This window comes from Ambystoma mexicanum, unplaced genomic scaffold (assembly GCF_040938575.1).
Source record: "Ambystoma mexicanum isolate Mex_15411 unplaced genomic scaffold, UKY_AmexF1_1 Mex_scaf5, whole genome shotgun sequence".
Classification (NCBI taxonomy): Eukaryota; Metazoa; Chordata; class Amphibia; order Caudata; family Ambystomatidae; genus Ambystoma; species Ambystoma mexicanum.
The window spans coordinates 8,524,155-8,596,243 of NW_027182466.1; positions in this window are offsets into that span (position 1 = coordinate 8,524,155).

A 72,089-nucleotide genomic window follows, 5' to 3' on the forward strand; every position below is an offset into this window, starting at 1 on the left:
TCAATGCTTATACCAAACCTGAGATCCTTCCTATAACATGAGATGTGATATCCAAATCCTTATCTTCCAAACCTGAGACCCTCCCTTTAGCATGAGATGTGATATCCAACTCCTTCCCATTCCAATCCTGAGACTCTTCTGATAGCATAAGATATGATATCTCAATGCTTCTTTACCAAACCTGAGATCCTTCTGATAGCATGAGATGTGATATCTCAATACTTCTAATACCAAACCTGAGATCCTACCTCTAACATGAAATGTGATATCCAACTCTTTCCCCTTGCAAACCTGAGAGCCTTCCTATAGCATGAGATGTGATATCCAAGTCCTTCCCATTCCAATCCTGAGACCCTTCCTATAACATGAGATGTGATATCCAACTCCTTCCCATTCCAACCTGAGACCCTTCCTATAGCATGAGATGGGATATCCAACTCCTTCCAAATCCAATCCCGATACCCTTCCGATAGCATGAGATCTGATATCCCAATGCTTCTACCAAACCTGAGACCCATACTATGGCATGAGATGTGATATCAAACTCCTTCCCATTCTAATCCTGAGACCCTTCCTATAGCTTGAGATGTGATATCCAACTCCTTCCCATTCCAATTCTGAGACCCTTCCTATACCATGAGACTTGATATCTCAATGCTTCTAATACCAAACCTGAGACCCGTCCTATAACATGAGATGTGATATCCAAATCCTTCCCCTTCCAAACCTTAGACCCTTCCTTTATCATGAGATGTGATAGCCAACTCCTTCCCATTCCAATCTGGAGACCCTTCCGATATCATGAAATGTGAAATCTCAATGCTTCTGATATCAAACTTGAGACCCTCCCTATAGCATGAGATGTGATACCCAAGTCCTTCCCATTCCAATCCTGAGACACTTCCTATAGCATGAGATGTGATATCCAACTGCTTCCCATTCCAATCCTGAGACCCTTCCTATAGCATGAGATGTGATATCTCTATGCTTCTAATACCAAACCTGAGATCCTTCCTCTAACATGAAATGTGATATCCAACTCCTTCCCTTTCCAAACCTAAGAGCCTATCTATAGCATGAGATGTGATATCCAAGTCCTTCACATTCCAACCCTTAGACCCTTCCTACAGCATGCAATATGATATCTCAATGATTCTAATAACAAACCTGAGACCCGTCCTATAACATGAGATGGGATATTCAACTCCTTCCCATTCCAATCCTGAGACTCTTCCGATAGCAGAGATGTGATATCTCAATGCTTATACCAAACCTGAGACCCTTCCTATAACATGAGATGTGATATCCAAATCCTTCCCGTTCCAAACCTGAGACCCTTCCTTTAGCATGAGATGTGATATCCAGCTCCTTCCCATTCCAATCCTGAGACACTTCCGATAGCATGAGATGTGATATCTCAATGCTTCTATCAAAACTGAGACCCTCCCTATAGCATGATATGTGATATCTAAGTCCTTCCCATTCCAATCCTGAGACCCTCCCTATAGCATGAGATGTGATATCCAACTCCTTCCCATTCCAATCCTGAGACCCTTCCTATAGCATGAGTTGTGATATCTCAATGCTTCTAATACCAAACCTGAGACCCTTCTTATAACATGAGATGGGAATATCCAACTCCTTCCCATTCCAATCCTGAGACCCTTCCGATAGCAGAGATGTGATATCTCAATGCTTATACCAAACCTGAGATCCTTCCTATAACATGAGATGTGATATCCAACTCCTTCCCATTCCAATCCTGAGACACTTCCTATAGCATGAGATGTGATATCTCACTGCTTATACCAAACCTGAGACCCTTCCCATAGCATGAGATGTGATATCCAACTCCTTCCCATTCCAATCCTCAGACCCTTCCTATAGCATGAGATGTGATATCTCAATGCTTCTAATATCAAACTTGAGACCCTACCTATAGCATGAGATGTGATATCCAAGTCCTTCCCATTCCAATCCTGAGACACTTCCTATAGCATGAGATGTGATATCTCAATGCTTCTAATACCAAACCTGAGACTCTTCCTATAACATGAGATGGGATATCCAACTCCTTCCCATTCCAATCCTGAGACCCTTTTGATAGCAGAGATGTGATATCTCAATGTTTATACCAAACCTGAGACCCTTCCTACGGCATGAGATGTCATATTCAACTCCTTCCCATTCCAATCCTGAGACCCTTCCTATAGCATGAGATGTGATATCCAACTCCTTCCCATTCCAATCCTGAGACCCTTCCTATAGCATGAGATGTGATGTCTCAATGCTTCTAATACCAAACCTGAGATCCTTCCTATAACATGAGATGTGATATCCAACTCCTTCCATTCCAATCCTGGACCCTTCCTATAGCATGAGATGTGATCTCAATGCTTATACCAAACCTGAGACCCTTCCTATAGCATGAGATGTGATATCCAACTCCTTCCCATTCCAATCCTGAGACCCTTCCTATAGCCTGAGATGTGATATCTGAATGCCTCTAATACCAAACCTGAGATCCTTCCTCTAACATGAAATATGATATCCAACTCCTTCACTTTCCAAACCTGAGAGCCTATCTATAGCATGAGATGTGATATCCAAGTCCTTCCCATTCCAATCCTTAGACCCTTCCTACAGCATGCAATATGATATCTCAATGATTCTAATAAAAAACCTGAGACCCGTCCTATAACATGAGATGGGATATCCAACTCCTTCCCATTCCAATCCTGAGACACTTCCGATAGCAGAGATGTGATATCTCAATGTTTATACCAAACCTGAGACCCTTCCTATAACATGAGATGTGATATCCAACTCCTTCCCGTTCCAAACCTGAGACCCTTCCTTTAGCATGAGATGTGATATCCAGCTCCTTCCCATTCCAATCCTGAATCACTTCCGATAGCATGAGATGTGATATCTCAATGCTTCTATCAAAACTGAGACCCTCCCTATAGCATGATATGTGATATCTAAGTCCTTCCCATTCCAATCCTGAGACCCTCCCTATAGCATGAGATGTGATATCCAACTCCTTCCCATTCCAATCCTGAGACCCTTCCTATAGCATGAGTTGTGATATCTCAATGCTTCTAATACCAAACCTGAGACCCTTCTTATAACATGAGATGGGAATATCCAACTCCTTCCCATTCCAATCCTGAGACCCTTCCGATAGCAGAGATGTGATATCTCAATGCTTATACCAAACCTGAGATCCTTCCTATAACATGAGATGTGATATCCAACTCCTTCCCATTCCAATCCTGAGACACTTCCTATAGCATGAGATGTGATATCTCACTGCTTATACCAAACCTGAGACCCTTCCCATAGCATGAGATGTGATATCCAACTCCTTCCCATTCCAATCCTCAGACCCTTCCTATAGCATGAGATGTGATATCTCAATGCTTCTAATATCAAACTTGAGACCCTACCTATAGCATGAGATGTGATATCCAAGTCCTTCCCATTCCAATCCTGAGACACTTCCTATAGCATGAGATGTGATATCTCAATGCTTCTAATACCAAACCTGAGACTCTTCCTATAACATGAGATGGGATATCCAACTCCTTCCCATTCCAATCCTGAGACCCTTTTGATAGCAGAGATGTGATATCTCAATGTTTATACCAAACCTGAGACCCTTCCTACGGCATGAGATGTCATATTCAACTCCTTCCCATTCCAATCCTGAGACCCTTCCTATAGCATGAGATGTGATATCCAACTCCTTCCCATTCCAATCCTGAGACCCTTCCTATAGCATGAGATGTGATGTCTCAATGCTTCTAATACCAAACCTGAGATCCTTCCTATAACATGAGATGTGATATCCAACTCCTTCCATTCCAATCCTGGACCCTTCCTATAGCATGAGATGTGATCTCAATGCTTATACCAAACCTGAGACCCTTCCTATAGCATGAGATGTGATATCCAACTCCTTCCCATTCCAATCCTGAGACCCTTCCTATAGCCTGAGATGTGATATCTGAATGCCTCTAATACCAAACCTGAGATCCTTCCTCTAACATGAAATATGATATCCAACTCCTTCACTTTCCAAACCTGAGAGCCTATCTATAGCATGAGATGTGATATCCAAGTCCTTCCCATTCCAATCCTTAGACCCTTCCTACAGCATGCAATATGATATCTCAATGATTCTAATAAAAAACCTGAGACCCGTCCTATAACATGAGATGGGATATCCAACTCCTTCCCATTCCAATCCTGAGACACTTCCGATAGCAGAGATGTGATATCTCAATGTTTATACCAAACCTGAGACCCTTCCTATAACATGAGATGTGATATCCAACTCATTCCCGTTCCAAACCTGAGACCCTTCCTTTAGCATGAGATGTGATATCCAGCTCCTTCCCATTCCAATCCTGAGACACTTCCGATAGCATGAGATGTGATATCTCAATGCTTCTAATATCAAAACTGAGACCCTCCCTATAGCATGATATGTGATATCTAAGTCCTTCCCATTCCAATCCTGAGACCCTTCCTATAGCATGAGATGTGATATCTCAATGCTTCTACCAAACCTGAGACCCTTCCTTTAGCATGAGATGTGATATCCAACTCCTTCCCATTCTAATCCTGAGACCCTTCCTATAGCATGAGAGGTGATATCTCAATACTTCTAATACCAAACCTGAGATCCTTCCGATAACATGAGATGTGATATCTCAATACTTCTAATACCAAACCTGAGATCCATCCTATAACATGAGATGTGATATCCAAATCCTTCCCCTTCCAAACCTGAGACCCTCCCTTTAGCATGAGATGTGATATCCAAATCCTTCCCATTCCAATCCTGAGACCCTTCTGATAGCATAAGATATGATATCTCAATGCTTCTATACCAAACCTGAGATCCTTCCGATAGCATGAGATGTGATATCTCAATACTTCTAATACCAAACCTGAGATCCTTCCTATAACATGAGATGTGATATCCAAATCCTTATCTTCCAAACCTGAGACCCTCCCTTTAGCATGAGATGTGATATCCAACTCCTTACCATTCCAATCCTGAGACTCTTCTGATAGCATAAGATATGATATCTCAATGCTTCTATACCAAACCTGAGATCCTTCTGATAGCATGAGATGTGATATCTCAATACTTCTAATACCAAACCTGAGATCCTACCTCTAACATGAAATGTGATATCCAACTCTTTCCCCTTGCAAACCTGAGAGCCTTCCTATAGCATGAGATGGGATATCCAACTCCTTCCAAATCCAATCCCGATACCCTTCCGATAGCATGAGATCTGATATCCCAATGCTTCTACCAAACCTGAGACCCATACTATGGCATGAGATGTGATATCAAACTCCTTCCCATTCTAATCCTGAGACCCTTCCTATAGCTTGAGATGTGATATCCAACTCCTTCCCATTCCAATTCTGAGACCCTTCCTATACCATGAGACTTGATATCTCAATGCTTCTAATACCAAACCTGAGACCCGTCCTTTAACATGAGATGTGATATCCAAATCCTTCCCCTTCCAAACCTTAGACCCTTCCGATAGCAGACATGTGATATCTCAATGCTTATACCAAACCTGAGATCCTTCCTATAACATGAGATGTGATATCCAACTCCTTCCCATTCCAATCCTGAGACACTTCCTATAGCATGAGATGTGATATCTCACTGCTTATACCAAACCTGAGACCCTTCCTATAGCATGAGATGTGATATCCAACTCCTTCCCATTCCAATCCTGAGACCCTTCCTATAGCATGAGATGTGATATCTCAATGCTTCTAATATCAAACTTGAGACCCTCCCTATAGCATGAGATGTGATACCCAAGTCCTTCCCATTCCAATCCTGAGACACTTCCTATAGCATGAGATGTGATATCTCAATGCTTCTAATACCAAACCTGAGACTCTTCCTATAACATGAGATGGGATATCCAACTCCTTTCCATTCCAATCCTGAGACCCTATCGATAGCAGAGATGTGATATCTCAATGTTTATACCAAACCTGAGACCCTCCCTACGGCATGAGATGTCATATACAACTCCTTCCCATTCCAATCCTGAGACACTTCCTATAGCATGAGATGTGATATCTCAAGACCCTTCCTATAGCATGAGATGTGATATCCAACTCCTTCCCATTCCAATCCTGAGACCCTTCCTATAGCCTGAGATGTGATATCTGAATGACTCTAATACCAAACCTGAGATCCTTCCTCTAACATGAAATGTGATATCCAACTCCTTCACTTTCCAAACCTGAGAGCCTATCTATAGCATGAGATGTGATATCCAAGTCCTTCCCATTCCAATCCTTAGACCCTTCCTAAAGCATGCAATATAATATCTCAATGATTTTAATAAAAAACCTGAGACCCGTCCTATAACATGAGATGGGATATCCAACTCCTTCCCATTCCAATCCTGAGACACTTCCGATAGCAGAGATGTGATATCTCAATGTTTATACGAAACCTGAGACCCTTCCTATAACATGAGATGTGATATCCAACTCCTTCCCGTTCCAAACCTGAGACCCTTCCTTTAGCATGAGATGTGATATCCAGCTCCTTCCCATTCCAATCCTGAGACACTTCCGATAGCATGAGATGTGATATCTCAATGCTTCTAATATCAAAACTGAGACCCTCCCTATAGCATATGTGATATCTAAGTCCTTCCCATTCCAATCCTGAGACCCTTCCTATAGCATGAGATGTGATATCCAACTCCTTCCCGTTCCAAACCTGAGACCCTTCCTTTAGCATGAGATGTGATATCCAGCTCCTTCCCATTCCAATCCTGAGACACTTCCGATAGCATGAGATGTGATATCTCAATGCTTCTAATATCAAAACTGAGACCCTCCCTATAGCATATGTGATATCTAAGTCCTTCCCATTCCAATCCTGAGACCCTTCCTATAGCATGAGATGTGATATCTCAATGCTTATCCTTGATTCCTGTAGTAAATTGCTTTCCTTTGCAGGCCGACTCCTCTCACGAATGCCTTGTCTGCATGCATTCTCTCCTGGCCATTCTCTCACCGTGGCTATTTGCCTACCCCCTTCCTCTCTCAGTGGATGGACTTCTCCATCCTAGCCTCCTACCACTCAACTCCGCCTACTTGGAGAATTCAACACGAACCTGTATGCTTCCTGACCTGGACTTTTACGAGATCTGCAACTCTTCATGTTGGCCCTACACACTGCGGGGAATACTCAGGATTTTCTGATCTCAGACCTCCCCCTCTGTAACCCTCTCAACAATCCTCTCCCGTGGTGATCAAGTTCTCATCTCCAAAGAAGGCTAACTGCCAGCTGTTCCTCCTCAGAGGAGTTCTGCCTTTCTGTCCCTGCTCCCTGCGCGTTGCAAACACTCGCTTCCCTGCTCTCTGGTTTAGACGCTTTTCCTTCTCAGAGGCCTTCTTCCTTTCTGCCCTTTTCGCGTTGCAAGTACTCGCTTCCCAGCTCTCTGGTTTAGACGCGTGTTCCCTGCCTTCTCTCCTCTTCCCGCTGCCTTCAAATAAAAAAATGAGCTCCAAAAGTGCTCAGAATGCTCTATAACACCCATTATTCAACATATAGCCGTAACCCGCTAGACGTATTGAAACGTGCTGTAAACTAGCAAAAACAGCTAGAAAATGTACTTTCCTCGCGTTTTTGTAAATGCTAATTCTGATGGCTTCCCATGTATGTACTGTCCGTGCGTTTGTTGTCGAATCCTGAAGTTTTTAACCACTGTTCTCCCATACAAGGGGGGGGGTCAACGTCTACTGCTGTTCACAGGCTGAAGGTATACGGTTGAAATCTTCAAGGCATTATCAGCTTTCCTGACTGTTTTGGAACGTGTATTTGCCATCTGTTAATGCAGTCGCCCTGTGTTCATCGTCCCTTCTACTTTACAGGCTGCACTCCCCTGGTGATCACATTCTCCTCTCCAGAGCAGGCTGACTACCAGCTGCTCCTCCTCATAGGCGTTCATCCTTTCTGTCCCTGCTCCCTGCACCGTTTCGCGTTGCATGTACTCGCTTCCCAGCTCTCTGGTTTAGATGCGTGTTCCCTGCCTTCTCTCCTCTTCCTACAGCCTTCCAATGAGCTCCACAAGATACAGTGTTCAGAATGCTTTATAACACCCATTATTCAACATATAGCTGTAACCCGCTAGACGTATTGAAACGTGCTAAAAACGAGCAGAAACAGCTAGAAAATGTACTTTCCTCGCGTTTTGGTAAATGCGAATTCTGATGGCTTCCCATGTATGTACTGTCCGTGCGTTTGTTGTCGAATCCTGAAGTTTTTAACCACTGTTCTCCCATACAAGGGGGGGGGTCAACGTCTACTGCTGTTCACAGGCTGAAGGTATACGGTTGAAATCTTCAAGGCATTATCAGCTTTCCTGACTGTTTTGGAACGTGTATTTGCCATCTGTTAATGCAGTCGCCCTGTGTTCATCGTCCCTTCTACTTTACAGGCTGCACTCCCCTGGTGATCACATTCTCCTCTCCAGAGCAGGCTGACTACCAGCTGCTCCTCCTCATAGGCGTTCATCCTTTCTGTCCCTGCTCCCTGCAACGTTTCGCGTTGCATGTACTCGCTTCCCAGCTCTCTGGTTTAGATGCGTGTTCCCTGCCTTCTCTCCTCTTCCTACAGCCTTCCAATGAGCTCCACAAGATACAGTGTTCAGAATGCTTTATAACACCCATTATTCAACATATAGCTGTAACCCGCTAGACGTATTGAAACGTGCTAAAAACGAGCAGAAACAGCTAGAAAATGTACTTTCCTCGCGTTTTGGTAAATGCGAATTCTGGTGGATTCCCATTTTGTACTCTGTTCGTGCGTTTGTTCAGTCGAATCCTGGTCTTTTGAACCACTCTTCTCCCATACAAGGGAGGGTCAAAATGTGTTGTTCACAGGCTGAATTTATACTGCTGAAATGCTCGCTTGCCTGCTCTCTGGTTTAGACGCGTGTACCCTGCATTTACCAAAACGCGAGGGAAGTACATTTTCTAGCTGTTTTTGCTAGTTTTTAGCACGTTTCAATACGTCTAGCTGGTTACAGCTATATGTTGAATAATGGGTGTTATAAAGCATTCTGAACACTGTATCTTGTGGAGCAAATTGGAAGGCTGTAGCAAGAGGAGAGAAGGCAGGGAACACGCATCTCAACCAGAGAGCTGGGAAGCGAGTACATGCAACGCGAAACGGTGCAGGGAGCAGGGACAGAAAGGATGAACACCTATGAGGAGGAGCAGCTGGTAGTTAGCCTGCATAGGAGAGAAGAATGTGATCACTAGGGGAGTGCAGCCTGTAAACTAGAAGGAACGATGAACAAAGGGCGACTGCATTAACAGATGGCAAATACACGTTCCAAAACAGTCAGGAAAGCTTCAGCCTGTGAACAGCAGTAGATGTTGACCCCCCCTCCCTAGTATGGGAGAACAGTGGTTAAAAACTTCAGGATTCGACACAAACGCACGGACACAGTACATACAACATGGGAACCCACCAGAATTCGCATTTACAAAAACGCGAGGGAAGTACATTTTCTAGCTATTTTTGCTAGTTTTTAGCACGTTTCAATACGTCTAGCGGGTTACAGCTATATGTTGAATAATGGGGTTATAAAGCATTCTGAACACTATCTTGTGGAGCTCATTGGAAGGCTGTAGGAAGAGGAGAGAAGGCAGGGAACACACATCTAAACCAGAGAGCTGGGAAGCGAGTACATGCAACGCGAAACGGTGCAGGGAGCAGGGACAGAAAGGTGGAACGCCTCTGAGGAGGAGCAGCTGGTAGTTAGCCTGCTCTGGAGAGGAGAATGTGATCACCACGGGAGTGCAGCCTTGAAACAAGAAGGGACGATGAAAACATGCTGACTGGAATAACAGATGGCGAATACACTTTCCAGAACAGTCGGTTTACCCGATAATGCATTGATGATTTCAGCAGTATACATTCAGCCTGTGAACAGTAGATTTTGATCCCCCCCTTGTATGGGTCACGAGTGGTTAAAAACATCAGGATTCGACTGAACAAATGCACGGAGTACAAAATGGGAATCCACCAGAATTCGTATTTACCAAAACGCGAGGAAAGAACATTTTTTAGCTATTTTGCTAGTTTTTAGCACTTTTCAATACGTCTAGCGGGTTACAGCTATATCTTGAATAATGGGTGTTATAAAGCATTCTGAGCACCGTGTATCTTTTGAAGCTCATTTGTTGATTTGAAGGCAGCGGGAAGAGGAGAGAAGGCAGGGAACACACGTCTAAACCAGAGAGCTGGGAAGCGAGTTGTTTTCTGCAACGCGAAACGATGCAGAGAACAGGCACAGAAAGGAAGAAGGAAAAGCGTCTAAACCAGAGAGCAGGGAAGCGAGTGTTTGCAACGCGAAACGGTGCAGAGAGCAGGGACAGAAAGGGAGAACTCCACTGAGGAGGAACAGCTGGTAGTTAGCCTTCTTTGGAGATGAGAACTTGATCACCACGGGAGAGGATTGTTGAGAGGGTTACATAGGGGGATGTCTGAGATCAGAAAATCCTGAGTATTCCCTGCAGTGTGTAGGGCCAGAGACATGAAGAGTTGCAGATCTCGTAAAAGTCCAGGTCAGGAAGCATACAGGTTCATTTTGAATTCTCCAAGTAGACGGAGTTGAGTGGTAGGAGGCTAGGATGGAGAAGTCCATCCACTGAGAGAGGAAGGGGGTAGGCAAATAGCCACGGTGAGAGAATGGCCAGGAAAGAGAGAATGCATGCAGACAAGGCATTCGTGAGAGGAGTCGGCCTGCAAAGGAAAGCAATTTACTACAGGAATCAAGGATACTCCCCGTCATGAACGTTTGGATCTGGGCATGGAGAGGAACTTGTCATCAGGGAGGAAAGTGTCAGAGCTCGAGACAGCGCTGGCCGTCATCCATGTCTCGGTTAGACCAAGGACATCAAGGTCGGGTTCTTCCAGGAAATGGCAGATGTCAGATGAGTGTTAACTGAGTGAGAGTTGAGAGTGGGGAGGGGTACAAATCAGTAATCCTTGCGGAGGTGTAGAAGGAGCGTGACCTAGGGCACATGAGGAAGGAGAGAGGAAAGGAAGCAGAAGAAGGGAGAGAAGACACAGCAGGAGTGCATTATCAATCCGGGAGCTAGTAGTGGTGAGGTTAGACGGGGAGGTCTGAGTCTCGGGATTTGAATGGGAAGTTCGATATCACATGTCATGCTATAGGAAGAGTCTCAGGATTGGAATGGGAAGGAGTTGGATATGATATCTCTTGTTATAGGGAGGATCTCAGGTTTGGTATTAGAAGCACTGAGATATCAAATCACATCCTATCGGAAGGGTCTCGGGTTTGGTATTGGAAGAAATGAGATTTCAAATCTCAGGCTGTGGGAATGGTCTAGGCTAGGGTATGGTATTGGAAGGGGTGAAAAATCACATTTCATGCTACAGGAAGGGTCACAAGTTTGGAATGGGAAGGAGTTGGATTTCACATATACTACGGGAAGGGCCTCAGGTTTGGTATTAGAAGCATAGAGATATCACATCTCATGTTATAGGAAGGGTCTCGATTGGAATGGGAAGGAGTTGGATATCACATCTCATGTTATAGGGAGGGTCTCAGTTTTGATATTAGAAACATTGAGATATCACATATGCTATTGGAAGGGTCTCAGTACTGGAATGGGAAGGAGTTGGATATCACATCTCATGTTAGAGGGAGGGTCTCAGTTTTGATATTAGAAGCATTGAGATATCACATATGCTATTGGAAGGGTCTCAGTATTGGAATTGGAAGGAGTTGGATATCACATATGCTAAAGGAAAGGTCTCAGGTTTGGAATGGGAAGGAGTTGGATATCACGTCTCATGTTATAGGAAGGGTCTCAGGTTTGGAATGGGAAGGAGTTGAATATCACATCTCATGCTATAGGAAGGGTCATCAGGTTCGGTATAAGCATTGAGATATCACATCTCTGCTATCGGAAGGGTCTCAGGATAGGAATGGGAAGGACTTAGAATTCACATCTCATACTATAGGGAGGGTCTCAGTTTTGATATTAGAAGCATTGAGCTATCACATCTCATGCTATCGGAAGGGTCTCAGGATTGGAATGGGATGGAGTTGGATATCACATCTCAAGCTATCTCAGGATTGGAATGGGAAGGAGTTTGATATTTCATCTCAAGCTATAGGAAGGGTCTCAGGTTTGGAAAGGGAAGGATTTGGATTTCACATCTCATGTTATAGGATGGTTCTCATGTTTGGTTTTAGAAGCATTGAGATATCACATCTCATGCTATAGGAATGGTCTAAGGTTTGGAAGGGGACGGATTTGGGTATCACATCTCATGTTATAGGAACGGTCTCAGGTTTGGTATTTGAAGCATTGAGATATCAAGTCTCATGGTATAGGACGGGTCTCAGAATTGGAATGAGAAGGAGTTGGATATCACATCTCAAGCTATAGGAAGGGTCTCATGATTGGAATGGGAAGGAGTTGGATATCACATCTCATGTTATAGGAAGGGTCTCAGGTTTGGAATGGGAAGGACTTGGACATCACATCTCATTCTATAGGAAGGCTCTCAGGGTTGGAAGGGGAAGGAGTTGGATATCACATTTCATGTTAGAGGTAGGATCTCAGGTTTGGTTTTAGAGGCATTGAGATATCACATCTCATGCCATCAGAAGGGTCTCAGGATTGGAATGGGAAGGAGTTGGATATCAAATCTCATGCTAAAGGGATGGTCTAAGGTTTGGAAGGGGAGGGATTTGGACATCATATCTCATGTTATTGGAAGGATCTCAGGTTTGGGATTAGAAGCATTGAGATATCACATCTCATGCTATCGGAAGGGTCTTAGGTTTGGTATAAGCATTGAGATATCACATCTCTGCTATCGGAAGGGTCTCAGGATTGGAATGGGAAGGATTTGGATATCACAATTCATGTTATAGGAAGGGTCTCAGGTTTGGTATTAGAAGCATTGAGATATCACATCTCATGCTATAGGAAGGGTCTCAGGATTGGAATGGGAAGGACTTGGATATCACATCTCATGTTATAGGAAGGGTCTCAGGTTTGGTATTAGAAGCATTTAGATATCACATCTCATGCTATAGGAAGGGTCTCAGGAATGGAATGGGAAGGACTTGGATATCACATCTCATGATAAAGGAAGGGTCTAAGGTTTGGAAGGGGAAGGATTTGGATATCACATCTCATGTTATTGGACCGGTCTCAGGTTTGGTATTAGAAGCATTGAGATATCAAGTCTCATGGTATAGGACGGGAGTTTGATATCACATCTCATGCCATGGTATGGGTCTCAGGTTTTGTAGAAGCATTTGGATATCACATCTCATGCTATCGGAAGGGTATCAGGATTGGATTTGGAAGGAGTTGGATATCCCATCTCATGCTATAGGAAGGGTCTCAGGTTGGAATAGAAGGAGTTGGATATCACATCTCATGTTATAGGAAGGGTCTCAGGATTGGAATGGGAAGGACTTGGATATCACATCTCATGCTGTAGGAAGGGTCTCAGGTTTGGAAAAGGAAGGAGTTGGATATCACATTTCATGTTAGAGGTAGGATCTCAGGTTTGGTATTAGAGGCATTGAGATATCACATCTCATGCTATCAGAAGGGTATCAGGATTGGAATGGGAAGGAGTTGGATATCACATCTCATGCTAAAGGGAGGGTCTCAGGTTTGGAATGGGAAGGATTTGGATATCACATCTCATGTTATAGGAAGGACCTTAGGTTTGGTATTAGAAGCATTGAGATATCACATCTCATGCTATAGGAAGGGTCTCGGGATTGGAATGGGAAGGAGTTGGATATCACATCTCATGTTATACGAAGGATCTCAGGTTTGGTATTAGAAGCATTGAGATATCACATCTCATGCTATAGGAAGGGTCTCAGGATTGGAATGGGAAAGAGTTGGATATCACATCTCATGCTATGGAAAGGGTCTCAGGTTTGGTATAAGCATTGAAATATCACATCTCTGCTATCGGAAGGGTCTCAGGATTGGAATGGGAGGAGCTGGATATCACATCTCATGCTATGGGAAGGGTCTCAGGTTTGGTATAAGCATTGAAATATCACATCTCTGCTATCGGAAGGGTCTCAGGATTGGAATGGGAGGAGCTGGATATCACATCTCATGCTAAAGGAAGGGTCTCAGGTTTGGAAGGGGAAGGAGTTGGATATCACATCTCATGCTAAAGGGAGGGTCTCAGGTTTGGAATGGGAAGGATTTGGATATCACATCTCATGTTATAGGAAGGACCTTAGGTTTGGTATTAGAAGCATTGAGATATCACATCTCATGCTATAGGAAGGGTCTCGGGATTGGAATGGGAAGGAGTTGGATATCACATCTCATGTTATTGGAAGGATCTCAGGTTTGGTATTAGAAGCATTGAGATATCACATCTCATGCTATCGGAAGGGTCTTAGGTTTGGTATAAGCATTGAGATATCACATCTCTGCTATCGGAAGGGTCTCAGGATTGGAATGGGAAGGATTTGGATATCATAATTCATGTTATAGGAAGGGTCTCAGGTTTGGTATTAGAAGCATTGAGATATCACATCTCATGCTATAGGAAGGGTCTCAGGATTGGAATGGGAAGGACTTGGATATCACATCTCATGTTATAGGAAGGGTCTCAGGTTTGGTATTAGAAGCATTGAGATATCACATCTCATGCTATAGGAAGGGTCTCAGGAATGGAATGGGAAGGACTTGGATATCACATCTCATGATAAAGGAAGGGTCTAAGGTTTGGAAGGGGAAGGATTTGGATATCACATCTCATGTTATTGGACCGGTCTCAGGTTTGGTATTAGAAGCATTGAGATATCAAGTCTCATGGTATAGGACGGGAGTTTGATATCACATCTCATGCCATGGTATGGGTCTCAGGTTTTGTAGAAGCATTGGTATATCAAATCTCATGCTATCGGAAGGGTATCAGGATTGGATTTGGAAGGAGTTGGATATCCCATCTCATGCTATAGGAAGGGTCTCAGGTTGGAATAGAAGGAGTTGGATATCACATCTCATGTTATAGGAAGGGTCTCAGGATTGGAATGGGAAGGACTTGGATATCACATCTCATGCTGTAGGAAGGGTCTCAGGTTTGGAAAAGTAAGGAGTTGGATATCACATTTCATGTTAGAGGTAGGATTTCAGGTTTGGTATTAGAGGCATTGAGATATCAGATCTCATGCTATCAGAAGGGTATCAGGATTGGAATGGGAAGGAGTTGGATATCACATCTCATGCTAAAGGGAGGGTCTCAGGTTTGGAATGGGAAGGATTTGGATATCACATCTCATGTTATAGGAAGGACCTTAGGTTTGGTATTAGAAGCATTGAGATATCACATCTCATGCTATAGGAAGGGTCTCGGGATTGGAATGGGAAGGAGTTGGATATCACATCTCATGTTATAGGAAGGATCTCAGGTTTGGTATTAGAAGCATTGAGATATCACATCTCATGCTATAGGAAGGGTCTCAGGATTGGAATGGGAGGAGCTATATATCACATCTCATGCTCAAGGAAGGGTCTCAGGTTTGGAAGGGGAAGGATTTGGATATCACATCTCATGTTATAGGACGGGTCTCAGGTTTGGTATTAGAAGCATTGTGATATCACATCTCATGCTATAGGATGTGTCTCAGGATTGGAATGGGAAGGAGTTGGATATCACATCTCATGCTATAGGAAGGGTTTCAGGTTTGGTAGAAGCATTGAGATATCACATCTCATGCTATAGGAAGAGTCTCAGGTTTGGGAAGGGAAGGATTTGGATTTCACATCTCATGTTATAGGATGGTTCTCATGTTTGGTTTTTGAAGCATTGAGATATCACATCTCATGCTATCGGAAGGGTCTCAGGTTTGGAATGGGAAGGAGTTGGATATCAGATCTCCTGTTATAGGAAGGGTCTCAGGTTTGGAATGGGAAGGAGTTGGATATGACATCTCTTGTTATAGGGAGGGTCTCAGAATTTGAATGGTAAGGAGTTGGATATCACATCTCATGCTATAGGAAGGGTCTCAGGTTGGAATGGGAAGGAGTTGGATATCACATCTCATGTTATATACAGGAAGGGTCTCAGGATTGGAATGGGAAGGATTTGGATATCACATCTCTTGCTATCGGAAGGGTCTCAGGTTTTTTATTAGAAACATTGAGATATCACATCTCATGCTATAGGAAGGGTTTTAGGATTGGAATTGGAAGTATTTGGATATCACATCTCATGCTAAAGGAAGGGTCTCAGGTTTGGAAGGGGAAGGATTTGGATATCACATCTCATCCAATAGGAAGGGTCTCAGGTTTGGAATGGGAAGGAATTGGATATCACATCTCATGTTATAGGAAGGGTCTCACGTTTTTTATTAGAAACATTGAGATATCACATCTCATGTTATAGGACGGTTCCCAGGTTTGGTATTAGAAGCATTGAGATATCACATCTCATGGTATAGGAAGGGTCTCAGGGTTGGAATGGGAAGGAGTTGGATATCACATCTCATCCAATAGGAAGGGTCTCAGGTTTGGAATGGGAAGGAATTGGATATCACATCTCATGTTATAGGAAGGATCTCAGGTTTGGTATTAGAAGCATTGAGATATCACATCTCATGCTATAGGAAGGGTCTCAGGATTGGAATGTGAAGGATTTGGATATCACATCTCATGCTAAAGGAAGGGTCTCAGGTTTGGTAGAAGCATTGAGATATCACATCTCATGCTATAGGAAGGGTCTCAGGATTTGAATGGCAAGGAGTTGGATATCACATCTCATGCCATAGGAAGCGTCTCAGGTTTGGTATAAGCATTGAGATATCACATCTCTGCTATCGGAAGGTTCTCAGGATTGGATTGGGAAGGAGTTGGATATCCCTTCCCATGCTATAGGAAGTGTCTCAGGTTGGAATGGGAAGGAGTTGAATATCACATCTCATGTTATAGGAAGGGTCTCAGGATTGGAATGGGAAGGATTTGGATATCACATCTCTTGCTATAGGAAGGGTCTCAGGATTGGAATGGGAAGGATTTGGATATCACATCTCATGTCATAGGAAGGATCTCAGGTTTGGTATTAGAAGCATTGATATATCACATCTCATGCTATAGGAATGGTCTCAGGATTGGAATGGGTAGGAGTTGGATATTACATTCTTGCTATAGTAAGGGTCTCATGTTTGGAATGGGAAGGAGTTGGATATCACATATGCTATAGGAAGTGTCTCAGGTTTGGAACGGGAAGGAGTTGGATATCACATCTCATGTCATAGGAAGGGTCTCAGGTTTGGTATAAGCATTGAGATATCACATCTCTGCTATCAGGAGTGGCTCAGGATTGGAATGGGAAGGAGTTGGATATCCCATCTCATGTTAAAGGACGGGTCTCTGGTTTGGTATTAGAATCATTGAGATATCACATCGCATGCTGTAGGAAGGGTCTAAGGATTGGAATGGGATGGACTTGGATATCACATCTCATGCTATAGGTAGGCTCTCAGGTTTGGTATAAGCAATGAGATATCACATCTCATGCTATAGGAAGGGTCTCAGGATTGGAATGGGAAGGATTTGGATATCACATCTCATGCTATAGGAAGGGTCTCAGATTTGGTATAAGCATTGAGATATCACATCTCATGCTATAGGAAGGGTCCCAGGATTGGAATGGGAAGGAGTTGTATATGACATCTCAAGCCTTAGGAAGGGTCTCAGGTTTGGTATAAGCATTGAGATATCACATCTCTGCTATCGGAAGGGTCTCAGGATTGGAATGGGAAGGAGTTGGATATCCCATCTCATGTTATAGGAAGGGTCTCAGGTTTGGTATTAGAAGCATTGAGATATCACATCTCATGCTATAGGAAGGGTCTCAGGATTGGAATGGGAAGGAGTTGGATATCACATCTCATTATAAAGGAAGGGTCTAAGGTTTGGAAGGGGAAGGATTTGGATATCACATCTCATGTTATAGGACGGGTCTCAGGTTTGGTATTAGAAGCATTGAGATATCAAGTCTCATGGTATAAGAAGGGTCTCAGAATTGGAATGGGAAGGAGTTGGATATCACATCTCAAGCTATAGGAAGCGTCTCAGGATTGGAATGGGAAGGAGTTTGATATCACATCTCATGCCATAGTATGGGTCTCAGGTTTGGTAGAAGCATTGGGATATCACATCTCATGCTATAGGAAGGGTCTCAGGATTGGAATGGGAAGAAGTTGGATATCACATCTCAAGCTATAGGAAGGGTCTCAGGTTTGGTATGAGCATTGAGATATCACATCTCATGCTATAGGAAGGGTCTCAGGGTTGGAATGGGAAGGAGTTGTATATGACATCTCATGCCATAGGAAGGGTCTCAGGTTTGGTATAAGCATTGAGATATCACATCACATGCTATAGGAAGGGTCTCAGGATTGGAATGGGAAGGACTTGGATATCACATCACATGCTATAGGAAGGGTCTCAGGATTGGAATGGGAAGGACTTGGATATCACATCTCATGCTATAGGCAGGGTCTCAGGTTTGGAAAGGGAAGGAGATGGATATCACATTTCATGTTAGAGGTAGGATCTCAGGTTTGGTATTAGAGGCAATGAGATATCACATCTCATGCTATCAGAAGGGTCTCAGGATTGGAATGGGAAGGAGTTGGATATCACATTTCATGCTAAAGGGAGGGTCTCAGGTTTGGAAGGGGAAGGATTTGGAAATCACATCTCATATTATAGGAAGGATCTCAGGTTTGGTATTAGAAGCATTGAGATATCACATCTCATGCTATCGGAAGGATCTCAGGTTTGGTATAAGAGGCATTGAGATATCACATCTCATGCTATCATAAGGGTCTCAGGATTGGAATGGGAAGGAGTTGGATATCACATCTCATGTTATAGGAAGGATCTCAGGTTTGGTATTAGAAGCATTGAGACATCACATCTCATGCTATAGGAAGGGTCTCAGGATTGGAATGGGAAGGAGTTGGATATCACATCTCATGCTATAGGAAGGGTCTCAGGTTTGGTATAAGCATTGAGATATCACATCTCATGCTATAGGAAGGGTCTCAGGATTGGAATGGGAAGGATTTGGATATCACATCTTATGCTATAGGAAGGGTCTCAGGTTTGGTATAAGCACTGAGATATCACATCTCATGCTATAGGAAGGGTCTCAGGATTGGAATGGGAAGAAGTTGGATATCACATCTCATGCTATAGGAAGGGTCTCAGGTTTGGTATAAGCATTGAGATATCACATCTCATGCTATAGGAAGGGTCACAGGGTTGGAATGGGAAGGAGTTGTATATGACATCTCATGCCATAGGAAGGGTCTCAGGTTTGGTATAAGCATTGAGATATCACATCACATGCTATAGGAAGGGTCTCACGATTGGAATGGGAAGGACTTGGATATCACATCTCATGCTATAGGCAGGGTCTCAGGGTTGGAAAGGGAAGGAGATGGAGATCACATTTCATGTTAGAGGTAGGATCTCAGGTTTGGTATTAGAGGCATTGAGATATCACATCTCATGCTATCAGAAGGGTCTCAGGATTGGAATGGGAAGGAGTTGGATATCACATTTCATGCTAAAGGGACGGTCTCAGGTTTGGAAGGGGAAGGATTTGGAAATCACATCTCATATTATAGGAAGGATCTCAGGTTTGGTATTAGAAGCATTGAGATATCACATCTCATGCTATCGGAAGGATCTCAGGTTTGGTATAAGAGGCATTGAGATATCACATCTCATGCTATCATAAGGGTCTCAGGATTGGAATGGGAAGGAGTTGGATATCACATCTCATGTTATAGGAAGGATCTCAGGTTTGGTATTAGAAGCATTGAGATATCACATCTCATGCTATAGGAAGGGTCTCAGGATTGGAAAGGGAAGGATTTGGATATCACATCTTATGCTATAGGAAGGGTCTCAGGTTTGGTATAAGCATGGAGATATCACTTCTCATGCTATAGGAAGGGTCTCAGGATTGGAATGGGAAGGAGTTGGATATCCCATCTCATGCTATAGGAAGGGTCTCAGATTTGGTATAAGCATTGAGATATCACATCTCATGCTATAGGAAGGGTCTCAGGATTGGAATGGGAAGGAGTTGTATATGACATCTCAGGCCATAGGAAGGGTCTCAGATTTGGTATAAGCATTGAGATATCACATCTCATGATATCGGAAGGGTCTCAGGATTGGAATGGGAAGGAGTTGGATATCACATCTCATTATAAAGGAAGGGTCTTAGGTTTGGAAGGGGATGGATTTGGATATCACATCTCATGTTATAGGACGGGTCTCAGGTTTGGTATTAGAAGCATTGAGATATCAAGTGTCATGGTATAAGAAGGGTCTCAGAATTGGAATGGGAAGGAGTTGGATATCACATCTCAAGCTATAGGAAGCGTCTCAGGATTGGAATGGGAAGGAGTTTGATATCACATCTCATGCCATAGTATGGGTCTCAGGTTTGGTAGAAGCATTGGGATATCACATCTCATGCTATCGGAAGGGTATCAGTATTGGATTTGGAAGGAGTTGGATATCCCATCTCATGCTATAGGAAGGGTCTCAGGTTAGAATGGGAAGGAGTTGGATATCACATTTCATGTTATAGGAAGGGTCTCAGGATTGGAATGGGAAGGACTTGGATATCATATCTCATGCTATAGGAAGGCTCTCAGGTTTGGAAGGGGAAGGAGTTGGATATCACATTTCATGTTAGAGGAAGGATCTCAGGTTTGGTATTAGAGGCCTTGAGATATCACATCTCATGCTATAGGAAGGGTCTCAGGATTGGAATGGGAAGGAGTTGGATATCACATCTCAAGCTATAGGAAGGGTCTCAGGTTTGGTATAATCATTGAGATATCACATCTCATGCTATAGGAAGGGTCTCAGGATTGGAATGGGAAGAAGTTGGATATCACATCTCATGCTATAGGAAAGGTCTCAGGTTTGGTATAAGCATTGAGATATCACATCTCATGCTATAGGAAGGGTCTCAGGGTTGGAATGGGAAGGAGTTGTATATGACATCTCATGCCATAGGAAGGGTCTCAGGTTTGGTATAAGCATTGAGATATCACATCACATGCTATAGGAAGGGTCTCAGGATTGGAATGGGAAGGACTTGGATATCACATCTCATGCTATAGGCAGGGTCTCAGGTTTGGAAAGGGAAGGAGATGGATATCACATTTCATGTTAGAGGTAGGATCTCAGGTTTGGTATTAGAGGCATTGAGATATCACATCTCATGCTATCAGAAGGGTCTCAGGATTGGAATGGGAAGGAGTTGGATATCAAATCTCATGCTAAAGGGATGGTCTAAGGTTTGGAAGGGGAGGGATTTGGACATCATATCTCATGTTATTGGAAGGATCTCAGGTTTGGTATTAGAAGCATTGAGATATCACATCTCATGCTATCGGAAGGGTCTTAGGTTTGGTATAAGCATTGAGATATCACATCTCTGCTATCGGAAGGGTCTCAGGATTGGAATGGGAAGGATTTGGATATCACAATTCATGTTATAGGGAGGGTCTCAGTTTTCATATTAGAAGCATTGAGATATCACATATGCTATTGGAAGGGTCTCAGTATTGGAATGGGAAGGAGTTGGATATCACATCTCATGTTATAGGGAGGGTCTCAGTTTTGATATTAGAAGCATTGAGATATCACATATGCTATTGGAAGGGTCTCAGTATTGGAATTGGAAGGAGTTGGATATCACATATGCTAAAGGAAAGGTCTCAGGTTTGGAATGGGAAGGAGTTGGATATCACGTCTCATGTTATAGGAAGGGTCTCAGGTTTGGAATGGGAAGGAGTTGAATATCACATCTCATGCTAAAGGAAGGGTCATCAGGTTCGGTATAAGCATTGAGATATCACATCTCTGCTATCGGAAGGGTTTCAGGATAGGAATGGGAAGGACGTAGATTTCACATCTCATACTATAGGGAGGGTCTCAGTTTTGATATTAGAAGCATTGAGCTATCACATCTCATGCTATCGGAAGGGTCTCAGGATTGGAATGGGATGGAGTTGGATATCACATCTCAAGCTATCTCAGGATTGTAATGGGAAGGAGTTTGATATCACATATCAAGCTATAGGAAGGGTCTCAGGTTTGGAAGGGGAAGGATTTGGATCTCACATCTCAAGCTATCTCAGGATTGGAATGGGAAGGAGTTTGATATTTCATCTCAAGCTATAGGAAGGGTCTCAGGTTTGGAAGGGGAAGGATTTGGATCTCACATCTCAAGCTATCTCAGGATTGGAATGGGAAGGAGTTTGATATTTCATCTCAAGCTATAGGAAGGGTCTCAGGTTTGGAAAGGGAAGGATTTGGATTTCACATCTCATGTTATAGGATGGTTCTCATGTTTGGTTTTAGAAGCATTGAGATATCACATCTCATGCTATGGGAAGGGTCTCAGGTTTGGAATGGGAAGGAGTTGGTTATCACATCTCATGCTAAAGGAAAGGTCTCAGGTCTGGAAGGGGAAGGATTTGGATCTCACATCTCATGTTTTAGGACGGGTCTCAGGTTTGGTATTAGAAGCATTGAACTATCACATCTCATGGTATAGGAAGGGTCCCAGGATTGGAATGGGAAGGAATTGGATATCACATTGAATGGGAAGGAGTTTGATATCACATCTCAAGCTATAGGAAGGGCCTCATGTTTGGAATGGGAATGATTTGGATTTCACATCTCATGTTATAGGATGGTTCTCATGTTTGGTTTTAGAAGCATTGAAATATCACATCTCATGCTATCTGAAGGGTCTCAGGTTTGGAATGGGAAGGAGTTTGATATCACATCTCATGTTAGAGGTAGGATCTCAGGTTTGGTATTAGAGGCATTGAGATATGACATCTCATGCCATCAGAAGGGTCTCAGGATTGGAATGGGAAGGAGTTGGATATCACATCTCATGCTAAAGGGAGGGTCTAAGGTTTGGAAGGGGAAGGATTTGGACATCACATCTCATGTTATTGGAAGGATCTGAGGTTTGGTATTAGAAGCATTGAGATATCACATCTCATGCTATCGGAAGGGTCTCAGGTTTGGTATAAGCATTGAGATATCACATCTCTGCTATCGGAAGGGTCTCAGGATTGGAATGGGAAGGATTTGGATATCACATCTCATGTTATAGGAAGGGTCTCAGGTTTGGTATTAGAAGCATTGAGATATCACATCTCATGCTATATTAAGGGTCTCAGGAATGGAATGGGAAGGACTTGGATATCACATCTCATGATAAAGGAAGGGTCTAAGGTTTGGAAGGGGAAGGATTTGGATATCACATCTCATGTTATTGGACCGGTCTCAGGTTTGGTATTAGAAGCATTGAGATATCAAGTCTCATCGTATAGGACGGGAGTTTGATATCACATCTCATGCCATGGTATGGGTCGCAGGTTTTGTAGAAGCATTGGGATATCACATCTCATGCTATTGGAAGGGTATCAGGATTGGATTTGGAAGGAGTTGGATATCCCATCTCATGCTATAGGAAGGGTCTCAGGTTGGAGTAGAAGGAGTTGGATATCACATCTCATGTTATAGGAAGGGTCTCAGGATTGGAATGGGAAGGACTTGGATATCACATCTCATGTTATAGGAAGGATCTCAGGTTTTGTATTAGAAGCATTGAGATATCACATCTCATGCTATAGGAAGGGTCTCAGGATTGGAATGTGAAGCATTTGGATATCACATCTCATGCTAAAGGAAGGGTCTCAGGTTTGGTATAAGCATTGAGATATCACATCTCTGCTATCGGAAGGGTCTAAGGATTGGATTGGGAAGGAATTGGATATCCCTTCTCATGCTATAGGAAGGGTCTCAGGTTGGAATGGGTAGGAGTTGGATATCACATCTCATGTTATAGGAAGGGTCTCAAGATTGAAATGGGAAGGATTTGGATATCACATCTCTTGCTATAGGAAGGGTCTCAGGTTTTCTATTAGAAACATTGAGATATGACATCTCATGCTATAGGAAGGGTTTCAGTATTGGAATGGGAAGGATTTGGATATCACATCTCATGCTAAAGGAAGGGTCTCAGGTTTGGAAGGGGAAGGATTTGGATATCATATCTCATGTTATAGGACATATCTCATGTTATAGGACGGGTCCCAGGTTTGGTATTAGAAGCATTGAGATATCACATCTCATGGTATAGGAAGGGTCTCAGGATTGGAATGGGAAGGAGTTGGATCTCCCTTCTCATGCTACAGGAAGGGTCTCAGGTTGGAATGGGAAGGAGTTGGATATCACATCTCGTTATAGGAAGGGTCTCAGGATTGGAATGGGAAGGAATTGGATATCACATCTCTTGCTATAGGAAGGGTCTCAGGTTTGGAAGGGGAAGGATTTGGATATCATATCTCATGTTATAGGACCGGTCCCAGGTCTGGTATTAGAAGCATTGAGATATCACATCTCATGCTATAGGAGGAGTCTCAGGATTGGAATGGGCAGGAGTTGAATATCACCTCTCATGCTAAAGGAAGGGTATCAGGTTTGATAGAAGCATTGAGATATCACATCTCATGCTATAGGAAGGAACTCAGGATTGGAATGGGAAGGAGTTGGATATCACATCTAATGCCATAGGAAGGGTCATCAGGTTTGGTATAAGCATTGAGATATCACATCTCTGCTATCGGAAGGGTCTCAGGATAGGAATGGTAAGGACTTAGAATTCACATCTCATACTATAGGGAGGGTCTCAGTTTTGATATTAGAAGCATTGAGCTATCACATCTCATGCTATCGGAAGGGTCTCAGGATTGGAATGGGATGGAGTTGGATATCACATCTCAAGCTATCTCAGGATTGGAATGGGAAGGAGTTTGATATTTCATCTCAAGCTATAGGAAGGGTCTCAGGTTTGGAAAGGGAAGGATTTGGATTTCACATCTCATGTTATAGGATGGTTCTCATGTTTGGTTTTAGAAGCATTGAGATATCACATCTCATGCTATCGGAAGGGTCTCAGGTTTGGAAAGGGAAGGATTTGGATTTCACATGTTATAGGATGGTTCTCAGGTTTGGTTTTAGAAGCATTAAATTATAACATCTCATGCTATAGGAAGGGTCTCAGGTTTGGAATGGGAATGATTTGGATTTCACATCTCATGTTATAGGATGGTTCTCATGTTTGGTTTTAGAAGCATTGAAATATCACATCTCATGCTATCTGAAGGGTCTCAGGTTTGGAATGGGAAGGAGTTTGATATCACATCTCATGTTAGAGGTAGGATCTCAGGTTTGGTATTAGAGGCATTGAGATATGACATCTCATGCCATCAGAAGGGTCTCAGGATTGGAATGGGAAGGAGTTGGATATCACATCTCATGCTAAAGGGAGGGTCTAAGGTTTGGAAGGGGAAGGATTTGGACATCACATCTCATGTTATTGGAAGGATCTGAGGTTTGGTATTAGAAGCATTGAGATATCACATCTCATGCTATCGGAAGGGTCTCAGGTTTGGTATAAGCATTGAGATATCACATCTCTGCTATCGGAAGGGTCTCAGGATTGGAATGGGAAGGATTTGGATATCACATCTCATGTTATAGGAAGGGTCTCAGGTTTGGTATTAGAAGCATTGAGATATCACATCTCATGCTATATTAAGGGTCTCAGGAATGGAATGGGAAGGACTTGGATATCACATCTCATGATAAAGGAAGGGTCTAAGGTTTGGAAGGGGAAGGATTTGGATATCACATCTCATGTTATTGGACCGGTCTCAGGTTTGGTATTAGAAGCATTGAGATATCAAGTCTCATGGTATAGGACGGGAGTTTGATATCACATCTCATGCCATGGTATGGGTCTCAGGTTTTGTAGAAGCATTGGGATATCACATCTCATGCTATTGGAAGGGTATCAGGATTGGATTTGGAAGGAGTTGGATATCCCATCTCATGCTATAGGAAGGGTCTCAGGTTGGAGTAGAAGGAGTTAGATATCACATCTCATGTTATAGGAAGGGTCTCAGGATTGGAATGGGAAGGACTTGGATATCACATCTCATGTTATAGGAAGGATCTCAGGTTTTGTATTAGAAGCATTGAGATATCACATCTCATGCTATAGGAAGGGTCTCAGGATTGGAATGTGAAGCATTTGGATATCACATCTCATGCTAAAGGAAGGGTCTCAGGTTTGGTATAAGCATTGAGATATCACATCTCTGCTATCGGAAGGGTCTAAGGATTGGGTTGGGAAGGAATTGGATATCCCTTCTCATGCTATAGGAAGGGTCTCAGGTTGGAATGGGTAGGAGTTGGATATCACATCTCATGTTATAGGAAGGGTCTCAAGATTGAAATGGGAAGGATTTGGATATCACATCTCTTGCTATAGGAAGGGTCTCAGGTTTTCTATTAGAAACATTGAGATATGACATCTCATGCTATAGGAAGGGTTTCAGTATTGGAATGGGAAGGATTTGGATATCACATCTCATGCTAAAGGAAGGGTCTCAGGTTTGGAAGGGGAAGGATTTGGATATCATATCTCATGTTATAGGACATATCTCATGTTATAGGACGGGTCCCAGGTTTGGTATTAGAAGCATTGAGATATCACATCTCATGGTATAGGAAGGGTCTCAGGATTGGAATGGGAAGGAGTTGGATCTCCCTTCTCATGCTACAGGAAGGGTCTCAGGTTGGAATGGGAAGCAGTTGGATATCACATTTCGTTATAGGAAGGGTCTCAGGATTGGAATGGGAAGGAATTGGATATCACATCTCTTGCTATAGGAAGGGTCTCAGGTTTGGAAGGGGAAGGATTTGGATATCATATCTCATGTTATAGGACCGGTCCCAGGTCTGGTATTAGAAGCATTGAGATATCACATCTCATGCTATAGGAGGAGTCTCAGGATTGGAATGGGAAGGAGTTGGATATCACGTCTCATGATATAGGAAGGGTCTCAGGATTGGAATGGGCAGGAGTTGAATATCACCTCTCATGCTAAAGGAAGGGTATCAGGTTTGATAGAAGCATTGAGATATCACATCTCATGCTATAGGAAGGAACTCAGGATTGGAATGGGAAGGAGTTGGATATCACATCTAATGCCATAGGAAGGGTCATCAGGTTTGGTATAAGCATTGAGATATCACATCTCTGCTATCGGAAGGGTCTCAGGATAGGAATGGTAAGGACTTAGAATTCACATCTCATACTATAGGGAGGGTCTCAGTTTTGATATTAGAAGCATTGAGCTATCACATCTCATGCTATCGGAAGGGTCTCAGGATTGGAATGGGATGGAGTTGGATATCACATCTCAAGCTATCTCAGGATTGGAATGGGAAGGAGTTTGATATTTCATCTCAAGCTATAGGAAGGGTCTCAGGTTTGGAAAGGGAAGGATTTGGATTTCACATCTCATGTTATAGGATGGTTCTCATGTTTGGTTTTAGAAGCATTGAGATATCACATCTCATGCTATCGGAAGGGTCTCAGGTTTGGAAAGGGAAGGATTTGGATTTCACATGTTATAGGATGGTTCTCAGGTTTGGTTTTAGAAGCATTAAATTATAACATCTCATGCTATAGGAAGGGTCTCAGGTTTGGAATGGGAAGGAGTTGGATATCACATCTCTGCTATCTGAAGGGTCTCAGGATTGGAATGGGAAGGAGTTGGATATCCCATCTCGTTATAGGAAGGGTCTCAGGTTTGGTATTAGAAGCAATGAGATATCACATCTCATGCTATAGGAAGGGTCTAAGGTTTGGAAGGGGACGGATTTGGGTATCACATCTCATGTTATAGGACCGGTCTCAGGTTTGGTATTTGGAGCATTGAGATATCAAGTCTCATGGTATAGGACGGGTCTCAGAATTGGAATGAGAAGGAGTTGGATATCACATCTCAAGCTATAGGAAGGGTCTCATGATTGGAATGGGAAGGAGTTGGATATCACATCTCATGTTATAGGAAGGGTCTCAGGATTGGAATGGGAAGGACTTGGATATCACATCTCATTCTATAGGAAGGCTCTCAGGGTTGGAAGGGGAAGGAGTTGGATATCACATTTCATGTTAGAGGTAGGATCTCAGGTTTGGTTTTAGAGGCATTGAGATATCACATCTCATGCCATCAGAAGGGTCTCAGGATTGGAATGGGAAGGAGTTGGATATCACATCTCATGTTATAGGAAGGACCTTAGGTTTGGTATTAGAAGCATTGAGATATCACATCTCATGCTATAGGAAGGGTCTCGGGATTGGAATGGGAAGGAGTTGGATATCACATCTCATGTTGTTGGAAGGATCTCAGGTTTGGTATTAGAAGCATTGAGATATCACATCTCATGCTATCGGAAGGGTCTTAGGTTTGGTATAAGCATTGAGATATCACATCTCTGCTATCGGAAGGGTCTCAGGATTGGAATGGGAAGGATTTGGATATCATAATTCATGTTATAGGAAGGGTCTCAGGTTTGGTATTAGAAGCATTGAGATATCACATCTCATGCTATAGGAAGGGTCTCAGGATTGGAATGGGAAGGACTTGGATATCACATCTCATGTTATAGGAAGGGTCTCAGGTTTGGTATTAGAAGCATTGAGATATCACATCTCATGCTATAGGAAGGGTCTCAGGAATGGAATGGGAAGGACTTGGATATCACATCTCATGATAAAGGAAGGGTCTAAGGTTTGGAAGGGGAAGGATTTGGATATCACATCTCATGTTATTGGACCGGTCTCAGGTTTGGTATTAGAAGCATTGAGATATCAAGTCTCATGGTATAGGAAGGGTATCGGGATTGGAATGGGAAGGAGTTGGATATCACATCTCATGTTATAGGAAGGATCTCAGGTTTGGTATTAGAAGCATTGAGATATCACATCTCATGCTATAGGAAGGGTCTCAGGATTGGAATGGGAGGAGCTATATATCACATATCATGCTCAAGGAAGGGTCTCAGGTTTGGAAGGGGAAGGATTTGGATATCACATCTCATGTTATAGGACGGGTCTCAGGTTTGGTATTAGAAGCATTGTGATATCACATCTCATGCTATAGGATGTGTCTCAGGATTGGAATGGGAAGGAGTTGGATATCACATCTCATGCTATAGGAAGGGTTTCAGGTTTGGTAGAAGCATTGAGATATCACATCTCATGCTATAGGAAGAGTCTCAGGTTTGGGAAGGGAAGGATTTGGATTTCACATCTCAGGTTATAGGATGGTTCTCATGTTTGGTTTTTGAAGCATTGAGATATCACATCTCATGCTATCGGAAGGGTCTCAGGTTTGGAATGGGAAGGAGTTGGATATCAGATCTCCTGTTATAGGAAGGGTCTCAGGTTTGGAATGGGAAGGAGTTGGATATGACATCTCTTGTTATAGGGAGGGTCTCAGAATTTGAATGGTAAGGAGTTGGATATCACATCTCATGCTATAGGAAGGGTCTCAGGTTGGAATGGGAAGGAGTTGGATATCACATCTCATGTTATATACAGGAAGGGTCTCAGGATTTGAATGGGAAGGATTTGGATATCACATCTCTTGCTATAGGAAGGGTCTCAGGTTTTTTATTAGAAACATTGAGATATCACATCTCATGCTATAGGAAGGGTTTTAGGATTGGAATTGGAAGTATTTGGATATCACATCTCATGCTAAAGGAAGGGTCTCAGGTTTGGAATGGGAAGGAATTGGATATCACATCTCATGTTATAGGAAGGGTCTCAGGTTTTTTATTAGAAACATTGAGATATCACATCTCATGTTATAGGACGGTTCCCAGGTTTGGTATTAGAAGCATTGAGATATCACATCTCATGGTATAGGAAGGGTCTCAGGGTTGGAATGGGAAGGAGTTGGATATCACATCTCATCCAATAGGAAGGGTCTCAGGTTTGGAATGGGAAGGAATTGGATATCACATCTCATGTTATAGGAAGGATCTCAGGTTTGGTATTAGAAGCATTGAGATATCACATCTCATGCTATAGGAAGGGTCTCAGGATTGGAATGTGAAGGATTTGGATATCACATCTCATGCTAAAGGAAGGGTCTCAGGTTTGGTAGAAGCATTGAGATATCACATCTCATGCTATAGGAAGGGTCTCAGGATTTGAATGGCAAGGAGTTGGATATCACATCTCATGCCATAGGATGCGTCTCAGGTTTGGTATAAGCATTGAGATATCACATCTCTGCTATCGGAAGGTTCTCAGGATTGGATTGGGAAGGAGTTGGATATCCCTTCCCATGCTATAGGAAGTGTCTCAGGTTGGAATGGGAAGGAGTTGAATATCACATCTCATGTTATAGGAAGGGTCTCAGGATTGGAATGGGAAGGATTTGGATATCACATCTCTTGCTATAGGAAGGGTCTCAGGATTGGAATGGGAAGGATTTGGATATCACATCTCATGTCATAGGAAGGATCTCAGGTTTGGTATTAGAAGCATTGATATATCACATCTCATGCTATAGGAATGGTCTCAGGATTGGAATGGGTAGGAGTTGGATATTACATTCTTGCTATAGTAAGGGTCTCATGTTTGGAATGGGAAGGAGTTGGATATCACATATGCTATAGGAAGTGTCTCAGGTTTGGAACGGGAAGGAGTTGGATATCACATCTCATGTTATAGGAAGGGTCTCAGGTTTGGTATAAGCATTGAGATATCACATCTCTGCTATCAGGAGTGGCTCAGGATTGGAATGGGAAGGAGTTGGATATCCCATCTCATGTTAAAGGACGGGTCTCTGGTTTGGTATTAGAATCATTGAGATATCACATCGCATGCTGTAGGAAGGGTCTAAGGATTGGAATGGGATGGACTTGGATATCACATCTCATGCTATAGGTAGGCTCTCAGGTTTGGTATAAGCATTGAGATATCACATCTCATGCTATAGGAAGGGTCTCAGGATTGGAATGGGAAGGATTTGGATATCACATCTCATGCTATAGGAAGGGTCTCAGATTTGGTATAAGCATTGAGATATCACATCTCATGCTATAGGAAGGGTCTCAGGATTGGAATGGGAAGGAGTTGTATAGACATCTCAAGCCTTAGGAAGGGTCTCAGGTTTGGTATAAGCATTGAGATATCACATCTCTGCTATCGGAAGGGTCTCAGGATTGGAATGGGAAGGAGTTGGATATCCCATCTCATGTTATAGGAAGGGTCTCAGGTTTGGTATTAGAAGCATTGAGATATCACATCTCATGCTATAGGAAGGGTCTCAGGATTGGAATGGGAAGGAGTTGGATATCACATCTCATTATAAAGGAAGGGTCTAAGGTTTGGAAGGGGAAGGATTTGGATATCACATCTCATGTTATAGGACGGGTCTCAGGTTTGGTATTAGAAGCATTGAGATATCAAGTCTCATGGTATAAGAAGGGTCTCAGAATTGGAATGGGAAGGAGTTGGATATCACATCTCAAGCTATAGGAAGCGTCTCAGGATTGGAATGGGAAGGAGTTTGATATCACATCTCATGCCATAGTATGGGTCTCAGGTTTGGTAGAAGCATTGGGATATCACATCTCATGCTATAGGAAGGGTCTCAGGATTGGAATGGGAAGAAGTTGGATATCACATCTCAAGCTATAGGAAGGGTCTCAGGTTTGGTATAAGCATTGAGATATCACATCTCATGCTATAGGAAGGGTCTCAGGGTTGGAATGGGAAGGAGTTGTATATGACATCTCATGCCATAGGAAGGGTCTCAGGTTTGGTATAAGCATTGAGATATCACATCACATGCTATAGGAAGGGTCTCAGGATTGGAATGGGAAGGACTTGGATATCACATCACATGCTATAGGAAGGGTCTCAGGATTGGAATGGGAAGGACTTGGATATCACATCTCATGCTATAGGCAGGGTCTCAGGTTTGGAAAGGGAAGGAGATGGATATCACATTTCATGTTAGAGGTAGGATCTCAGGTTTGGTATTAGAGGCAATGAGATATCACATCTCATGCTATCAGAAGGGTCTCAGGATTGGAATGGGAAGGAGTTGGATATCACATTTCATGCTAAAGGGAGGGTCTCAGGTTTGGAAGGGGAAGGATTTGGAAATCACATCTCATATTATAGGAAGGATCTCAGGTTTGGTATTAGAAGCATTGAGATATCACATCTCATGCTATCGGAAGGATCTCAGGTTTGGTATAAGAGGCATTGAGATATCACATCTCATGCTATCATAAGGGTCTCAGGATTGGAATGGGAAGGAGTTGGATATCACATCTCATGTTATAGGAAGGATCTCAGGTTTGGTATTAGAAGCATTGAGACATCACATCTCATGCTATAGGAAGGGTCTCAGGATTGGAATGGGAAGGAGTTGGATATCACATCTCATGCTATAGGAAGGGTCTCAGGTTTGGTATAAGCATTGAGATATCACATCTCATGCTATAGGAAGGGTCTCAGGATTGGAATGGGAAGGATTTGGATATCACATCTTATGCTATAGGAAGGGTCTCAGGTTTGGTATAAGCACTGAGATATCACATCTCATGCTATAGGAAGGGTCTCAGGATTGGAATGGGAAGAAGTTGGATATCACATCTCATGCTATAGGAAGGGTCTCAGGTTTGGTATAAGCATTGAGATATCACATCTCATGCTATAGGAAGGGTCTCAGGGTTGGAATGGGAAGGAGTTGTATATGAGATCTCATGCCATAGGAAGGGTCTCAGGTTTGGTATAAGCATTGAGATATCACATCACATGCTATAGGAAGGGTCTCACGATTGGAATGGGAAGGACTTGGATATCACATCTCATGCTATAGGCAGGGTCTCAGGGTTGGAAAGGGAAGGAGATGGATATCACATTTCATGTTAGAGGTAGGATCTCAGGTTTGGTATTAGAGGCATTGAGATATCACATCTCATGCTATCAGAAGGGTCTCAGGATTGGAATGGGAAGGAGTTGGATATCACATTTCATGCTAAAGGGAGGGTCTCAGGTTTGGAAGGGGAAGGATTTGGAAATCACATCTCATATTATAGGAAGGATCTCAGGTTTGGTATTAGAAGCATTGAGATATCACATCTCATGCTATCGGAAGGATCTCAGGTTTGGTATAAGAGGCATTGAGATATCACATCTCATGCTATCATAGGGGTCTCAGGATTGGAATGGGAAGGAGTTGGATATCACATCTCATGTTATAGGAAGGATCTCAGGTTTGGTATTAGAAGCATTGAGACATCACATCTCATGCTATAGGAAGGGTCTCAGGATTGGAATGGGAAGGAGTTGGATATCACATCTCATGCTATAGGAAGGGTCTCAGGTTTGGTATAAGCATTGAGATATCACATCTCATGCTATAGGAAGGGTCTCAGGATTGGAAAGGGAAGGATTTGGATATCACATCTTATGCTATAGGAAGGGTCTCAGGTTTGGTATAAGCATGGAGATATCACTTCTCATGCTATAGGAAGGGTCTCAGGATTGGAATGGGAAGGAGTTGGATATCACATCTCATGTTATAGGAAGGATCTCAGGTTTGGTATTAGAAGCATTGAGATATCACATCTCATGCTATAGGAAGGGTCTCAGGATTGGAATGGGAGGAGCTATATATCACATCTCATGCTCAAGGAAGGGTCTCAGGTTTGGAAGGGGAAGGATTTGGATATCACATCTCATGTTATAGGACGGGTCTCAGGTTTGGTATTAGAAGCATTGTGATATCACATCTCATGCTATAGGATGTGTCTCAGGATTGGAATGGGAAGGAGTTGGATATCACATCTCATGCTATAGGAAGGGTTTCAGGTTTGGTAGAAGCATTGAGATATCACATCTCATGCTATAGGAAGAGTCTCAGGTTTGGGAAGGGAAGGATTTGGATTTCACATCTCATGTTATAGGATGGTTCTCATGTTTGGTTTTTGAAGCATTGAGATATCACATCTCATGCTATCGGAAGGGTCTCAGGTTTGGAATGGGAAGGAGTTGGATATCAGATCTCCTGTTATAGGAAGGGTCTCAGGTTTGGAATGGGAAGGAGTTGGATATGACATCTCTTGTTATAGGGAGGGTCTCAGAATTTGAATGGTAAGGAGTTGGATATCACATCTCATGCTATAGGAAGGGTCTCAGGTTGGAATGGGAAGGAGTTGGATATCACATCTCATGTTATATACAGGAAGGGTCTCAGGATTGGAATGGGAAGGATTTGGATATCACATCTCTTGCTATCGGAAGGGTCTCAGGTTTTTTATTAGAAACATTGAGATATCACATCTCATGCTATAGGAAGGGTTTTAGGATTGGAATTGGAAGTATTTGGATATCACATCTCATGCTAAAGGAAGGGTCTCAGGTTTGGAAGGGGAAGGATTTGGATATCACATCTCATCCAATAGGAAGGGTCTCAGGTTTGGAATGGGAAGGAATTGGATATCACATCTCATGTTATAGGAAGGGTCTCACGTTTTTTATTAGAAACATTGAGATATCACATCTCATGTTATAGGACGGTTCCCAGGTTTGGTATTAGAAGCATTGAGATATCACATCTCATGGTATAGGAAGGGTCTCAGGGTTGGAATGGGAAGGAGTTGGATATCACATCTCATCCAATAGGAAGGGTCTCAGGTTTGGAATGGGAAGGAATTGGATATCACATCTCATGTTATAGGAAGGATCTCAGGTTTGGTATTAGAAGCATTGAGATATCACATCTCATGCTATAGGAAGGGTCTCAGGATTGGAATGTGAAGGATTTGGATATCACATCTCATGCTAAAGGAAGGGTCTCAGGTTTGGTAGAAGCATTGAGATATCACATCTCATGCTATAGGAAGGGTCTCAGGATTTGAATGGCAAGGAGTTGGATATCACATCTCATGCCATAGGAAGCGTCTCAGGTTTGGTATAAGCATTGAGATATCACATCTCTGCTATCGGAAGGTTCTCAGGATTGGATTGGGAAGGAGTTGGATATCCCTTCCCATGCTATAGGAAGTGTCTCAGGTTGGAATGGGAAGGAGTTGAATATCACATCTCATGTTATAGGAAGGGTCTCAGGATTGGAATGGGAAGGATTTGGATATCACATCTCTTGCTATAGGAAGGGTCTCAGGATTGGAATGGGAAGGATTTGGATATCACATCTCATGTCATAGGAAGGATCTCAGGTTTGGTATTAGAAGCATTGATATATCACATCTCATGCTATAGGAATGGTCTCAGGATTGGAATGGGTAGGAGTTGGATATTACATTCTTGCTATAGTAAGGGTCTCATGTTTGGAATGGGAAGGAGTTGGATATCACATATGCTATAGGAAGTGTCTCAGGTTTGGAACGGGAAGGAGTTGGATATCACATCTCATGTCATAGGAAGGGTCTCAGGTTTGGTATAAGCATTGAGATATCACATCTCTGCTATCAGGAGTGGCTCAGGATTGGAATGGGAAGGAGTTGGATATCCCATCTCATGTTAAAGGACGGGTCTCTGGTTTGGTATTAGAATCATTGAGATATCACATCGCATGCTGTAGGAAGGGTCTAAGGATTGGAATGGGATGGACTTGGATATCACATCTCATGCTATAGGTAGGCTCTCAGGTTTGGTATAAGCAATGAGATATCACATCTCATGCTATAGGAAGGGTCTCAGGATTGGAATGGGAAGGATTTGGATATCACATCTCATGCTATAGGAAGGGTCTCAGATTTGGTATAAGCATTGAGATATCACATCTCATGCTATAGGAAGGGTCCCAGGATTGGAATGGGAAGGAGTTGTATATGACATCTCAAGCCTTAGGAAGGGTCTCAGGTTTGGTATAAGCATTGAGATATCACATCTCTGCTATCGGAAGGGTCTCAGGATTGGAATGGGAAGGAGTTGGATATCCCATCTCATGTTATAGGAAGGGTCTCAGGTTTGGTATTAGAAGCATTGAGATATCACATCTCATGCTATAGGAAGGGTCTCAGGATTGGAATGGGAAGGAGTTGGATATCACATCTCATTATAAAGGAAGGGTCTAAGGTTTGGAAGGGGAAGGATTTGGATATCACATCTCATGTTATAGGACGGGTCTCAGGTTTGGTATTAGAAGCATTGAGATATCAAGTCTCATGGTATAAGAAGGGTCTCAGAATTGGAATGGGAAGGAGTTGGATATCACATCTCAAGCTATAGGAAGCGTCTCAGGATTGGAATGGGAAGGAGTTTGATATCACATCTCATGCCATAGTATGGGTCTCAGGTTTGGTAGAAGCATTGGGATATCACATCTCATGCTATAGGAAGGGTCTCAGGATTGGAATGGGAAGAAGTTGGATATCACATCTCAAGCTATAGGAAGGGTCTCAGGTTTGGTATGAGCATTGAGATATCACATCTCATGCTATAGGAAGGGTCTCAGGGTTGGAATGGGAAGGAGTTGTATATGACATCTCATGCCATAGGAAGGGTCTCAGGTTTGGTATAAGCATTGAGATATCACATCACATGCTATAGGAAGGGTCTCAGGATTGGAATGGGAAGGACTTGGATATCACATCACATGCTATAGGAAGGGTCTCAGGATTGGAATGGGAAGGACTTGGATATCACATCTCATGCTATAGGCAGGGTCTCAGGTTTGGAAAGGGAAGGAGATGGATATCACATTTCATGTTAGAGGTAGGATCTCAGGTTTGGTATTAGAGGCAATGAGATATCACATCTCATGCTATCAGAAGGGTCTCAGGATTGGAATGGGAAGGAGTTGGATATCACATTTCATGCTAAAGGGAGGGTCTCAGGTTTGGAAGGGGAAGGATTTGGAAATCACATCTCATATTATAGGAAGGATCTCAGGTTTGGTATTAGAAGCATTGAGATATCACATCTCATGCTATCGGAAGGATCTCAGGTTTGGTATAAGAGGCATTGAGATATCACATCTCATGCTATCATAAGGGTCTCAGGATTGGAATGGGAAGGAGTTGGATATCACATCTCATGTTATAGGAAGGATCTCAGGTTTGGTATTAGAAGCATTGAGACATCACATCTCATGCTATAGGAAGGGTCTCAGGATTGGAATGGGAAGGAGTTGGATATCACATCTCATGCTATAGGAAGGGTCTCAGGTTTGGTATAAGCATTGAGATATCACATCTCATGCTATAGGAAGGGTCTCAGGATTGGAATGGGAAGGATTTGGATATCACATCTTATGCTATAGGAAGGGTCTCAGGTTTGGTATAAGCACTGAGATATCACATCTCATGCTATAGGAAGGGTCTCAGGATTGGAATGGGAAGAAGTTGGATATCACATCTCATGCTATAGGAAGGGTCTCAGGTTTGGTATAAGCATTGAGATATCACATCTCATGCTATAGGAAGGGTCACAGGGTTGGAATGGGAAGGAGTTGTATATGACATCTCATGCCATAGGAAGGGTCTCAGGTTTGGTATAAGCATTGAGATATCACATCACATGCTATAGGAAGGGTCTCACGATTGGAATGGGAAGGACTTGGATATCACATCTCATGCTATAGGCAGGGTCTCAGGGTTGGAAAGGGAAGGAGATGGAGATCACATTTCATGTTAGAGGTAGGATCTCAGGTTTGGTATTAGAGGCATTGAGATATCACATCTCATGCTATCAGAAGGGTCTCAGGATTGGAATGGGAAGGAGTTGGATATCACATTTCATGCTAAAGGGACGGTCTCAGGTTTGGAAGGGGAAGGATTTGGAAATCACATCTCATATTATAGGAAGGATCTCAGGTTTGGTATTAGAAGCATTGAGATATCACATCTCATGCTATCGGAAGGATCTCAGGTTTGGTATAAGAGGCATTGAGATATCACATCTCATGCTATCATAAGGGTCTCAGGATTGGAATGGGAAGGAGTTGGATATCACATCTCATGTTATAGGAAGGATCTCAGGTTTGGTATTAGAAGCATTGAGATATCACATCTCATGCTATAGGAAGGGTCTCAGGATTGGAAAGGGAAGGATTTGGATATCACATCTTATGCTATAGGAAGGGTCTCAGGTTTGGTATAAGCATGGAGATATCACTTCTCATGCTATAGGAAGGGTCTCAGGATTGGAATGGGAAGGAGTTGGATATCCTATCTCATGCTATAGGAAGGGTCTCAGATTTGGTATAAGCATTGAGATATCACATCTCATGCTATAGGAAGGGTCTCAGGATTGGAATGGGAAGGAGTTGTATATGACATCTCAGGCCATAGGAAGGGTCTCAGATTTGGTATAAGCATTGAGATATCACATCTCATGATATCGGAAGGGTCTCAGGATTGGAATGGGAAGGAGTTGGATATCACATCTCATTATAAAGGAAGGGTCTTAGGTTTGGAAGGGGATGGATTTGGATATCACATCTCATGTTATAGGACGGGTCTCAGGTTTGGTATTAGAAGCATTGAGATATCAAGTGTCATGGTATAAGAAGGGTCTCAGAATTGGAATGGGAAGGAGTTGGATATCACATCTCAAGCTATAGGAAGCGTCTCAGGATTGGAATGGGAAGGAGTTTGATATCACATCTCATGCCATAGTATGGGTCTCAGGTTTGGTAGAAGCATTGGGATATCACATCTCATGCTATCGGAAGGGTATCAGTATTGGATTTGGAAGGAGTTGGATATCCCATCTCATGCTATAGGAAGGGTCTCAGGTTAGAATGGGAAGGAGTTGGATATCACATTTCATGTTATAGGAAGGGTCTCAGGATTGGAATGGGAAGGACTTGGATATCATATCTCATGCTATAGGAAGGCTCTCAGGTTTGGAAGGGGAAGGAGTTGGATATCACATTTCATGTTAGAGGAAGGATCTCAGGTTTGGTATTAGAGGCCTTGAGATATCACATCTCATGCTATAGGAAGGGTCTCAGGATTGGAATGGGAAGGAGTTGGATATCACATCTCAAGCTATAGGAAGGGTCTCAGGTTTGGTATAATCATTGAGATATCACATCTCATGCTATAGGAAGGGTCTCAGGATTGGAATGGGAAGAAGTTGGATATCACATCTCATGCTATAGGAAAGGTCTCAGGTTTGGTATAAGCATTGAGATATCACATCTCATGCTATAGGAAGGGTCTCAGGGTTGGAATGGGAAGGAGTTGTATATGACATCTCATGCCATAGGAAGGGTCTCAGGTTTGGTATAAGCATTGAGATATCACATCACATGCTATAGGAAGGGTCTCAGGATTGGAATGGGAAGGACTTGGATATCACATCTCATGCTATAGGCAGGGTCTCAGGTTTGGAAAGGGAAGGAGATGGATATCACATTTCATGTTAGAGGTAGGATCTCAGGTTTGGTATTAGAGGCATTGAGATATCACATCTCATGCTATCAGAAGGGTCTCAGGATTGGAATGGGAAGGAGTTGGATATCAAATCTCATGCTAAAGGGATGGTCTAAGGTTTGGAAGGGGAGGGATTTGGACATCATATCTCATGTTATTGGAAGGATCTCAGGTTTGGTATTAGAAGCATTGAGATATCACATCTCATGCTATCGGAAGGGTCTTAGGTTTGGTATAAGCATTGAGATATCACATCTCTGCTATCGGAAGGGTCTCAGGATTGGAATGGGAAGGATTTGGATATCACAATTCATGTTATAGGGAGGGTCTCAGTTTTCATATTAGAAGCATTGAGATATCACATATGCTATTGGAAGGGTCTCAGTATTGGAATGGGAAGGAGTTGGATATCACATCTCATGTTATAGGGAGGGTCTCAGTTTTGATATTAGAAGCATTGAGATATCACATATGCTATTGGAAGGGTCTCAGTATTGGAATTGGAAGGAGTTGGATATCACATATGCTAAAGGAAAGGTCTCAGGTTTGGAATGGGAAGGAGTTGGATATCACGTCTCATGTTATAGGAAGGGTCTCAGGTTTGGAATGGGAAGGAGTTGAATATCACATCTCATGCTAAAGGAAGGGTCATCAGGTTCGGTATAAGCATTGAGATATCACATCTCTGCTATCGGAAGGGTCTCAGGATAGGAATGGGAAGGACGTAGATTTCACATCTCATACTATAGGGAGGGTCTCAGTTTTGATATTAGAAGCATTGAGCTATCACATCTCATGCTATCGGAAGGGTCTCAGGATTGGAATGGGATGGAGTTGGATATCACATCTCAAGCTATCTCAGGATTGTAATGGGAAGGAGTTTGATATCACATATCAAGCTATAGGAAGGGTCTCAGGTTTGGAAGGGGAAGGATTTGGATCTCACATCTCAAGCTATCTCAGGATTGGAATGGGAAGGAGTTTGATATTTCATCTCAAGCTATAGGAAGGGTCTCAGGTTTGGAAGGGGAAGGATTTGGATCTCACATCTCAAGCTATCTCAGGATTGGAATGGGAAGGAGTTTGATATTTCATCTCAAGCTATAGGAAGGGTCTCAGGTTTGGAAAGGGAAGGATTTGGATTTCACATCTCATGTTATAGGATGGTTCTCATGTTTGGTTTTAGAAGCATTGAGATATCACATCTCATGCTATGGGAAGGGTCTCAGGTTTGGAATGGGAAGGAGTTGGTTATCACATCTCATGCTAAAGGAAAGGTCTCAGGTCTGGAAGGGGAAGGATTTGGATCTCACATCTCATGTTTTAGGACGGGTCTCAGGTTTGGTATTAGAAGCATTGAACTATCACATCTCATGGTATAGGAAGGGTCCCAGGATTGGAATGGGAAGGAATTGGATATCACATTGAATGGGAAGGAGTTTGATATCACATCTCAAGCTATAGGAAGGGCCTCATGTTTGGAATGGGAATGATTTGGATTTCACATCTCATGTTATAGGATGGTTCTCATGTTTGGTTTTAGAAGCATTGAAATATCACATCTCATGCTATCTGAAGGGTCTCAGGTTTGGAATGGGAAGGAGTTTGATATCACATCTCATGTTAGAGGTAGGATCTCAGGTTTGGTATTAGAGGCATTGAGATATGACATCTCATGCCATCAGAAGGGTCTCAGGATTGGAATGGGAAGGAGTTGGATATCACATCTCATGCTAAAGGGAGGGTCTAAGGTTTGGAAGGGGAAGGATTTGGACATCACATCTCATGTTATTGGAAGGATCTGAGGTTTGGTATTAGAAGCATTGAGATATCACATCTCATGCTATCGGAAGGGTCTCAGGTTTGGTATAAGCATTGAGATATCACATCTCTGCTATCGGAAGGGTCTCAGGATTGGAATGGGAAGGATTTGGATATCACATCTCATGTTATAGGAAGGGTCTCAGGTTTGGTATTAGAAGCATTGAGATATCACATCTCATGCTATATTAAGGGTCTCAGGAATGGAATGGGAAGGACTTGGATATCACATCTCATGATAAAGGAAGGGTCTAAGGTTTGGAAGGGGAAGGATTTGGATATCACATCTCATGTTATTGGACCGGTCTCAGGTTTGGTATTAGAAGCATTGAGATATCAAGTCTCATCGTATAGGACGGGAGTTTGATATCACATCTCATGCCATGGTATGGGTCGCAGGTTTTGTAGAAGCATTGGGATATCACATCTCATGCTATTGGAAGGGTATCAGGATTGGATTTGGAAGGAGTTGGATATCCCATCTCATGCTATAGGAAGGGTCTCAGGTTGGAGTAGAAGGAGTTGGATATCACATCTCATGTTATAGGAAGGGTCTCAGGATTGGAATGGGAAGGACTTGGATATCACATCTCATGTTATAGGAAGGATCTCAGGTTTTGTATTAGAAGCATTGAGATATCACATCTCATGCTATAGGAAGGGTCTCAGGATTGGAATGTGAAGCATTTGGATATCACATCTCATGCTAAAGGAAGGGTCTCAGGTTTGGTATAAGCATTGAGATATCACATCTCTGCTATCGGAAGGGTCTAAGGATTGGATTGGGAAGGAATTGGATATCCCTTCTCATGCTATAGGAAGGGTCTCAGGTTGGAATGGGTAGGAGTTGGATATCACATCTCATGTTATAGGAAGGGTCTCAAGATTGAAATGGGAAGGATTTGGATATCACATCTCTTGCTATAGGAAGGGTCTCAGGTTTTCTATTAGAAACATTGAGATATGACATCTCATGCTATAGGAAGGGTTTCAGTATTGGAATGGGAAGGATTTGGATATCACATCTCATGCTAAAGGAAGGGTCTCAGGTTTGGAAGGGGAAGGATTTGGATATCATATCTCATGTTATAGGACATATCTCATGTTATAGGACGGGTCCCAGGTTTGGTATTAGAAGCATTGAGATATCACATCTCATGGTATAGGAAGGGTCTCAGGATTGGAATGGGAAGGAGTTGGATCTCCCTTCTCATGCTACAGGAAGGGTCTCAGGTTGGAATGGGAAGGAGTTGGATATCACATCTCGTTATAGGAAGGGTCTCAGGATTGGAATGGGAAGGAATTGGATATCACATCTCTTGCTATAGGAAGGGTCTCAGGTTTGGAAGGGGAAGGATTTGGATATCATATCTCATGTTATAGGACCGGTCCCAGGTCTGGTATTAGAAGCATTGAGATATCACATCTCATGCTATAGGAGGAGTCTCAGGATTGGAATGGGCAGGAGTTGAATATCACCTCTCATGCTAAAGGAAGGGTATCAGGTTTGATAGAAGCATTGAGATATCACATCTCATGCTATAGGAAGGAACTCAGGATTGGAATGGGAAGGAGTTGGATATCACATCTAATGCCATAGGAAGGGTCATCAGGTTTGGTATAAGCATTGAGATATCACATCTCTGCTATCGGAAGGGTCTCAGGATAGGAATGGTAAGGACTTAGAATTCACATCTCATACTATAGGGAGGGTCTCAGTTTTGATATTAGAAGCATTGAGCTATCACATCTCATGCTATCGGAAGGGTCTCAGGATTGGAATGGGATGGAGTTGGATATCACATCTCAAGCTATCTCAGGATTGGAATGGGAAGGAGTTTGATATTTCATCTCAAGCTATAGGAAGGGTCTCAGGTTTGGAAAGGGAAGGATTTGGATTTCACATCTCATGTTATAGGATGGTTCTCATGTTTGGTTTTAGAAGCATTGAGATATCACATCTCATGCTATCGGAAGGGTCTCAGGTTTGGAAAGGGAAGGATTTGGATTTCACATGTTATAGGATGGTTCTCAGGTTTGGTTTTAGAAGCATTAAATTATAACATCTCATGCTATAGGAAGGGTCTCAGGTTTGGAATGGGAATGATTTGGATTTCACATCTCATGTTATAGGATGGTTCTCATGTTTGGTTTTAGAAGCATTGAAATATCACATCTCATGCTATCTGAAGGGTCTCAGGTTTGGAATGGGAAGGAGTTTGATATCACATCTCATGTTAGAGGTAGGATCTCAGGTTTGGTATTAGAGGCATTGAGATATGACATCTCATGCCATCAGAAGGGTCTCAGGATTGGAATGGGAAGGAGTTGGATATCACATCTCATGCTAAAGGGAGGGTCTAAGGTTTGGAAGGGGAAGGATTTGGACATCACATCTCATGTTATTGGAAGGATCTGAGGTTTGGTATTAGAAGCATTGAGATATCACATCTCATGCTATCGGAAGGGTCTCAGGTTTGGTATAAGCATTGAGATATCACATCTCTGCTATCGGAAGGGTCTCAGGATTGGAATGGGAAGGATTTGGATATCACATCTCATGTTATAGGAAGGGTCTCAGGTTTGGTATTAGAAGCATTGAGATATCACATCTCATGCTATATTAAGGGTCTCAGGAATGGAATGGGAAGGACTTGGATATCACATCTCATGATAAAGGAAGGGTCTAAGGTTTGGAAGGGGAAGGATTTGGATATCACATCTCATGTTATTGGACCGGTCTCAGGTTTGGTATTAGAAGCATTGAGATATCAAGTCTCATGGTATAGGACGGGAGTTTGATATCACATCTCATGCCATGGTATGGGTCTCAGGTTTTGTAGAAGCATTGGGATATCACATCTCATGCTATTGGAAGGGTATCAGGATTGGATTTGGAAGGAGTTGGATATCCCATCTCATGCTATAGGAAGGGTCTCAGGTTGGAGTAGAAGGAGTTAGATATCACATCTCATGTTATAGGAAGGGTCTCAGGATTGGAATGGGAAGGACTTGGATATCACATCTCATGTTATAGGAAGGATCTCAGGTTTTGTATTAGAAGCATTGAGATATCACATCTCATGCTATAGGAAGGGTCTCAGGATTGGAATGTGAAGCATTTGGATATCACATCTCATGCTAAAGGAAGGGTCTCAGGTTTGGTATAAGCATTGAGATATCACATCTCTGCTATCGGAAGGGTCTAAGGATTGGGTTGGGAAGGAATTGGATATCCCTTCTCATGCTATAGGAAGGGTCTCAGGTTGGAATGGGTAGGAGTTGGATATCACATCTCATGTTATAGGAAGGGTCTCAAGATTGAAATGGGAAGGATTTGGATATCACATCTCTTGCTATAGGAAGGGTCTCAGGTTTTCTATTAGAAACATTGAGATATGACATCTCATGCTATAGGAAGGGTTTCAGTATTGGAATGGGAAGGATTTGGATATCACATCTCATGCTAAAGGAAGGGTCTCAGGTTTGGAAGGGGAAGGATTTGGATATCATATCTCATGTTATAGGACATATCTCATGTTATAGGACGGGTCCCAGGTTTGGTATTAGAAGCATTGAGATATCACATCTCATGGTATAGGAAGGGTCTCAGGATTGGAATGGGAAGGAGTTGGATCTCCCTTCTCATGCTACAGGAAGGGTCTCAGGTTGGAATGGGAAGCAGTTGGATATCACATTTCGTTATAGGAAGGGTCTCAGGATTGGAATGGGAAGGAATTGGATATCACATCTCTTGCTATAGGAAGGGTCTCAGGTTTGGAAGGGGAAGGATTTGGATATCATATCTCATGTTATAGGACCGGTCCCAGGTCTGGTATTAGAAGCATTGAGATATCACATCTCATGCTATAGGAGGAGTCTCAGGATTGGAATGGGAAGGAGTTGGATATCACGTCTCATGATATAGGAAGGGTCTCAGGATTGGAATGGGCAGGAGTTGAATATCACCTCTCATGCTAAAGGAAGGGTATCAGGTTTGATAGAAGCATTGAGATATCACATCTCATGCTATAGGAAGGAACTCAGGATTGGAATGGGAAGGAGTTGGATATCACATCTAATGCCATAGGAAGGGTCATCAGGTTTGGTATAAGCATTGAGATATCACATCTCTGCTATCGGAAGGGTCTCAGGATAGGAATGGTAAGGACTTAGAATTCACATCTCATACTATAGGGAGGGTCTCAGTTTTGATATTAGAAGCATTGAGCTATCACATCTCATGCTATCGGAAGGGTCTCAGGATTGGAATGGGATGGAGTTGGATATCACATCTCAAGCTATCTCAGGATTGGAATGGGAAGGAGTTTGATATTTCATCTCAAGCTATAGGAAGGGTCTCAGGTTTGGAAAGGGAAGGATTTGGATTTCACATCTCATGTTATAGGATGGTTCTCATGTTTGGTTTTAGAAGCATTGAGATATCACATCTCATGCTATCGGAAGGGTCTCAGGTTTGGAAAGGGAAGGATTTGGATTTCACATGTTATAGGATGGTTCTCAGGTTTGGTTTTAGAAGCATTAAATTATAACATCTCATGCTATAGGAAGGGTCTCAGGTTTGGAATGGGAAGGAGTTGGATATCACATCTCTGCTATCTGAAGGGTCTCAGGATTGGAATGGGAAGGAGTTGGATATCCCATCTCGTTATAGGAAGGGTCTCAGGTTTGGTATTAGAAGCAATGAGATATCACATCTCATGCTATAGGAAGGGTCTAAGGTTTGGAAGGGGACGGATTTGGGTATCACATCTCATGTTATAGGACCGGTCTCAGGTTTGGTATTTGGAGCATTGAGATATCAAGTCTCATGGTATAGGACGGGTCTCAGAATTGGAATGAGAAGGAGTTGGATATCACATCTCAAGCTATAGGAAGGGTCTCATGATTGGAATGGGAAGGAGTTGGATATCACATCTCATGTTATAGGAAGGGTCTCAGGATTGGAATGGGAAGGACTTGGATATCACATCTCATTCTATAGGAAGGCTCTCAGGGTTGGAAGGGGAAGGAGTTGGATATCACATTTCATGTTAGAGGTAGGATCTCAGGTTTGGTTTTAGAGGCATTGAGATATCACATCTCATGCCATCAGAAGGGTCTCAGGATTGGAATGGGAAGGAGTTGGATATCACATCTCATGTTATAGGAAGGACCTTAGGTTTGGTATTAGAAGCATTGAGATATCACATCTCATGCTATAGGAAGGGTCTCGGGATTGGAATGGGAAGGAGTTGGATATCACATCTCATGTTGTTGGAAGGATCTCAGGTTTGGTATTAGAAGCATTGAGATATCACATCTCATGCTATCGGAAGGGTCTTAGGTTTGGTATAAGCATTGAGATATCACATCTCTGCTATCGGAAGGGTCTCAGGATTGGAATGGGAAGGATTTGGATATCATAATTCATGTTATAGGAAGGGTCTCAGGTTTGGTATTAGAAGCATTGAGATATCACATCTCATGCTATAGGAAGGGTCTCAGGATTGGAATGGGAAGGACTTGGATATCACATCTCATGTTATAGGAAGGGTCTCAGGTTTGGTATTAGAAGCATTGAGATATCACATCTCATGCTATAGGAAGGGTCTCAGGAATGGAATGGGAAGGACTTGGATATCACATCTCATGATAAAGGAAGGGTCTAAGGTTTGGAAGGGGAAGGATTTGGATATCACATCTCATGTTATTGGACCGGTCTCAGGTTTGGTATTAGAAGCATTGAGATATCAAGTCTCATGGTATAGGAAGGGTCTCGGGATTGGAATGGGAAGGAGTTGGATATCACATCTCATGTTATAGGAAGGATCTCAGGTTTGGTATTAGAAGCATTGAGATATCACATCTCATGCTATAGGAAGGGTCTCAGGATTGGAATGGGAGGAGCTATATATCACATATCATGCTCAAGGAAGGGTCTCAGGTTTGGAAGGGGAAGGATTTGGATATCACATCTCATGTTATAGGACGGGTCTCAGGTTTGGTATTAGAAGCATTGTGATATCACATCTCATGCTATAGGATGTGTCTCAGGATTGGAATGGGAAGGAGTTGGATATCACATCTCATGCTATAGGAAGGGTTTCAGGTTTGGTAGAAGCATTGAGATATCACATCTCATGCTATAGGAAGAGTCTCAGGTTTGGGAAGGGAAGGATTTGGATTTCACATCTCAGGTTATAGGATGGTTCTCATGTTTGGTTTTTGAAGCATTGAGATATCACATCTCATGCTATCGGAAGGGTCTCAGGTTTGGAATGGGAAGGAGTTGGATATCAGATCTCCTGTTATAGGAAGGGTCTCAGGTTTGGAATGGGAAGGAGTTGGATATGACATCTCTTGTTATAGGGAGGGTCTCAGAATTTGAATGGTAAGGAGTTGGATATCACATCTCATGCTATAGGAAGGGTCTCAGGTTGGAATGGGAAGGAGTTGGATATCACATCTCATGTTATATACAGGAAGGGTCTCAGGATTTGAATGGGAAGGATTTGGATATCACATCTCTTGCTATAGGAAGGGTCTCAGGTTTTTTATTAGAAACATTGAGATATCACATCTCATGCTATAGGAAAGGTTTTAGGATTGGAATTGGAAGTATTTGGATATCACATCTCATGCTAAAGGAAGGGTCTCAGGTTTGGAATGGGAAGGAATTGGATATCACATCTCATGTTATAGGAAGGGTCTCAGGTTTTTTATTAGAAACATTGAGATATCACATCTCATGTTATAGGACGGTTCCCAGGTTTGGTATTAGAAGCATTGAGATATCACATCTCATGGTATAGGAAGGGTCTCAGGGTTGGAATGGGAAGGAGTTGGATATCACATCTCATCCAATAGGAAGGGTCTCAGGTTTGGAATGGGAAGGAATTGGATATCACATCTCATGTTATAGGAAGGATCTCAGGTTTGGTATTAGAAGCATTGAGATATCACATCTCATGCTATAGGAAGGGTCTCAGGATTGGAATGTGAAGGATTTGGATATCACATCTCATGCTAAAGGAAGGGTCTCAGGTTTGGTAGAAGCATTGAGATATCACATCTCATGCTATAGGAAGGGTCTCAGGATTTGAATGGCAAGGAGTTGGATATCACATCTCATGCCATAGGATGCGTCTCAGGTTTGGTATAAGCATTGAGATATCACATCTCTGCTATCGGAAGGTTCTCAGGATTGGATTGGGAAGGAGTTGGATATCCCTTCCCATGCTATAGGAAGTGTCTCAGGTTGGAATGGGAAGGAGTTGAATATCACATCTCATGTTATAGGAAGGGTCTCAGGATTGGAATGGGAAGGATTTGGATATCACATCTCTTGCTATAGGAAGGGTCTCAGGATTGGAATGGGAAGGATTTGGATATCACATCTCATGTCATAGGAAGGATCTCAGGTTTGGTATTAGAAGCATTGATATATCACATCTCATGCTATAGGAATGGTCTCAGGATTGGAATGGGTAGGAGTTGGATATTACATTCTTGCTATAGTAAGGGTCTCATGTTTGGAATGGGAAGGAGTTGGATATCACATATGCTATAGGAAGTGTCTCAGGTTTGGAACGGGAAGGAGTTGGATATCACATCTCATGTTATAGGAAGGGTCTCAGGTTTGGTATAAGCATTGAGATATCACATCTCTGCTATCAGGAGTGGCTCAGGATTGGAATGGGAAGGAGTTGGATATCCCATCTCATGTTAAAGGACGGGTCTCTGGTTTGGTATTAGAATCATTGAGATATCACATCGCATGCTGTAGGAAGGGTCTAAGGATTGGAATGGGATGGACTTGGATATCACATCTCATGCTATAGGTAGGCTCTCAGGTTTGGTATAAGCATTGAGATATCACATCTCATGCTATAGGAAGGGTCTCAGGATTGGAATGGGAAGGATTTGGATATCACATCTCATGCTATAGGAAGGGTCTCAGATTTGGTATAAGCATTGAGATATCACATCTCATGCTATAGGAAGGGTCTCAGGATTGGAATGGGAAGGAGTTGTATAGACATCTCAAGCCTTAGGAAGGGTCTCAGGTTTGGTATAAGCATTGAGATATCACATCTCTGCTATCGGAAGGGTCTCAGGATTGGAATGGGAAGGAGTTGGATATCCCATCTCATGTTATAGGAAGGGTCTCAGGTTTGGTATTAGAAGCATTGAGATATCACATCTCATGCTATAGGAAGGGTCTCAGGATTGGAATGGGAAGGAGTTGGATATCACATCTCATTATAAAGGAAGGGTCTAAGGTTTGGAAGGGGAAGGATTTGGATATCACATCTCATGTTATAGGACGGGTCTCAGGTTTGGTATTAGAAGCATTGAGATATCAAGTCTCATGGTATAAGAAGGGTCTCAGAATTGGAATGGGAAGGAGTTGGATATCACATCTCAAGCTATAGGAAGCGTCTCAGGATTGGAATGGGAAGGAGTTTGATATCACATCTCATGCCATAGTATGGGTCTCAGGTTTGGTAGAAGCATTGGGATATCACATCTCATGCTATAGGAAGGGTCTCAGGATTGGAATGGGAAGAAGTTGGATATCACATCTCAAGCTATAGGAAGGGTCTCAGGTTTGGTATAAGCATTGAGATATCACATCTCATGCTATAGGAAGGGTCTCAGGGTTGGAATGGGAAGGAGTTGTATATGACATCTCATGCCATAGGAAGGGTCTCAGGTTTGGTATAAGCATTGAGATATCACATCACATGCTATAGGAAGGGTCTCAGGATTGGAATGGGAAGGACTTGGATATCACATCACATGCTATAGGAAGGGTCTCAGGATTGGAATGGGAAGGACTTGGATATCACATCTCATGCTATAGGCAGGGTCTCAGGTTTGGAAAGGGAAGGAGATGGATATCACATTTCATGTTAGAGGTAGGATCTCAGGTTTGGTATTAGAGGCAATGAGATATCACATCTCATGCTATCAGAAGGGTCTCAGGATTGGAATGGGAAGGAGTTGGATATCACATTTCATGCTAAAGGGAGGGTCTCAGGTTTGGAAGGGGAAGGATTTGGAAATCACATCTCATATTATAGGAAGGATCTCAGGTTTGGTATTAGAAGCATTGAGATATCACATCTCATGCTATCGGAAGGATCTCAGGTTTGGTATAAGAGGCATTGAGATATCACATCTCATGCTATCATAAGGGTCTCAGGATTGGAATGGGAAGGAGTTGGATATCACATCTCATGTTATAGGAAGGATCTCAGGTTTGGTATTAGAAGCATTGAGACATCACATCTCATGCTATAGGAAGGGTCTCAGGATTGGAATGGGAAGGAGTTGGATATCACATCTCATGCTATAGGAAGGGTCTCAGGTTTGGTATAAGCATTGAGATATCACATCTCATGCTATAGGAAGGGTCTCAGGATTGGAATGGGAAGGATTTGGATATCACATCTTATGCTATAGGAAGGGTCTCAGGTTTGGTATAAGCACTGAGATATCACATCTCATGCTATAGGAAGGGTCTCAGGATTGGAATGGGAAGAAGTTGGATATCACATCTCATGCTATAGGAAGGGTCTCAGGTTTGGTATAAGCATTGAGATATCACATCTCATGCTATAGGAAGGGTCTCAGGGTTGGAATGGGAAGGAGTTGTATATGAGATCTCATGCCATAGGAAGGGTCTCAGGTTTGGTATAAGCATTGAGATATCACATCACATGCTATAGGAAGGGTCTCACGATTGGAATGGGAAGGACTTGGATATCACATCTCATGCTATAGGCAGGGTCTCAGGGTTGGAAAGGGAAGGAGATGGATATCACATTTCATGTTAGAGGTAGGATCTCAGGTTTGGTATTAGAGGCATTGAGATATCACATCTCATGCTATCAGAAGGGTCTCAGGATTGGAATGGGAAGGAGTTGGATATCACATTTCATGCTAAAGGGAGGGTCTCAGGTTTGGAAGGGGAAGGATTTGGAAATCACATCTCATATTATAGGAAGGATCTCAGGTTTGGTATTAGAAGCATTGAGATATCACATCTCATGCTATCGGAAGGATCTCAGGTTTGGTATAAGAGGCATTGAGATATCACATCTCATGCTATCATAGGGGTCTCAGGATTGGAATGGGAAGGAGTTGGATATCACATCTCATGTTATAGGAAGGATCTCAGGTTTGGTATTAGAAGCATTGAGACATCACATCTCATGCTATAGGAAGGGTCTCAGGATTGGAATGGGAAGGAGTTGGATATCACATCTCATGCTATAGGAAGGGTCTCAGGTTTGGTATAAGCATTGAGATATCACATCTCATGCTATAGGAAGGGTCTCAGGATTGGAAAGGGAAGGATTTGGATATCACATCTTATGCTATAGGAAGGGTCTCAGGTTTGGTATAAGCATGGAGATATCACTTCTCATGCTATAGGAAGGGTCTCAGGATTGGAATGGGAAGGAGTTGGATATCCCATCTCATGCTATAGGAAGGGTCTCAGATTTGGTATGAGCATTGAGATATCACATCTCATGCTATAGGAAGGGTCTCAGGATTGGAATGGGAAGGAGTTGTATATGACATCTCAGGCCATAGGAAGGGTCTCAGATTTGGTATAAGCATTGAGATATCACATCTCATGATATCGGAAGGGTCTCAGGATTGGAATGGGAAGGAGTTGGATATCACATCTCATTATAAAGGAAGGGTCTAAGGTTTGGAAGGGGATGGATTTGGATATCACATCTCATGTTATAGGACGGGTCTCAGGTTTGGTATTAGAAGCATTGAGATATCAAGTGTCATGGTATAAGAAGGGTCTCAGAATTGGAATGGGAAGGAGTTGGATATCACATCTCAAGCTATAGGAAGCGTCTCAGGATTGGAATGGGAAGGAGTTTGATATCACATCTCATGCCATAGTATGGGTCTCAGGTTTGGTAGAAGCATTGGGATATCACATCTCATGCTATCGGAAGGGTATCAGTATTGGATTTGGAAGGAGTTGGATATCCCATCTCATGCTATAGGAAGGGTCTCAGGTTAGAATGGGAAGGAGTTGGATATCACATTTCATGTTATAGGAAGGGTCTCAGGATTGGAATGGGAAGGACTTGGATATCATATCTCATGCTATAGGAAGGCTCTCAGGTTTGGAAGGGGAAGGAGTTGGATATCACATTTCATGTTAGAGGAAGGATCTCAGGTTTGGTATTAGAGGCCTTGAGATATCACATCTCATGCTATAGGAAGGGTCTCAGGATTGGAATGGGAAGGAGTTGGATATCACATCTCAAGCTATAGGAAGGGTCTCAGGTTTGGTATAAGCATTGAGATATCACATCTCATGCTATAGGAAGGGTCTCAGGATTGGAATGGGAAGAAGTTGGATATCACATCTCATGCTATAGGAAGGGTCTCAGGTTTGGTATAAGCATTGAGATATCACATCTCATGCTATAGGAAGGGTCTCAGGGTTGGAATGGGAAGGAGTTGTATATGACATCTCATGCCATAGGAAGGGTCTCAGGTTTGGTATAAGCATTGAGATATCACATCACATGCTATAGGAAGGGTCTCAGGATTGGAATGGGAAGGACTTGGATATCACATCTCATGCTATAGGCAGGGTCTCAGGTTTGGAAAGGGAAGGAGATGGATATCACATTTCATGTTAGAGGTAGGATCTCAGGTTTGGTATTAGAGGCATTGAGATATCACATCTCATGCTATCAGAAGGGTCTCAGGATTGGAATGGGAAGGAGTTGGATATCAAATTCCATGCTAAAGGGATGGTCTAAGGTTTGGAAGGGGAGGGATTTGGACATCATATCTCATGTTATTGGAAGGATCTCAGGTTTGGTATTAGAAGCATTGAGATATCACATCTCATGCTATCGGAAGGGTCTTAGGTTTGGTATAAGCATTGAGATATCACATCTCTGCTATCGGAAGGGTCTCAGGATTGGAATGGGAAGGATTTGGATATCACAATTCATGTTATAGGGAGGGTCTCAGTTTTCATATTAGAAGCATTGAGATATCACATATGCTATTGGAAGGGTCTCAGTATTGGAAGGGGAAGGAGTTGGATATCACATCTCATGTTATAGGGAGGGTCTCAGTTTTGATATTAGAAGCATTGAGATATCACATATGCTATTGGAAGGGTCTCAGTATTGGAATTGGAAGGAGTTGGATATCACATATGCTAAAGGAAAGGTCTCAGGTTTGGAATGGGAAGGAGTTGGATATCACGTCTCATGTTATAGGAAGGGTCTCAGGTTTGGAATGGGAAGGAGTTGAATATCACATCTCATGCTAAAGGAAGGGTCATCAGGTTCGGTATAAGCATTGAGATATCACATCTCTGCTATCGGAAGGGTCTCAGGATAGGAATGGGAAGGACGTAGATTTCACATCTCATACTATAGGGAGGGTCTCAGTTTTGATATTAGAAGCATTGAGCTATCACATCTCATGCTATCGGAAGGGTCTCAGGATTGGAATGGGATGGAGTTGGATATCACATCTCAAGCTATCTCAGGATTGTAATGGGAAGGAGTTTGATATCACATATCGAGCTATAGGAAGGGTCTCAGGTTTGGAAGGGGAAGGATTTGGATCTCACATCTCAAGCTATCTCAGGATTGGAATGGGAAGGAGTTTGATATTTCATCTCAAGCTATAGGAAGGGTCTCAGGTTTGGAAAGGGAAGGATTTGGATTTCACATCTCATGTTATAGGATGGTTCTCATGTTTGGTTTTAGAAGCATTGAGATATCACATCTCATGCTATGGGAAGGGTCTCAGGTTTGGAATGGGAAGGAGTTGGTTATCACATCTCATGCTAAAGGAAAGGTCTCAGGTCTGGAAGGGGAAGGATTTGGATCTCACATCTCATGTTTTAGGACGGGTCTCAGGTTTGGTATTAGAAGCATTGAACTATCACATCTCATGGTATAGGAAGGGTCCCAGGATTGGAATGGGAAGGAGTTGGATATCACATTGAATGGGAAGGAGTTTGATATCACATCTCAAGCTATAGGAAGGGCCTCATGTTTGGAATGGGAATGATTTGGATTTCACATCTCATGTTATAGGATGGTTCTCATGTTTGGTTTTAGAAGCATTGAAATATCACATCTCATGCTATCTGAAGGGTCTCAGGTTTGGAATGGGAAGGAGTTTGATATCACATCTCATGTTAGAGGTAGGATCTCAGGTTTGGTATTAGAGGCATTGAGATATGACATCTCATGCCATCAGAAGGGTCTCAGGATTGGAATGGGAAGGAGTTGGATATCACATCTCATGCTAAAGGGAGGGTCTAAGGTTTGGAAGGGGAAGGATTTGGACATCACATCTCATGTTATTGGAAGGATCTGAGGTTTGGTATTAGAAGCATTGAGATATCACATCTCATGCTATCGGAAGGGTCTCAGGATTGGAATGGGAAGGATTTGGATATCACATCTCATGTTATAGGAAGGGTCTCAGGTTTGGTATTAGAAGCATTGAGATATCACATCTCATGCTATATTAAGGGTCTCAGGAATGGAATGGGAAGGACTTGGATATCACATCTCATGATAAAGGAAGGGTCTAAGGTTTGGAAGGGGAAGGATTTGGATATCACATCTCATGTTATTGGACCGGTCTCAGGTTTGGTATTAGAAGCATTGAGATATCAAGTCTCATGGTATAGGACGGGAGTTTGATATCACATCTCATGCCATGGTATGGGTCTCAGGTTTTGTAGAAGCATTGGGATATCACATCTCATGCTATTGGAAGGGTATCAGGATTGGATTTGGAAGGAGTTGGATATCCCATCTCATGCTATAGGAAGGGTCTCAGGTTGGAGTAGAAGGAGTTGGATATCACATCTCATGTTATAGGAAGGGTCTCAGGATTGGAATGGGAAGGACTTGGATATCACATCTCATGTTATAGGAAGGATCTCAGGTTTTGTATTAGAAGCATTGAGATATCACATCTCATGCTATAGGAAGGGTCTCAGGATTGGAATGTGAAGCATTTGGATATCACATCTCATGCTAAAGGAAGGGTCTCAGGTTTGGTATAAGCATTGAGATATCACATCTCTGCTATCGGAAGGGTCTAAGGATTGGATTGGGAAGGAATTGGATATCCCTTCTCATGCTATAGGAAGGGTCTCAGGTTGGAATGGGTAGGAGTTGGATATCACATCTCATGTTATAGGAAGGGTCTCAAGATTGAAATGGGAAGGATTTGGATATCACATCTCTTGCTATAGGAAGGGTCTCAGGTTTTCTATTAGAAACATTGAGATATGACATCTCATGCTATAGGAAGGGTTTCAGTATTGGAATGGGAAGGATTTGGATATCACATCTCATGCTAAAGGAAGGGTCTCAGGTTTGGAAGGGGAAGGATTTGGATATCATATCTCATGTTATAGGACATATCTCATGTTATAGGACGGGTCCCAGGTTTGGTATTAGAAGCATTGAGATATCACATCTCATGGTATAGGAAGGGTCTCAGGATTGGAATGGGAAGGAGTTGGATCTCCCTTCTCATGCTACAGGAAGGGTCTCAGGTTGGAATGGGAAGGAGTTGGATATCACATCTCGTTATAGGAAGGGTCTCAGGATTGGAATGGGAAGGAATTGGATATCACATCTCTTGCTATAGGAAGGGTCTCAGGTTTGGAAGGGGAAGGATTTGGATATCATATCTCATGTTATAGGACCGGTCCCAGGTCTGGTATTAGAAGCATTGAGATATCACATCTCATGCTATAGGAGGAGTCTCAGGATTGGAATGGGAAGGAGTTGGATATCACGTCTCATGATATAGGAAGGGTCTCAGGATTGGAATGGGCAGGAGTTGAATATCACCTCTCATGCTAAAGGAAGGGTATCAGGTTTGATAGAAGCATTGAGATATCACATCTCATGCTATAGGAAGGAACTCAGGATTGGAATGGGAAGGAGTTGGATATCACATCTAATGCCATAGGAAGGGTCATCAGGTTTGGTATAAGCATTGAGATATCACATCTCTGCTATCGGAAGGGTCTCAGGATAGGAATGGTAAGGACTTAGAATTCACATCTCATACTATAGGGAGGGTCTCAGTTTTGATATTAGAAGCATTGAGCTATCACATCTCATGCTATCGGAAGGGTCTCAGGATTGGAATGGGATGGAGTTGGATATCACATCTCAAGCTATCTCAGGATTGGAATGGGAAGGAGTTTGATATTTCATCTCAAGCTATAGGAAGGGTCTCAGGTTTGGAAAGGGAAGGATTTGGATTTCACATCTCATGTTATAGGATGGTTCTCATGTTTGGTTTTAGAAGCATTGAGATATCACATCTCATGCTATCGGAAGGGTCTCAGGTTTGGAAAGGGAAGGATTTGGATTTCACATGTTATAGGATGGTTCTCAGGTTTGGTTTTAGAAGCATTAAATTATAACATCTCATGCTATAGGAAGGGTCTCAGGTTTGGAATGGGAAGGAGTTGGATATCACATCTCTGCTATCTGAAGGGTCTCAGGATTGGAATGGGAAGGAGTTGGATATCCCATCTCGTTATAGGAAGGGTCTCAGGTTTGGTATTAGAAGCAATGAGATATCACATCTCATGCTATAGGAAGGGTCTAAGGTTTGGAAGGGGACGGATTTGGGTATCACATCTCATGTTATAGGACCGGTCTCAGGTTTGGTATTTGAAGCATTGAGATATCAAGTCTCATGGTATAGGACGGGTCTCAGAATTGGAATGAGAAGGAGTTGGATATCACATCTCAAGCTATAGGAAGGGTCTCATGATTGGAATGGGAAGGAGTTGGATATCACATCTCATGTTATAGGAAGGGTCTCAGGATTGGAATGGGAAGGACTTGGATATCACATCTCATTCTATAGGAAGGCTCTCAGGGTTGGAAGGGGAAGGAGTTGGATATCACATTTCATGTTAGAGGTAGGATCTCAGGTTTGGTTTTAGAGGCATTGAGATATCACATCTCATGCCATCAGAAGGGTCTCAGGATTGGAATGGGAAGGAGTTGGATATCAAATCTCATGCTAAAGGGATGGTCTAAGGTTTGGAAGGGGAAGGATTTGGATATCACATCTCATGTTATTGGACCGGTCTCAGGTTTGGTATTAGAAGCATTGAGATATCACATCTCATGCTATCGGAAGGGTCTTAGGTTTGGTATAAGCATTGAGATATCACATCTCTGCTATCGGAAGGGTCTCAGGATTGGAATGGGAAGGATTTGGATATCACAATTCATGTTATAGGAAGGGTCTCAGGTTTGGTATTAGAAGCATTGAGATATCACATCTCATGCTATAGGAAGGGTCTCAGGATTGGAATGGGAAGGACTTGGATATCACATCTCATGTTATAGGAAGGGTCTCAGGTTTGGTATTAGAAGCATTGAGATATCACATCTCATGCTATAGGAAGGGTCTCAGGAATGGAATGGGAAGGACTTGGATATCACATCTCATGATAAAGGAAGGGTCTAAGGTTTGGAAGGGGAAGGATTTGGATATCACATCTAATGTTATTGGACCGGTCTCAGGTTTGGTATTAGAAGCATTGAGATATCAAGTCTCATGGTATAGGACGGGAGTTTGATATCACATCTCATGCCATGGTATGGGTCTCAGGTTTTGTAGAAGCATTGGGATATCACATCTCATGCTATCGGAAGGGTATCAGGATTGGATTTGGAAGGAGTTGGATATCCCATCTCATGCTATAGGAAGGGTCTCAGGTTGGAATAGAAGGAGTTGGATATCACATCTCATGTTATAGGAAGGGTCTCAGGATTGGAATGGGAAGGACTTGGATATCACATCTCATGCTGTAGGAAGGGTCTCAGGTTTTGAAAAGGAAGGAGTTGGATATCACATTTCATGTTAGAGGTAGGATCTCAGGTTTGGTATTAGAGGCATTGAGATATCACATCTCATGCTATCAGAAGGGTATCAGGATTGGAATGGGAAGGAGTTGGATATCACATCTCATGCTAAAGGGAGGGTCTCAGGTTTGGAATGGGAAGGATTTGGATATCACATCTCACGTTATAGGAAGGACCTTAGGTTTGGTATTAGAAGCATTGAGATATCACATCTCATGCTATAGGAAGGGTCTCGGGATTGGAATGGGAAGGAGTTGGATATCACATCTCATGTTATAGGAAGGATCTCAGGTTTGGTATTAGAAGCATTGAGATATCACATCTCATGCTATAGGAAGGAACTCAGGATTGGAATGGGAAGGAGTTGGATATCACATCTAATGCCATAGGAAGGGTCATCAGGTTTGGTATAAGCATTGAGATATCACATCTCTGCTATCGGAAGGGTCTCAGGATAGGAATGGTAAGGACTTAGAATTCACATCTCATACTATAGGGAGGGTCTCAGTTTTGATATTAGAAGCATTGAGCTATCACATCTCATGCTATCGGAAGGGTCTCAGGATTGGAATGGGATGGAGTTGGATATCACATCTCAAGCTATCTCAGGATTGGAATGGGAAGGAGTTTGATATTTCATCTCAAGCTATAGGAAGGGTCTCAGGTTTGGAAAGGGAAGGATTTGGATTTCACATCTCATGTTATAGGATGGTTCTCATGTTTGGTTTTAGAAGCATTGAGATATCACATCTCATGCTATCGGAAGGGTCTCAGGATTGGAATGGGATGGAGTTGGATATCACATCTCAAGCTATCTCAGGATTGGAATGGGAAGGAGTTTGATATTTCATCTCAAGCTATAGGAAGGGTCTCAGGTTTGGAAAGGGAAGGATTTGGATTTCACATGTTATAGGATGGTTCTCAGGTTTGGTTTTAGAAGCATTAAATTATAACATCTCATGCTATAGGAAGGGTCTCAGGTTTGGAATGGGAATGATTTGGATTTCACATCTCATGATATAGGATGGTTCTCATGTTTGGTTTTAGAAGCATTGAAATATCACATCTCATGCTATCTGAAGGGTCTCAGGTTTGGAATGGGAAGGAGTTTGATATCACATCTCATGTTAGAGGTAGGATCTCAGGTTTGGTATTAGAGGCATTGAGATATGACATCTCATGCCATCAGAAGGGTCTCAGGATTGGAATGGGAAGGAGTTGGATATCACATCTCATGCTAAAGGGAGGGTCTAAGGTTTGGAAGGGGAAGGATTTGGACATCACATCTCATGTTATTGGAAGGATCTGAGGTTTGGTATTAGAAGCATTGAGATATCACATCTCATGCTATCGGAAGGGTCTCAGGTTTGGTATAAGCATTGAGATATCACATCTCTGCTATCGGAAGGGTCTCAGGATTGGAATGGGAAGGATTTGGATATCACATCTCATGTTATAGGAAGGGTCTCAGGTTTGGTATTAGAAGCATTGAGATATCACATCTCATGCTATATTAAGGGTCTCAGGAATGGAATGGGAAGGACTTGGATATCACATCTCATGATAAAGGAAGGGTCTAAGGTTTGGAAGGGGAAGGATTTGGATATCACATCTCATGTTATTGGACCGGTCTCAGGTTTGGTATTAGAAGCATTGAGATATCAAGTCTCATGGTATAGGACGGGAGTTTGATATCACATCTCATGCCATGGTATGGGTCTCAGGTTTTGTAGAAGCATTGGGATATCACATCTCATGCTATTGGAAGGGTATCAGGATTGGATTTGGAAGGAGTTGGATATCCCATCTCATGCTATAGGAAGGGTCTCAGGTTGGAGTAGAAGGAGTTGGATATCACATCTCATGTTATAGGAAGGGTCTCAGGATTGGAATGGGAAGGACTTGGATATCACATCTCATGTTATAGGAAGGATCTCAGGTTTTGTATTAGAAGCATTGAGATATCACATCTCATGCTATAGGAAGGGTCTCAGGATTGGAATGTGAAGCATTTGGATATCACATCTCATGCTAAAGGAAGGGTCTCAGGTTTGGTATAAGCATTGAGATATCACATCTCTGCTATCGGAAGGGTCTAAGGATTGGATTGGGAAGGAATTGGATATCCCTTCTCATGCTATAGGAAGGGTCTCAGGTTGGAATGGGTAGGAGTTGGATATCACATCTCATGTTATAGGAAGGGTCTCAAGATTGAAATGGGAAGGATTTGGATATCACATCTCTTGCTATAGGAAGGGTCTCAGGTTTTCTATTAGAAACATTGAGATATGACATCTCATGCTATAGGAAGGGTTTCAGTATTGGAATGGGAAGGATTTGGATATCACATCTCATGCTAAAGGAAGGGTCTCAGGTTTGGAAGGGGAAGGATTTGGATATCATATCTCATGTTATAGGACATATCTCATGTTATAGGACGGGTCCCAGGTTTGGTATTAGAAGCATTGAGATATCACATCTCATGGTATAGGAAGGGTCTCAGGATTGGAATGGGAAGGAGTTGGATCTCCCTTCTCATGCTACAGGAAGGGTCTCAGGTTGGAATGGGAAGGAGTTGGATATCACATCTCGTTATAGGAAGGGTCTCAGGATTGGAATGGGAAGGAATTGGATATCACATCTCTTGCTATAGGAAGGGTCTCAGGTTTGGAAGGGGAAGGATTTGGATATCATATCTCATGTTATAGGACCGGTCCCAGGTCTGGTATTAGAAGCATTGAGATATCACATCTCATGCTATAGGAGGAGTCTCAGGATTGGAATGGGAAGGAGTTGGATATCACGTCTCATGATATAGGAAGGGTCTCAGGATTGGAATGGGCAGGAGTTGAATATCACCTCTCATGCTAAAGGAAGGGTATCAGGTTTGATAGAAGCATTGAGATATCACATCTCATGCTATAGGAAGGAACTCAGGATTGGAATGGGAAGGAGTTGGATATCACATCTAATGCCATAGGAAGGGTCATCAGGTTTGGTATAAGCATTGAGATATCACATCTCTGCTATCGGAAGGGTCTCAGGATAGGAATGGTAAGGACTTAGAATTCACATCTCATACTATAGGGAGGGTCTCAGTTTTGATATTAGAAGCATTGAGCTATCACATCTCATGCTATCGGAAGGGTCTCAGGATTGGAATGGGATGGAGTTGGATATCACATCTCAAGCTATCTCAGGATTGGAATGGGAAGGAGTTTGATATTTCATCTCAAGCTATAGGAAGGGTCTCAGGTTTGGAAAGGGAAGGATTTGGATTTCACATCTCATGTTATAGGATGGTTCTCATGTTTGGTTTTAGAAGCATTGAGATATCACATCTCATGCTATCGGAAGGGTCTCAGGTTTGGAAAGGGAAGGATTTGGATTTCACATGTTATAGGATGGTTCTCAGGTTTGGTTTTAGAAGCATTAAATTATAACATCTCATGCTATAGGAAGGGTCTCAGGTTTGGAATGGGAAGGAGTTGGATATCACATCTCTGCTATCTGAAGGGTCTCAGGATTGGAATGGGAAGGAGTTGGATATCCCATCTCGTTATAGGAAGGGTCTCAGGTTTGGTATTAGAAGCAATGAGATATCACATCTCATGCTATAGGAAGGGTCTAAGGTTTGGAAGGGGACGGATTTGGGTATCACATCTCATGTTATAGGACCGGTCTCAGGTTTGGTATTTGAAGCATTGAGATATCAAGTCTCATGGTATAGGACGGGTCTCAGAATTGGAATGAGAAGGAGTTGGATATCACATCTCAAGCTATAGGAAGGGTCTCATGATTGGAATGGGAAGGAGTTGGATATCACATCTCATGTTATAGGAAGGGTCTCAGGATTGGAATGGGAAGGACTTGGATATCACATCTCATTCTATAGGAAGGCTCTCAGGGTTGGAAGGGGAAGGAGTTGGATATCACATTTCATGTTAGAGGTAGGATCTCAGGTTTGGTTTTAGAGGCATTGAGATATCACATCTCATGCCATCAGAAGGGTCTCAGGATTGGAATGGGAAGGAGTTGGATATCAAATCTCATGCTAAAGGGATGGTCTAAGGTTTGGAAGGGGAAGGATTTGGATATTCCATCTCATGTTATTGGACCGGTCTCAGGTTTGGTATTAGAAGCATTGAGATATCACATCTCATGCTATCGGAAGGGTCTTAGGTTTGGTATAAGCATTGAGATATCACATCTCTGCTATCGGAAGGGTCTCAGGATTGGAATGGGAAGGATTTGGATATCACAATTCATGTTATAGGAAGGGTCTCAGGTTTGGTATTAGAAGCATTGAGATATCACATCTCATGCTATAGGAAGGGTCTCAGGATTGGAATGGGAAGGACTTGGATATCACATCTCATGTTATAGGAAGGGTCTCAGGTTTGGTATTAGAAGCATTGAGATATCACATCTCATGCTATAGGAAGGGTCTCAGGAATGGAATGGGAAGGACTTGGATATCACATCTCATGATAAAGGAAGGGTCTAAGGTTTGGAAGGGGAAGGATTTGGATATCACATCTCATGTTATTGGACCGGTCTCAGGTTTGGTATTAGAAGCATTGAGATATCAAGTCTCATGGTATAGGACGGGAGTTTGATATCACATCTCATGCCATGGTATGGGTCTCAGGTTTTGTAGAAGCATTGGGATATCACATCTCATGCTATCGGAAGGGTATCAGGATTGGATTTGGAAGGAGTTGGATATCCCATCTCATGCTATAGGAAGGGTCTCAGGTTGGAATAGAAGGAGTTGGATATCACATCTCATGTTATAGGAAGGGTCTCAGGATTGGAATGGGAAGGACTTGGATATCACATCTCATGCTGTAGGAAGGGTCTCAGGTTTGGAAAAGGAAGGAGTTGGATATCACATTTCATGTTAGAGGTAGGATCTCAGGTTTGGTATTAGAGGCATTGAGATATCACATCTCATGCTATCAGAAGGGTATCAGGATTGGAATGGGAAGGAGTTGGGTATCACATCTCATGTTATAGGACCGGTCTCAGGTTTGGTATTTGAAGCATTGAGATATCAAGTCTCATGGTATAGGACGGGTCTCAGAATTGGAATGAGAAGGAGTTGGATATCACATCTCAAGCTATAGGAAGGGTCTCATGATTGGAATGGGAAGGAGTTGGATATCACATCTCATGTTATAGGAAGGGTCTCAGGATTGGAATGGGAAGGACTTGGATATCACATCTCATTATATAGGAAGGCTCTCAGGGTTGGAAGGGGAAGGAGTTGGATATCACATTTCATGTTAGAGGTAGGATCTCAGGTTTGGTTTTAGAGGCATTGAGATATCACATCTCATGCCATCAGAAGGGTCTCAGGATTGGAATGGGAAGGAGTTGGATATCAAATCTCATGCTAAAGGGATGGTCTAAGGTTTGGAAGGGGAAGGATTTGGATATCACATCTCATGTTATTGGACCGGTCTCAGGTTTGGTATTAGAAGCATTGAGATATCACATCTCATGCTATCGGAAGGGTCTTAGGTTTGGTATAAGCATTGAGATATCACATCTCTGCTATCGGAAGGGTCTCAGGATTGGAATGGGAAGGATTTGGATATCACAATTCATGTTATAGGAAGGGTCTCAGGTTTGGTATTAGAAGCATTGAGATATCACATCTCATGCTATAGGAAGGGTCTCAGGATTGGAATGGGAAGGACTTGGATATCACATCTCATGTTATAGGAAGGGTCTCAGGTTTGGTATTAGAAGCATTGAGATATCACATCTCATGCTATAGGAAGGGTCTCAGGAATGGAATGGGAAGGACTTGGATATCACATCTCATGATAAAGGAAGGGTCTCAGGATTGGAATGGGAAGGAGTTGGATCTCCCTTCTCATGCTACAGGAAGGGTCTCAGGTTGGAATGGGAAGGAGTTGGATATCACATCTCGTTATAGGAAGGGTCTCAGGATTGGAATGGGAAGGAATTGGATATCACATCTCTTGCTATAGGAAGGGTCTCAGGTTTGGAAGGGGAAGGATTTGGATATCATATCTCATGTTATAGGACCGGTCCCAGGTCTGGTATTAGAAGCATTGAGATATCACATCTCATGCTATAGGAGGAGTCTCAGGATTGGAATGGGAAGGAGTTGGATATCACGTCTCATGATATAGGAAGGGTCTCAGGATTGGAATGGGCAGGAGTTGAATATCACCTCTCATGCTAAAGGAAGGGTATCAGGTTTGATAGAAGCATTGAGATATCACATCTCATGCTATAGGAAGGAACTCAGGATTGGAATGGGAAGGAGTTGGATATCACATCTAATGCCATAGGAAGGGTCATCAGGTTTGGTATAAGCATTGAGATATCACATCTCTGCTATCGGAAGGGTCTCAGGATAGGAATGGTAAGGACTTAGAATTCACATCTCATACTATAGGGAGGGTCTCAGTTTTGATATTAGAAGCATTGAGCTATCACATCTCATGCTATCGGAAGGGTCTCAGGATTGGAATGGGATGGAGTTGGATATCACATCTCAAGCTATCTCAGGATTGGAATGGGAAGGAGTTTGATATTTCATCTCAAGCTATAGGAAGGGTCTCAGGTTTGGAAAGGGAAGGATTTGGATTTCACATCTCATGTTATAGGATGGTTCTCATGTTTGGTTTTAGAAGCATTGAGATATCACATCTCATGCTATCGGAAGGGTCTCAGGTTTGGAAAGGGAAGGATTTGGATTTCACATGTTATAGGATGGTTCTCAGGTTTGGTTTTAGAAGCATTAAATTATAACATCTCATGCTATAGGAAGGGTCTCAGGTTTGGAATGGGAAGGAGTTGGATATCACATCTCTGCTATCTGAAGGGTCTCAGGATTGGAATGGGAAGGAGTTGGATATCCCATCTCGTTATAGGAAGGGTCTCAGGTTTGGTATTAGAAGCAATGAGATATCACATCTCATGCTATAGGAAGGGTCTAAGGTTTGGAAGGGGACGGATTTGGGTATCACATCTCATGTTATAGGACCGGTCTCAGGTTTGGTATTTGAAGCATTGAGATATCAAGTCTCATGGTATAGGACGGGTCTCAGAATTGGAATGAGAAGGAGTTGGATATCACATCTCAAGCTATAGGAAGGGTCTCATGATTGGAATGGGAAGGAGTTGGATATCACATCTCATGTTATAGGAAGGGTCTCAGGATTGGAATGGGAAGGACTTGGATATCACATCTCATTCTATAGGAAGGCTCTCAGGGTTGGAAGGGGAAGGAGTTGGATATCACATTTCATGTTAGAGGTAGGATCTCAGGTTTGGTTTTAGAGGCATTGAGATATCACATCTCATGCCATCAGAAGGGTCTCAGGATTGGAATGGGAAGGAGTTGGATATCAAATCTCATGCTAAAGGGATGGTCTAAGGTTTGGAAGGGGAAGGATTTGGATATTCCATCTCATGTTATTGGACCGGTCTCAGGTTTGGTATTAGAAGCATTGAGATATCACATCTCATGCTATCGGAAGGGTCTTAGGTTTGGTATAAGCATTGAGATATCACATCTCTGCTATCGGAAGGGTCTCAGGATTGGAATGGGAAGGATTTGGATATCACAATTCATGTTATAGGAAGGGTCTCAGGTTTGGTATTAGAAGCATTGAGATATCACATCTCATGCTATAGGAAGGGTCTCAGGATTGGAATGGGAAGGACTTGGATATCACATCTCATGTTATAGGAAGGGTCTCAGGTTTGGTATTAGAAGCATTGAGATATCACATCTCATGCTATAGGAAGGGTCTCAGGAATGGAATGGGAAGGACTTGGATATCACATCTCATGATAAAGGAAGGGTCTAAGGTTTGGAAGGGGAAGGATTTGGATATCACATCTCATGTTATTGGACCGGTCTCAGGTTTGGTATTAGAAGCATTGAGATATCAAGTCTCATGGTATAGGACGGGAGTTTGATATCACATCTCATGCCATGGTATGGGTCTCAGGTTTTGTAGAAGCATTGGGATATCACATCTCATGCTATCGGAAGGGTATCAGGATTGGATTTGGAAGGAGTTGGATATCCCATCTCATGCTATAGGAAGGGTCTCAGGTTGGAATAGAAGGAGTTGGATATCACATCTCATGTTATAGGAAGGGTCTCAGGATTGGAATGGGAAGGACTTGGATATCACATCTCATGCTGTAGGAAGGGTCTCAGGTTTGGAAAAGGAAGGAGTTGGATATCACATTTCATGTTAGAGGTAGGATCTCAGGTTTGGTATTAGAGGCATTGAGATATCACATCTCATGCTATCAGAAGGGTATCAGGATTGGAATGGGAAGGAGTTGGGTATCACATCTCATGTTATAGGACCGGTCTCAGGTTTGGTATTTGAAGCATTGAGATATCAAGTCTCATGGTATAGGACGGGTCTCAGAATTGGAATGAGAAGGAGTTGGATATCACATCTCAAGCTATAGGAAGGGTCTCATGATTGGAATGGGAAGGAGTTGGATATCACATCTCATGTTATAGGAAGGGTCTCAGGATTGGAATGGGAAGGACTTGGATATCACATCTCATTATATAGGAAGGCTCTCAGGGTTGGAAGGGGAAGGAGTTGGATATCACATTTCATGTTAGAGGTAGGATCTCAGGTTTGGTTTTAGAGGCATTGAGATATCACATCTCATGCCATCAGAAGGGTCTCAGGATTGGAATGGGAAGGAGTTGGATATCAAATCTCATGCTAAAGGGATGGTCTAAGGTTTGGAAGGGGAAGGATTTGGATATCACATCTCATGTTATTGGACCGGTCTCAGGTTTGGTATTAGAAGCATTGAGATATCACATCTCATGCTATCGGAAGGGTCTTAGGTTTGGTATAAGCATTGAGATATCACATCTCTGCTATCGGAAGGGTCTCAGGATTGGAATGGGAAGGATTTGGATATCACAATTCATGTTATAGGAAGGGTCTCAGGTTTGGTATTAGAAGCATTGAGATATCACATCTCATGCTATAGGAAGGGTCTCAGGATTGGAATGGGAAGGACTTGGATATCACATCTCATGTTATAGGAAGGGTCTCAGGTTTGGTATTAGAAGCATTGAGATATCACATCTCATGCTATAGGAAGGGTCTCAGGAATGGAATGGGAAGGACTTGGATATCACATCTCATGATAAAGGAAGGGTCTAAGGTTTGGAAGGGGAAGGATTTGGATATCACATCTCATGTTATTGGACCGGTCTCAGGTTTGGTATTAGAAGCATTGAGATATCAAGTCTCATGGTATAGGACGGGAGTTTGATATCACATCTCATGCCATGGTATGGGTCTCAGGTTTTGTAGAAGCATTGGGATATCACATCTCATGCTATCGGAAGGGTATCAGGATTGGATTTGGAAGGAGTTGGATATCCCATCTCATGCTATAGGAAGGGTCTCAGGTTGGAATAGAAGGAGTTGGATATCACATCTCATGTTATAGGAAGGGTCTCAGGATTGGAATGGGAAGGACTTGGATATCACATCTCATGCTGTAGGAAGGGTCTCAGGTTTGGAAAAGGAAGGAGTTGGATATCACATTTCATGTTAGAGGTAGGATCTCAGGTTTGGTATTAGAGGCATTGAGATATCACATCTCATGCTATCAGAAGGGTATCAGGATTGGAATGGGAAGGAGTTGGATATCACATCTCATGCTAAAGGGAGGGTCTCAGGTTTGGAATGGGAAGGATTTGGATATCACATCTCACGTTATAGGAAGGACCTTAGGTTTGGTATTAGAAGCATTGAGATATCACATCTCATGCTATAGGAAGGGTCTCGGGATTGGAATGGGAAGGAGTTGGATATCACATCTCATGTTATAGGAAGGATCTCAGGTTTGGTATTAGAAGCATTGAGATATCACATCTCATGCTATAGGAAGGGTCTCAGGATTGGAATGGGAAGGAGTTGGATATCACATCTCATGCTATGGGAAGGGTCTCAGGTTTGGTATAAGCATTGAAATATCACATCTCTGCTATCGGAAGGGTCTCAGGATTGGAATGGGAGGAGCTGGATATCACATCTCATGCTATGGGAAGGGTCTCAGGTTTGGTATAAGCATTGAAATATCACATCTCTGCTATCGGAAGGGTCTCAGGATTGGAATGGGAGGAGCTGGATATCACATCTCATGCTAAAGGAAGGGTCTCAGGTTTGGAAGGGGAAGGAGTTGGATATCACATCTCATGCTAAAGGGAGGGTCTCAGGTTTGGAATGGGAAGGATTTGGATATCACATCTCATGTTATAGGAAGGACCTTAGGTTTGGTATTAGAAGCATTGAGATATCACATCTCATGCTATAGGAAGGGTCTCGGGATTGGAATGGGAAGGAGTTGGATATCACATCTCATGTTATTGGAAGGATCTCAGGTTTGGTATTAGAAGCATTGAGATATCGCATCTCATGCTATCGGAAGGGTCTTAGGTTTGGTATAAGCATTGAGATATCACATCTCTGCTATCGGAAGGGTCTCAGGATTGGAATGGGAAGGATTTGGATATCATAATTCATGTTATAGGAAGGGTCTCAGGTTTGGTATTAGATGCATTGAGATATCACATCTCATGCTATAGGAAGGGTCTCAGGATTGGAATGGGAAGGACTTGGATATCACATCTCATGTTATAGGAAGGGTCTCAGGTTTGGTATTAGAAGCATTGAGATATCACATCTCATGCTATAGGAAGGGTCTCAGGAATGGAATGGGAAGGACTTGGATATCACATCTCATGATAAAGGAAGGGTCTAAGGTTTGGAAGGGGAAGGATTTGGATATCACATCTCATGTTATTGGACCGGTCTCAGGTTTGGTATTAGAAGCATTGAGATATCAAGTCTCATGGTATAGGACGGGAGTTTGATATCACATCTCATGCCATGGTATGGGTCTCAGGTTTTGTAGAAGCATTGGTATATCACATCTCATGCTATCGGAAGGGTATCAGGATTGGATTTGGAAGGAGTTGGATATCCCATCTCATGCTATAGGAAGGGTCTCAGGTTGGAATAGAAGGAGTTGGATATCACATCTCATTTTATAGGAAGGGTCTCAGGATTGGAATGGGAAGGACTTGGATATCACATCTCATGCTGTAGGAAGGGTCTCAGGTTTGGAAAAGGAAGGAGTTGGATATCACATTTCATGTTAGAGGTAGGATCTCAGGTTTGGTATTAGAGGCATTGAGATATCAGATCTCATGCTATCAGAAGGGTATCAGGATTGGAATGGGAAGGAGTTGGATATCACATCTCATGCTAAAGGGAGGGTCTCAGGTTTGGAATGGGAAGGATTTGGATATCACATCTCATGTTATAGGAAGGACCTTAGGTTTGGTATTAGAAGCATTGAGATATCACATCTCATGCTATAGGAAGGGTCTCGGGATTGGAATGGGAAGGAGTTGGATATCACATCTCATGTTATAGGAAGGATCTCAGGTTTGGTATTAGAAGCATTGAGATATCACATCTCATGCTATAGGAAGGGTCTCAGGATTGGAATGGGAAGGAGTTGGATATCACATCTCATGCTATGGGAAGGGTCTCAGGTTTGGTATAAGCATTGAAATGTCACATCTCTGCTATCGGAAGGGTCTCAGGATTGGAATGGGAGGAGCTATATATCACATCTCATGCTAAAGGAAGGGTCTCAGGTTTGGAAGGGGAAGGATTTGGATATCACATCTCATGTTATAGGACGGGTCTCAGGTTTGGTATTAGAAGCATTGTGATATCACATCTCATGCTATAGGGTGTGTCTCAGGATTGGAATGGGAAGGAGTTGGATATCACATCTCATGCTATAGGAAGGGTTTCAGGTTTGGTAGAAGCATTGAGATATCACATCTCATGCTATAGGAAGAGTCTCAGGTTTGGGAAGGGAAGGATTTGGATTTCACATCTCATGTTATAGGATGGTTCTCATTTTTGGTTTTTGAAGCATTGAGATATCACATCTCATGCTATCGGAAGGGTCTCAGGTTTGGAATGGGAAGGAGTTGGATATCACATCTCATGTTATAGGAAGGGTCTCAGGTTTGGAATGGGAAGGAGTTGGATATGACATCTCTTGTTATAGGGAGGGTCTCAGGATTTGAATGGTAAGGAGTTGGATATCACATCTCATGCTATAGGAAGGGTCTCAGGTTGGAATGGGAAGGAGTTGGATATCACATCTCATGTTATATACAGGAAGGGTCTCAGGATTGGAATGGGAAGGATTTGGATATCACATCTCTTGCTATAGGAAGGGTCTCAGGTTTTTTATTAGAAACATTGAGATATCACATCTCATGCTATAGGAAGGGTTTTAGGATTGGAATGGGAAGTATTTGGATATCACATCTCATGCTAAAGGAAGGGTCTTAGGGTTGGAAGGGGAAGGATTTGGATATCACATCTCATCCAATAGGAAGGGTCTCAGGTTTGGAATGGGAAGGAATTGGATATCACATCTCATGTTATAGGAAGGGTCTCAGGTTTTTTATTAGAAACATTGAGATATCACATCTCATGTTATAGGACGGTTCCCAGGTTTGGTATTAGAAGCATTGAGATATCACATCTCATGGTATAGGAAGGGTCTCAGGGTTGGAATGGGAAGGAGTTGGATATCACATCTCATCCAATAGGAAGGGTCTCAGGTTTGGAATGGGAAGGAATTGGATATCACATCTCATGTTATAGGAAGGATCTCAGGTTTGGTATTAGAAGCATTGAGATATCACATCTCATGCTATAGGAAGGGTCTCAGGATTGGAATGTGAAGGATTTGGATATCACATCTCATGCTAAAGGAAGGGTCTCAGGTTTGGTAGAAGCATTGAGATATCACATCTCATGCTATAGGAAGGGTCTCAGGATTTGAATGGCAAGGAGTTGGATATCACATCTCATGCCATAGGAAGGGTCTCAGGTTTGGTATAAGCATTGAGATATCACATCTCTGCTATCGGAAGGTTCTCAGGATTGGATTGGGAAGGAGTTGGATATCCCTTCCCATGCTATAGGAAGTGTCTCAGGTTGGAAGGGGAAGGAGTTGAATATCACATCTCATGTTATAGGAAGGGTCTCAGGATTGGAATGGGAAGGATTTGGATATCACATCTCTTGCTATAGGAAGGGTCTCAGGATTGGAATGGGAAGGATTTGGATATCACATCTCATGTCATAGGAAGGATCTCAGGTTTGGTATTAGAAGCATTGATATATCACATCTCATGCTATAGTAAGGGTCTCATGTTTGGAATGGGAAGGAGTTGGATATCACATATGCCATAGGAAGTGTCTCAGGTTTGGAACGGGAAGGAGTTGGATATCACATCTCATGTTATAGGAAGGGTCTCAGGTTTGGTATAAGCATTGAGATATCACATCTCTGCTATCAGGAGTGGCTCAGGATTGGAATGGGAAGGAGATGGATATCCCATCTCATGTTAAAGGACGGGTCTCTGGTTTGGTATTAGAATCATTGAGATATCACATCGCATGCTGTAGGAAGGGTCTAAGGATTGGAATGGGATGGACTTGGATATCACATCTCATGCTATAGGTAGGCTCTCAGGTTTGGTATAAGCATTGAGATATCACATCTCATGCTATAGGAAGGGTCTCAGGATTGGAATGGGAAGGATTTGGATATCACATCTCATGCTATAGGAAGGGTCTCAGATTTGGTATAAGCATTGAGATATCACATCTCATGCTATAGGAAGGGTCTCAGGATTGGAATGGGAAGGAGTTGTATATGACATCTCAAGCCTTAGGAAGGGTCTCAGGTTTGGTA